The 72,089-nt window shown below is 43.0% G+C and overlaps 1 protein-coding gene across 1 annotated transcript; it reads right to left on the bottom strand.

Moving 5' to 3' along the window:
- Nucleotides 1-12,160: 12,160 nt before the first annotated feature.
- On the bottom strand, nt 12,161-71,159 carry DRD3 (dopamine receptor D3). The gene is made up of 8 exons (XM_040224543.1): nt 69,644-71,159; nt 58,008-58,312; nt 46,719-46,831; nt 33,098-33,240; nt 21,721-21,917; nt 20,592-20,669; nt 15,705-16,050; nt 12,161-13,878 (listed from the first exon to the last, which is right to left on the bottom strand). Exons 2-8 carry the CDS (start codon nt 58,275-58,277, stop codon nt 13,682-13,684), a joined length of 1,344 nt encoding a protein of 447 aa, XP_040080477.1. The 5' UTR covers nt 58,278-58,312; nt 69,644-71,159; the 3' UTR covers nt 12,161-13,681.
- Between the last annotated feature and the right edge of the window lie 930 nt (nt 71,160-72,089).

Raw genomic sequence — 72,089 nt, 5'->3', positions numbered from 1 at the left:
TTTTTCCCAACAACACTGTAAAGTAGACAGGACAGAGATCATTGCCCTCATTTTACCCCTGAGGAGGCTGAGGCAGAGACTGACTCCTCAGAGTTTGTCAGCTGAAGAAGGTGGACTTTAATTGAAGTTGATAGACACAGAACAGTGAGGAAATGGAAATCCCCAGCTGTCAGGGGTTATAGACCGACAACCAATTCTCCACACAAGTGCTTTCTTCACTTGGCTCTGCTTGTGAGCTCTTTTAGAGGCAGGTGTTAGCTGAGTCGGCCTGGTACAACAAAGGCTCACTCCAATACTTGAACAGAAAGTATTTCAATTTGACAAAAGCAGCGTCAGGGAGAGAAGCCTGAGGGCCTTGCACAGATCCTGGAAGGAGGAAGGAAAACAACCCAGAGGGGAATAGGACAGGAGGGAAGTGGGAGGGGGAAGGAGAGGAAGCAACGGAGAAGAGAAAAGGTGTGAAATCATTTGCCCTGAATTTGTCTTTATGAAAATTTGATATATGAAAATTCCTACTTGAAAATGAGATAAATAAAGAGGTAATTATTTGCATTACAAATTAATTCTTCACTTCAAAAGAGTATTTACCACAGGTGTGATTCTGTGATGTGAGCCTTTACAAAAGGAATATGACTTGGGGGAGGTGGGAGATTTAAATAATAAAATCCTGATTATAATATAATAGGAAATAATCCAGGGATAAAGGGGAGACATCTGAAGAAGGAGGTGGTTGTGCAGGGAGCTCTCTGCAGAGCTCAGGCTTTTAAAAGGACATGAACAAAAGACAGGGAAAGGAGATTATAGATGAGCTTGAACACAAAAGATTGTCATGAACCTTCAAAAACAGAATAAAGGAAGCTGAAGTTGGGAATAAACCTCCCTTTACAAAAAGTACTAACAGCTGCTCTAAGAACCCTAAAAGCTTTGTCAGAGTGAGGGGAAGCCCAAACATGGAGCAGCTTGCTCTTTCAGTAAGTAAGGTTAACCCAAGTTAAGTAGTTTTTGCTTTTTTCTATTGTTTGCTTTGCTTCTGTTTTCACCAATGTGCAAAAAGATGGGAAAAATTATAATTCTCTTAATGTGGAAGGAAGATATTGATATTATCCCACTTTGAAAAGGAATGAAGATTCCGAGTTTGGGCATCAAGGACAGGAGAAGACTCGAGAGCCCCGAGGCCAAATTTGGGAGAAAGGTTGTGGGAAGATACAGGAGAAAGACCAAGTAAGGAAATGGTGATCTGCCTCTTCTCTCTTCCCCACCGAGCTCAGATCTTGGGTGAAAGTGAAAGTGAATTAGCTCAGTTGTGTCTGACTCTTTGGGACCCCGTGGACTGTAGCCTACCAGGCTCTTCCCTCCATGGGATTCTCCAGGCAAGAGTACTGGAGTAGGTTGCCATTTCCTTCCCCAGGGGATCTTCCCAACCCAGGGACTGAACCAGGGTTTCCCTCATTACAGGCAGACGCTTTAACCTCTGAGTTTGTTAATTGCTTAGGGCGAGGGGATTTCTTATGGAATTAGAGGATGGAACTCAGCTTGGTTCCCTAGGGGTGCTGGGGAAAATAAAAGTCGACTTTCAAATGCAGAAGCCAGAGAAAGGCCACACCAGGATATACCATAGTCAATTTTGAAAGGAAGATACAGGGAGGATTGAAGTCCCACATAAGTGAGAAATTAAGAAAACCTGGGCCCTCTCTAAGTGGATTTAAGTTTCTAGACCTGGAGGAATTAAATGCCAGAAAACTGAAATAAGGTACAGTGCAGAGGGGTTCCCAGAGCCTCTATCAAAAATCCACTGGGGGTGGAGAGGTGCCTGAAGGCTGAAGGTTCTACCAACTACAGATCAGGGAGCCCTAAAATCCATTCCATTGCAAATGATTGATTTAAGACTAAACCGATCATGATATTCCACTCCCCTTGCCAGGATGGATTTTAGAATGCTACAGACTTAATCCAGGGAAGAGGGGAATTCTTTTTAAGAATAAAGCCTCAGGTAGTATGCCTGTGAAGTGAAGTGCTTCGAGGTAAGAATATATATATATATCTCATGGGCACTAGTGAATGACTTGTCCAGGTGATGTTTTACAACCTACAAAACAGAATGTCTTAGTTGATGTCAGTCACCTCCTATCAATGCTGGCACAAAAAGCACATTAATGCACTAGTAGGTAAGAAATGGAGTCACCATCCTTGCAAGACTAACTGACCTTTGTCACCAAGAGAAGATAGTTCTGTGCTTTATGTGATGGAGACAGACGCTGAAGCTGAAGCGCCAATATTTTGGCCACCTGAAAAAGACCCTGATGCTGGCAAAAATTGAGGGGAGGAGAAGAAGGAGGTGACAGAGGATAAGATGGTTGGATGGCATCACTGACTCAGTGGACACAAGTTTGAGCAAACTCTGGGAAATAGTGAAGGACAGGGAAGCCTGCCGTGCTGCAGGCCATGGGGTCGCAAAGAGTCATATATGACTTAGTGACTCAACAACAACATTATGGAGACAAAAAAAAAAAACCCAAAAAACACCAAACCCTCAGTTGCCCAGTTGTGTGAACAAGCACAACAATCATTCTATGAAATGCTAGCAAGGATGGAGGTTTAAACATGGCCCAACACATGGGCTCCAGCTATCCAAGTCTGACCTAATTATTGCTACTTTTGAAGATCCAGCCTACCAGCAAAAAATCCCAGCATTGAACTCGCAATATGGATCCAACTCTTGGAGAGACCCATCAGCTCCTTAATGGCAAGTTTATTACCATAGGTCCTTCCAAATTGTGATTCCTCCTGATAGAAATTGACTGAACTAACATATCCCAGTGTGGATTTACCTTTCCTATCCATAGAATCTCAGCCGAACAGTGCTTATGAAGCATTTGATCCACTGGAAGAGAACCCTGCCAAATATTGTATCAGACCAAAGAAATTGCTTATCTGGATGAAGGGATGGCCGTATGTACATGAACGTGTGATCCACTCTTTCTGTCACATATTACACTTCCCCAAAGCTAGTTTAATGCATGTGCAACAGCTTTTTGGATCCACAGTAGAGGTATCAGCTTGGAGATGATACCTTCTGATAATGGGGCACTAGATTTCAGACAGAGTATATACTCTAAATCAGAGATCAGTATAATACATGGATCTGGGAAACAAGAAATAGAAGTACAAGCACCCCTGCTTAACATTACTGTTTCTGAACCACTTGAGGAATTTTGCACTTCTTGTCCCTGCTATTCTGGACTCTGAACATTTACAGGTCCTTTTCAAAAAAATTATTTTATGGAGGTATACCTTACATAGTGTATAATTCACATACTCCAAGTGTATAATTCAATGATTGTTAGTAAGTTTACCAAGTTGTACAGCTATCACCATAAATCAGTTTTAAAACATTTGTATGCTTCCATTAAGGTTTTCATGTGCATTACATTCCCCTGCCCCAGGCAACTACTAATTTGCTCTCTTTCTCTGTAAACTTGCCTCTTTGGACACTTCATATAAATGGAATTGTAAAACATATAGTCTCTTGTGGATTGCCTCTTTCCCTTAGTAAAAGTTCCTGACATTTTTCATGTCATAGCATGTACTACTAGTTGATTACTTTCCAATGTTGAATAATATTTTGTTGTACAGATATACCACATTTTGTCTATACATTCAGTGATTGATGGACATTTGGGTTGTTTTTAACTTTTGACTATTATGAATAGTGCTGAAAAGAATATTATGTGCGAGTCTTTGTGTGGATATTTGTTTTGATTTCTCTTGAGTAGATGCCCAGGAGCAGAATCACTGAATGATAATATGGTAAATTTATATTTAACTTTTTGAATAAAAAAGTTCTTATTACTTTTGGGGTGCACCCAGGAAGCTTCCCAGGTGGCTCAGTGGTAGAGAATCCTCCTGCCAGTGCAGGAGATGCTGGAAACGCAGGTTTGATCCCTGAGTCGGGAAGATCCCCCGGAGGAGGAGATGGCAACCCACTCCAGTGCTCTTGCCTGGAGAATTCCAAGGATAGACTGTGGGGTCACAAAGAGTCAGACACAGCTGAGCAACTTTCACTTTCAAGCTGTTTTCCCAAGTGTTGTACAGATATACCACATTTTACATTCCAACGAGCAATGTAGGAGGTTCCCTATTTCTCTAACTCCTCTCTAAATTTTGTTATTGTTTGTCTTTTAAAAAATTTTTAATCATTGTCTAATGATAATGATGAGCATCTTTTTCATGTGTCTATAAGCAATTTTTCTTTTTTAGTAAAATATCCGTTAAAATATTTTTGCCATTTTTGGACTGAGTTATTTTTCTTATTACTGAGTTGTAATAGTTCTTTATATATTCTGGATACAAATCCTTTATTAGATATTTGTTTTGCAAATATTTTGCAAGCTAGTCTGTTGTTTCTAAACAGTATCTTCAGAAGTCAAAATTTAAAAATTTTAAATTGTCACAAGGTCAGTTTATCACTATTTTCTTTTTTATGGTGCTTATATTGTTTCAGCTAAGAAATCTTCACCTATCCTAAGGTTCAAAGATTTCTACCTACATTTTCTTTCAAAGTTTTAAAAGTTTTTTTGCTTAGCTCTTACATTTAATTTTATGATCCATATTGAATTAATTTGGGGGGATGGCATGAGGTAAGGGCCTAAATTCATGTTTATGCATATGAATATCCACCTGTCCTAACACCGTTTGTTTAAAAGATTCTCCTTTCCCCAACAGATTGCCTTTGTTGAAAATCAATTAACCATAAATGTAAGGATTTCTTTTTTTTTTTTTTTGTAAGGATTTCTTTCTAGACTTTTTTGTTCAATTGATCTACATATCTATTATGTCAATAGCATATTATCTTGATAACTGTAGCTTCGTAGTGAGTTTTGAAATTGGGAAGGAAACATTCTCCTATTTTATTCTTCTTTTCAAAAATTATTTTGCCTATTCTGAGTCTTTTGCATTTCCATGTAAATTTTGCAATCTGCTTGTGAGTTTCTGGAAAAGAAAGAAGGTCTGCTGGACTTTGAACTGGATTGCATGAGTTATATAGATCAATTTGGAGAGAATTGCCAATGCAACAATATTGAGTCTTCCAATCCAGGAATATGGGACCTCTAGGTCCTTGATCATTTTTATTTCCTTTTAAAATTAAAAAAAAATATATTGAGGTGAAATTTACATCACATAAAATTAACCATTTTGAAGCAAAGAATTTAGTGGCATTTAGCACCTCTATCTACTGTGCAAACACTACCTCTATTTAGTTCCAAAACATTTTCATCAAAGAAAACCATGAAAGAAAACCCCAAAGAAAACCATGTACCCATTAAGCAGAGAAGCAGCATCCTTCTCCTGCCCTTGTCACTATGGACTTACCTATTCTGGATATTTCACATAAATGATATCATATAATTTGTGATCTTTTTGTGTCTGACTTCTTCCATTTAGCATAACTTTTTCCAGGTTCACCTGCATTATAACAAGTATCAGTACTTTGTCTTTATGGCTGAATAATATTCCATTCTATCTATATCTGTAATGGAATTATATTATATACTATTATGTAATTGTATTATATATACCACAATTTATTTATCCATTCATCTGTTGCTGTACATCTGTGTTCTTTCTGTACTTTTAGCTGTTATGAATAATGTTACTATGAGCATTTCTATGTACATATTTGAACTTTTCACTTTGGGGAGTATATACATAGGAGTGGAACTGCTGGATCATGTAGCAATGCTGTTTAACTTTTTAAGGTAAAGGTCCTTGTTTTTAAAGGAGGAACATTTTCACTAGGGATGAGGATCCCATTTAGTTTTTAAGTTATAGTTTCTACCTAGTCATTTGGAATTCTTTGTACCAGGAGACCAACAGGCAAGGAACGGAGCATTCTGGCAAGGATAACTGAATCCTGATCATTAGGAAAGGTTAGGGATATTGTTACACATTGGGGACAGGGGAGGATACATCTGCTACCTGGATGATCCACTGAGGTATCTCTTTGTATCCTCTCATTCATTTTGATGGTAACGGATAAGTGTAGCAGCCATGGCCTGAGAAAGTTGCCATATCCCTCAGGACATTCTACCAAGTAAGTTACCTAGACCAGTACAGTGATAATCAAAAGTGAGGGGAATCTAGAATAGATAGTAGAGAGGGAAATGATGAGAATTACTTTGTTTTTGAAACCAGTTGCTGTGGCAGAGATTGTAGTCTATCCCATTAACATTCCATAAGAAGAAACCAACTATATTCCTGTGGAAGCTGCTTCTAGAATTTATTATATGAAGAAAAGTGAAGCCACATGGCATAAAGGGTAAACTGCAGTGAATCCCATGGTTTGCTACCCAGATCCCTCTTCAGGACTGAGGAATTGTTCCCCTAGTTGTTAGGAGTGTTGACAGCTGAAACCCTTCAACTGAAGAGAGCGTCCTTGCCTAAATCATGCCTCCCTCCCCAGAGGTAGCCTGCATCCAATTAATGTCAAGGGCCGTAGAGACCCTGCCCCTCCAGAAGTCCCTGTAGGATCATCTAAGTTTTTATGGGTTACTACACCACAGTTCCACTCCTCCTTAAAGTATAGGTGTTGTTCCCTAAGGCACATCCCATTAAAATGATCCATTCAGGATGCAAATTTCCTTCTTAAAGAGTTTCAATATGAGCCCTAATAGTCTATGTAATTTGCGTTGGATCATTAAGAATTGAATATTCCAATCATGTGGAATAATGAGTCCATGGTACTCTGAACTGGTTAAACAACATTTAGAAGATTGTATTCTATTGGGGCCTCATATTTTAGGAGAAGGTCTTCCCTGGTAAAGGGAAGTAGTAAAGAATCAGCTCAGCAGTAAAGAATCTGCCTGCAATGCAGAAGACCCGGGTTCGATCCCTGGGTCAGGAAGATGCCTTGGAGGAGGGTATGGTAAGCCACTCCAGTATTCTTGCCTGGAGAATCCCCATGGACCGAGGAGCCTGGCAGGCTGCAGTTCGTAGGGTCGCACAGAGTCGGACACGGCTGAGGTGACTAAGCAACAGCAGCATTTAAGAGAAACACTAACAGCATGGCTACACCCAGAGGAAAGCAGCCAAGGTGGAGAGTGTAAGAAAATGTAACACAAAGTAGAGAGATAGGCATTGAAACTTTGGAGAACTGTCAAAAGGCTCAAAGACCATCGGGAAGATGTAATAAGGAGAGAATAGGGACCAAAAGGTGGATTTTAGAAGAAGGCAAATTTTGTCTTAAAAGAGGGAAGGATTTTCTAAAGGATATCTTGTTATATGTCTTGGAAGGAAGTGAGCCAGTTTCTTAATACAGTTGGGTGATAATGGATCAGCGATGTTGGAGATAATTTCTACAATAACTAGGAGATTGGACTAAAGTCCCCTCCAACTCTCAAATCCCATAATTATACACTGTGATGAATTGCATGCTTTCTAAGAGTCTTTACTATGGAGTTTTATGGAGTCTGCTCAAACCATAATGCAAGACTCAATTATGTCAGTTTTTCTTAAAGGGAAAAGTACCCTCTTCCACCTTAGTCAGTCTGAAGTGGTGCTACATGGAATAGGAAATTTATGTGATATTCCATCAGCTTTCCTCCTCAGCTCCAGTTAGTTTGCTGTTGAACTCCTTTTTTCCCCTTAAGACACAGAGAAGCAGCTTAGAATTGTTTTTGAACAGTTTTGACTTTTATTAATAAGCATATGCATAGGCTTTTAGGACTCAGAAGATAATTTATATCCCTCTAGAATTATTTTAAGTTTTCTCATCATAGGTTAAGAATTCAGACATTACTTTCACTGATAATAAAGTTGAGCTCCAGGAAGTCTGCAGACTCAACTTGGGTCACTAAAAGGACCATATGCCAAGGCTGAAATCAGACCTCTTATACTGAATGATGGGTAAAGAATCCACCTGCAGTTCAGGAGACACAGAAGATGCGGGTTCGATCCCTGGGTTGGGAGGATCCCCCTGGAGGAGCAAATGGCAACCCACTGCAGTATTCTTGCTGGGAAAATCCCATGGACAGAGGAGCCTGGAGGGCTAGTCCAAAGTGTCACAGAGAGTCAAACATGACTGAGCAGCAGCAGGCAATACTGACTAACAGAACATTTATACACTTCCCCAAGTCTTCCGGGTTCTAAGTCCTCCCTCCTCTCAGATCACTCTTACCATATTTTATGGATTTAGTTGTGTTCCCACCAAAAAATATGTCCTAATTCCAGAATCTATAAATGTGATCTGATTTGGAAATAGGGTCTTTGTAGATGTAATCGAGTTAAAATGGGGTTATATCAGATTAGGGTGGGACCTAATTCAATGACTTCTAAAAAGAGTGAAGCTTGGACATGGACACACAGAAGAGAATGCCATACGGAGATGGAAGCTGAGACTGGCGTTGTGCTGCCACGAATACCAAGGATTGCTGGCAGCCACCAGAAACTAGAAGAGGCAAAGAAGGCTCTTCCCTTACACCCTTCAGAGAGAGCATGGTCCTGCCAACACCTTGACTTTGGACTCCAGCTCCCAGAATCATGAAAGAAGAAACTTCTGTTGTTTCAAGCCACTCAGTTTGTGGTAATTAGTAGCTCCAGGAAACCAAAGCATTCGTCTCGGTCAGGAATAAATAGAGGAAGAGGAAAATGTGTTAGCCTCAGACATCATGAAGAACAAAGCTGGAAAGTCCTGAGGAATAGATGTGTTCGGCTCTCTTTTCTTGGCCGGGAGAGGGACAGAGGCCCCAAGGTCACTTTAGCAAGCAAGCATCTGCTGTCAGTCTGGTGTTAGATCACGCAACACTTGCACACTTGGCTGTGTGAGCAGTGAAAGGGAACTATCCAATTGCCTAACAATCTGACTACAGATGCAGCCAAGGATCCTGGGCACATTTGGGGAATAAAGGACAAGAGAAAAATCAGTTTCATGTGGGATGCTGAACAGACTGTGCCTAATAACTTGAGACAATTAGAGAACCAGCAAGGAGAGAGAAAGGTGCACTGTGAACCAGATAGGGCAGAAATAGCTGCCTAGGTGGGGGTGGTGGTGATAATAATAGTAACAACAATATCAATAATAATAATAACTCTTACATTCGTTAGAGCTTTGTAGTTGACCAAACACTTCTAATATTAGCTATTTGATCTTTAAATGGCCTATGAGGAAGGCTCGGTCTTCAGGTCACCATTTTACTATGAAGAAGTCGGTGCTCATAGAGGTGAAACAGCTGCCCAAGGTCACTTGTCCCTGCTAGTCCTCCAGTCTCTCTCTCATTTCTGTCCATTGTTTTTCCCAGAAGCTGGTCAGAGACACCTTGGGTTCAGCCCAACTCCCTCTCTGGCACATATCCATCCTTGGTGGCCCACGGCCATGTATCCTCTCCTCCTGGTATCCAGCAGACTGCACAAAGCAGGGACTTGATGCACAATGGTAGAGGCTGGGTGATTAATTGAGGTGAAGGCAGGTGGAGCAAGAGGTTCCAGGCCTTGTGCTTGGCACAGACTTCGGGTTTGTCCTCACCAGTGTGTGTTACAAAGCAGAGCTGACACCAGCATCACCCTCAACTGAGTCTCCGTGTGTCAGAAGGTAGTCATGGAAACTCACTCCCTTTCTGAGCTGATGAGGAGAGAATTAGGTAGAAAGGAGGAATCCAATTAATTGCCTGTCATCCCCTTGCTGCTCTCTGTGTGTTGATTCAAATTAAGCTTTTTCAGTTTTCTGATGTCAGCAGATACCAGACAATCAGAGCACAGGCCTGGGAGTCAGGATCTCCAAGAGAGAGCCCATTCTTAGCGAATGCCTTAACCTTTCTCCCTCTTTAATTCTGACCTGAGCATTCAGGAAAACAAATCTCTTTGTCTGACCTCCCTTGATTTCTGACCTAAACTCCCTTGATTTCTGAACTAAACTTTCTTAATTTTAGCCATCTTTGACTGTACAGCCACCAAACTAGTCATTCCTCTTCTTGTAGAGAAAAGAGCAGAAATTCAGATTGAATTCTGCTTTTATTGAAATTCATCATAATTCAGAGAGAAGTAGTTAGATTAGTCAGCAGTAAATGTGCTGTGATGTGTGTTGCCCACGTGGAGGAAAGCAGAGGCAAAATCTTGCAAGTTTCTGTGAGAGATGTCACCACCAGCTCAGCAGCCATTTTTGCAGAGCTGGAGGGTGTTGCCAACAATGAAGCCCTTTCCTGTCTTATCTCTAGGGTCTCTTCTCTATAGCCAGATAGAATTATTTGAGGTACCTTGCATGTTCCTTGTTTGTTCTCTTATTTTTTCAGAGGTTTTCTCTGTCTGGAACACTCTTTCTGCTTTTTAATTATGTCTCAACTATGGCATGTCTGCAAAGCCTTCTCAAGGTTGAATATGGGATTTCCAGACACCATGAATTCCCTTTAAAATAGGTGACAAGCAGGTCATCACTGTGCACAGGCATTCTACCTCCCCACTGGACCACAAGCTGCTGAAAACAAGGACTCTGGCTTCCTTGCTCCTATTTCCCAGCACCAAGCACCAGGGTTAGCACATAGAAAGTAACCAATCAACATTTATTGAATAAGGGATTGATTTAGTAAATGAGCAATGAATGGAATTTTTTTAGGATGGTGTTGTAAAGAAGAAAATATTTACTTCAGACCTAAAGTTGCATGTTGGTTGTCATCTGTTTGGATATCCACACTGTTTACATTTCACCCAAACAGTATGGACTGCTCTTAGGTGTCTTTGGATTCCAGACCTGGTTTGCCCCAAGAACTCTGCTCTACTTTATTCAGGCGAGCATCTCTCCTGGGATATTTGATCATGCTGATTCTGGAAGTAGTGAGCTCTGAGGTTGAGTGTGCTGATTCGTGCTGGGAATGGAGAGGTGGAGGAGGCAGAATGTAGAACCTCAGGATGAAGAGGCTGAAATGAGTGCTTGGAAGGTGTGTTTGGGATTCCCCTAGGAGGCTCTTCCTGGCTCAGAAGGAAATTCTGGAAAGGAGATGTTGTTTCCTAATAGATACTATGGAGGGGGAAAATGCCTCAGTTTAATGATGGAGATGACAGTAGGACTTTGTCCTTGAATCTGTATGGAGTTTATGATCTTTATGGGGCTTGCAGGCAGTGTGGTAAAGTAGAAAGAGTACTGAACTAGGATTTAGCAGATTTGAGTACTTGTCTGTCATTAACCAATGGTGGGACAATTCTGGGCCTCAGTTTCCTTTTCTGTGAATGAAGGAGAGGATAGAACCAATACTTCCTCCAGTCTGTTCCATGATTCTGCAAAAACAGATTATGAATGTCCCATGTGACTGGTTCAGAGGTTGAACACGAAAGGAGGGTAAGAGTGATGCCTCGGACTTTCAAGAGAGTCCAAGTGGAGGTGGGTGGGGCAGGATAAGACTCTTCTGGGGATCTTTGTTCCATCTTTTTCTCCCCACCCCTTTACCACTCTCAGTGGTTAATTGCATAAGTTTAGGAATCAGACAGACGGACCCTTGTATCCTGGCTCTGCCACTTACTGACTGTGTGACCTGAGGCAAACCTGTTAACCTCCCTCTGCCCCAGTTTCCTCATATACAAAATATTTATCTTTATAAAGTTATCATAATGGTTGGATGACCTGATATAAATAAATGGTACAAAATATTTGCTATCACTGTTCTTCACAAATATTTTGAATACTGATGCTATTTATATTTCCCCTTTTAGGACTCTGATTTTGATATGAAATTCTATGATCTTTCACCCCATTGTCCCACCTGTGTTGCTGTTTGTTTTGCATAGAAAAACTTAGGACTTACGTACTTTGACTTCTGATATTTAATTGTCTCAGTCCCTAGTTCTACTTGTTCCATAAACCTATTGTGCCAGATGGCGTCCAGTACAAGAACTAGTGGGAAGACAGCATTGTTATGGACAATAATATTTTAAAATATTGGCAATTAAAGCATTCAGGAGTAACAGTAACTGATTTACTGGGGCGGCCCGGGGGCGGGTGTATATTGCCTCCTTATATACACTTACGGGTTAAAGGAATAAGAAGGGGCAAAGGAAGCCTTGGATTCCATATAGAGTTCCTGTGCATTTTGAGGTTTTAACAGCATTGCAGCAAATATCTGTCATGCCTATGCACTAACAGGTCTTAACAGTAAATTTATTGAAGCTCAGGATGATAATGTTTCATAAATTATCCACAGATTTTATTGATCCTGTAATCAAAGAAAGAGCTTCTGTAGGTGAAAAGGTAAATGTGAGAATATTAAGTTTCTTCTAAATGCAATTTTGAATGACATTTACATATTGTTTCTATTATACCTTTAATCTAAATTGTTGGAGGATAATGTTTAGCATCTGCATTAGGACTTTTCAAAGACTGTCCTTATAATGACTTTGGACAGCTACTTGGTCTCAGTTCCGGGGTCCTCTGGTAGCTTAGGTGAGTCCCTACCACCCTGAGACAAGTGAACAGTCAAACACTGGAGCAGGTGGTGGGCGCCTTGAGGGCAGGAGCTGTATTATTCATTGTCATATATCCAGAATCTGGGAGATGAATGGCACCTTGTGGACACTTATTACTCAATGGGTTTCCGGGTCTGAAAGTATTGGATCTCTGTTAGGAAGGAGATGGAGATGTCTGCGTAGGAAAACCTCACATGAGGGTATGAAAAGCACATCCAAAGCTTGTTCTGAACCATACGTTTCAATAGTGATACTATAGAGAGAATTGTCCTTCCTTTGTCACTCCACTCGCTCCTCGAATTACTCTGAAGCTGACACTCTGAAAGTAAGGGAATGGAATCAAAGGGGCTTCTTAGCTGCAGCTAAAATACAGAGGTTGTTGTTGTTAGTCACTCAGTCATATCTGACTCTTTTGTGACCCCGTGGACCATAGCGCACCAGGCTTCTCTGCCTATGGGATTTCCCAGGCAAGAATAATGGAGTGGGTAGCCATTTCCTTCTTTAGGGGATCTTCCTGACCCAGGGATCGAACCCATGTCTCCTGCTTGGCAGGTGGATTCTTTACCACTGAGCCACCAGGGAAGCCCAAAATACAGGGGTAGCAAGGTTTAAGATGAATCCCAGGTCCCAGTGTGGGACCATGTCTCTCTCAGGATGAGGAATTTCCCAAGCTAAATGTAGCCAGTCAGTCTATGGAGAGGTGGAAGCACTGGCCTTGCTGTTATATTTTAGGATGCAGTGAATGAAAGGAATGACCAGAGAGAGTGGGCCCATGAAAGTACAAGGTTAGCCTAACAGTTAATTAGAAATTTGAAGGAAGAGAGACTGGCTGTCTGCAAGATTGTTTACTGGCTGAGATTTCAAGGACCCCTGGCAAGCTGAAAATTATGAGCTCTGTTCATGTTTTCCTTCACTGTAATGAATCTTGCCTCTGATGACAATTGTGTTTGTGTGTAGAATCGTGTTCTATCAGCTTCTCTCTGACTTATTGCTTATCATTCAGGGGCCCTAAACCACTTCAAGATTGCCAGACTGAAGTCAGATTTTAGCTGGGGAGGTAGAACATGTTGTTCTGGAAGAAGTAGTTGGTGACACCTGCCACACAGGGACATCCTTGCTCCAGGGATCTTCCTTCCTCATTCAGAAAACATTGCACCATCATTCTGAGCAGGTCTTGGCCAGCAGCACCGTGGCCTGGCAGCTAAAGGTGGGCACAAGGAGTCTTCTCTCCTATCCTCCTTCAGCAGGACAATATCTTGAGGAAGGCTTTCCGGAACTCGATGTTGAAGGTGGTATAGATCACGGGGTTGAGGGCACTATTCACATAGCCCAGCCACGTGGTGGCACTGTAGAGCTGTGGGGACACGTGGCATGCTCTGCAGTGGGTATTGAGAACATGGGTCAAGAAGAAGGGCAGCCAGCAGACAATGAAGGTCCCTAGGTTGCAAAGGGAAAAAAAACTGGGTCAGGGATTTGTTTATTTCCTTTGTTGCAGCATGAAAATGAGTCCCACTTGTCTACTTAATGGCAGCCAGTGTGCTGCAAGTTTAATTTTAATTTTAAACTTCTATTTTTTACACCAAACCTATGAAACAGGTATGATTAGTCACTTTCTTTCTTTCTTTCTTTTTTTTTTAGATGAGAAAATTAGATCCTTACATCTTTGATTCATCCTAGACCTTTGCTCCCAAATCAGTTTTCTAGTTTGATCTTTAGATAATTCTTCATTAGCCTTGTCTACTTCTCAGTTCAATTCAAATGTTTATTTTATGTCTGTCCATGCAAGATATGATTCTTGGCATTGATAGGGGAAGACCTTGAAGATGCAATTGACATAATTAAGGCTGTTAAGGAGATTAACGTAGGGATTCCTTGGATATGAGAAGTCCCTAAGATATGACAAGTTGGGGGCTTGTCTCTGACAGTGAATAGGATACAGTTCAGTTCAGTCACTCAATCATGTGCGACTCTTTGCAACCCCAAGGACTGCAGCACATCAGGTTTCCCTGTCCATCATCAATTCCCAAAGCTTACTCAAACTCATATCCATCGAGTTGATGATGCCATCCAACCATCGCATACTCTGTCATCCCCTTCTCCTCCCACCTTCAATCTTTCCCAGCATCAAGGTCTTTCCCAATGAGTCAATTCTGAATTTCCATCAGCATTAAGATATATTCACAAACTCTTTACATTCTAAACATTCATAAATATTAACATTTACAAGTATTAAAGTTGTTGGATTTTCAATTTCTATTAAATATGGTTACCTGAAACTTCAATACTTCGGCCATGTGATGCAAAGAACTGACTCATTGGAACAGGATATGGTTACCTTAACTAACTCTATATGGTATCTGCAACTTATCAATTTTTAATTTCTTTATTTTAATAAAGTTTGTATTTTTCTACTATAAAAACTAGTTCTGGTTTTATACATTACGGAAAACTTGGTAAATATGGAAAAGTAAAAAAAGTAAAATAATCAGCCACTATTGGAGAAGGCACTGGAGACCCACTCCAGTACTGTTGCCTGGAAACTCCCATGGACGGAGGAGCCTGGTGGGCTGCAATCCATGGGATCGCTGAGAGTCGGACACAACTGAGCGACTTCACTTTCACTTTTCACTTTCATGCACTGGAGAAGGAAATGGCAACTCACTCCAGTGTTCTTTTGCCTGGAGAATCCCAGGGATGGGGGAGCCTGGTGGGCTGCTGTCTATGGGTTCGCACAGAATCGGACATGACTGACGTGACTTAGCAGCAGCAGCATACAGTCAATCACTTTTGACATCAGTGAATTAATTTTCAGTCTTTTTTCTCTATATTTAATCTAGATATTATAATATCATGACAGTAGTCTTTTTGTATCCTCATTTCCCCCCTCAATATTTTAAAATAGGTAAGCATTTAGTAAATATCCAATATGTGCCAGATGGTTTTATTGAATTGTTGTCTTATTTATTATTTGGTTTATCCATTATAATTCCAAGTGATAGACGCAAAACACAGCTCAGTTAAGTGACTTGTTTGGTTTCATAAATTTCAGTCTAAGTGTTTTGAATTTCCATCAGCATTAAGATGTATTCACAAGCTCTTTACATTCTAAACATTTATAAATATTAACACTTACAAGTATTAAAGTTGTCGGATTTCCAATTTCTGTTAAATATGGTTACCCAAGTATCCTCCACCAGCTCCACTGAATTCAGCCTAACCCAACGTAATCCAAGCTATCCCAGTTTCACGTGACTCAAACTCACCAAGCACAATGACCAGCATCTGGGTTGCCTTCTTCTCCCGCAGTGGCATTGCCCGAGGTTGCAGGGGCCCCAGCCTCAGGGATGTCGATAACCTGCCATTGCTGAGTTTTCGAACCTCTAGGCTGAGTTTAGGTGCCATGGTAGGGCTGAGGGAGTTCTGAGTCCTCGCTTCCCTTTGCAAGCCTCCCTCTCCTTCTTGGAAGCCTGGTGTTCCCAAGGCAGTGTCTTGGCAGATGCTGTAGTAGCGTTTCAGCTCCATGTGTGTCTGGCCAGGGGAGAGGGGCTGTAGATGTAACAAGAGTGGGTCCTGACATTTCTGGGGATATTGTTTATCCTCTGAATGTTCCTGAAACGGAAACAGTGCAATGAAGGAAAAAGAAACCATCATTCTGTGAAACCTACAGAGGGGGCCTCTGAGAATGGTGGGCTCATGGGAAGTTATGGTAAACAATATCTGCTTGTGCCTTTACAACCAAAAGAACCTACCACATATAGAACATCTGAGAATCACAATAATCCCTTGAGGAAGGGAGCACAGAATTATAGCCTGGACTTTCTGAGGTAGAATGACCTGGATATGTTAAATGACACCATTAGGAGGTAAGGAGAAAAACGTGGAATATGGGAAAGTACAAGACAAATGACTCAATTTCTTCAACAAATAAATTGCAATGACAACAACACCACCTACTAGGTGCAAAGTATGGGTCTTACTTGAATTTTGATGCAAATAAACCATCTATAAAAATTCACCTGACATTTGAGGAAATTTTGAATAAACATTTAACACGGTGTGTGTGTTAGTTGCTCAGTCGTGTCTGACTCTTTGTGATCCCATGTACTGTAGCCCACCAGATTCCTCATACTGAAGTGGGTAGCCATTCCCTTCTCCAGGGGATCTTCCTGACCTAGGGATTGAACCCGGGTCTCCTACACTGCAGGCAGATTCTTAACCATATGAGCCACCAGGGAGGAATTATTATTAAATTTGTTAGTGTGATGTGGTATTGTGGTTATATGTTTTATAAAAGAGCCCATATCCTTTAGAGAGTCTTATAGCCTATTTTTGGTTAAAATGTTATTATGTTTGAGATCTGCTTCACAACAATCCAGTGGTGTATATGAATGTAGGTGGGCATGTAGTTGAAAGAAGACGGGGCCATGAGCTGATAATTGCTGAGCTTGGCTGATGGCTACTGAAGGCTTAGTTATATTTGTCTTTTTACTTTTTTACTTTTGAAATTTTTAATAACAAAAAGTTTAGAAACTCAGGATTTTCATCTCAGCTTCCTACTACTTAGATGCATCCTTGGGCAAGTTAATTAAATGTCTCTGAGCCTCACTTATAAAACAGAAAAAAAAATAGAAATAGGTTTGGGGTGAGCAGACTCAGAGTAGAAAATTGATGATATGCAGATGTTTTGGGTATTTTGAGGATGTGTGTGTGCTCAACAACAGCACTTCTTCCCATATTTGAAAACTCAGATATCGTGTAAATCTTGAGTAGAAGAAATATTCCCCAACACCTGTACTGAAGCCATGAAAATCAGATATTCACTCTCCCTGACCTCCCCACAGGGCAGCTAGAACTCTGGCTCATGAACACATGAACCAAGCCCAGCCAGTTGGAGATTTGCACCTACAACCTTGAACTTGCTCATGAAGCAAGACTTTAGACTTCATCTAGCAGTGGTGACAGTCAGTGTCCAGTGTCCTCACTATTCTACCCAGACTGATCCTTAGGCATGAACAGCATCTTTGGAAGCTGTTCTTTAGCCTTCTTGTTAAGCTTGAGCTCCTTGATATCCTTCCAGTAAATTCCTTTTTTACATGTTAGTCAGTGTCAACAACCAAGAACTTTCACTGGTCTCTCCTTAGTTCAAGGAATCAGTCTTGCAAATACTCAGGGGCAGTATACTGCACACACTCAGAAACATTGTTGAATAAATGAATGAATGAATGCAAGTGGCCTTCAAGATAATTTCATGTTTTATAAACTGCTCACAGATGTGTTTGTAGGGATTCTATCATAATATGTTTTTTAAAAATTTGGTTTTCATTTTGATAGAATTTTCTAATAATTAATATAAGTATATTGTGATGTATCCAGCCAACCATTTGTAAGATTATATTTGTGACTGAGCTGACATCTAGTGATCTTCTAAAAGGAGCATTATTTCTGAAACGAAAGGGCCAGGGACAAATTTCTGAGAGTGCTTATGAAATCTCACATTGGAGAACACTGATCTAATGCAGCCTGTCTCCCTTTCACAGATTTGGAAATTCAGTCCCACAGAAGGAAAGTGATTCTTCCTGTTCTCACATTAGTGAGCATATTTTTCAGCTCTTTCTACAAACTTTTATCGCTACCTCTCTGACTGACATGAAGAAACACTGGACTCCTTGGGATCTGGCTGGCAGAGCCCTCCATTCCCAGATGGCAGGACAGAATCTAATTCTCCACACTCCAGACAATGCCAGCTTCTTGATTTTCCAATCTCTCCTATGTAGTCACTATGTTTCCTTCATTTGCCCTTGGAGCCTTCTCAGACCTTGGATTTGTTGTAGGTAACTTTAAACCTCCTATATACTAAAAAAAAAAAAAATCATTTGCAGCAAGAGTCTGTAACTGCTATATGAGGCCCGGGTAAAAATTGTTAGTTAACTATATAGATATTAAGAAAAGTGGCAAGAATACACAGAAGAACTATACAAAAAAGATCTTCATGACCCAGATAATCATGATAGTATGATCACTCACCTAGAGCCAAACAAATTCTGGTGGGAATGTGAAGTCAGGTGGGTCTTAGGAAGCATCACTATGAACAAAGCTAATGGAAGTGATGGAATTCCAGTTGAGTTATTTCAAATCCTAAAAGATGCTGTGAAAGTGCTGCACTCAATATGCCTGCAAATTTGGTAAATGCAGCAGTGGCCACAGGACTGGAAAAGGTCACTTTTCATTCCAATCCCAAAGAAAGGCAATGCCAAAGAATGTTCAAACTACTGCACAATTGCACTCATCTCACATGCTAGCAAAGTAGTGGTCAAAATTCTCCAAGCCAGGCTTCAACAGTACATGAACCGAGAACTTCCAGATGTTCAAGCTGGATTTAAAAGAGGCAGAGGAACCAGAGATCAAATTGCCAACATCCACTGGATCATCAAAAAAGCAAGAGAGTTCCAGAAAAACATCTACTTATGCTTTATTGACTACACCAAAGCCTTTGACTATGTGGATCACAACAAACCATGGAAAATTCTTCAAGAGATGGGAATACCAGACCACCTGACATGCCTCCTGAGAAATCTGTATGCAGGTCAGGGAGCAACAGTTAGAGCTGGACATGGAACAACAGACCGATTCCAAATAGGAAATGGAGTACGTCAAGGCTGTATATGCTCACTGTGCTTATTTAACTTATATGCAGAGTATATCATGAGAAACGCTGGACTGGATGAAGCACAAGCTGGAATCAAGATTGCCAGGAGAAATATCAATAACCTCAGATATATAGATGACACCACCCTTATGGCAGAGAGTGAAGAAGAACTGAAGAGCCTCTTGATGAAAGTGAAGGAGGAGAGTGAAAAAGTTGGCTTATAACTCAAAAGTCAGAAAACTAAGATCATGGCATCTGGTCCCATCACTTCATGGCAAATAGATGGGGAAACAGTGGAAATGATGAGAGACTTTATATTTTGGGGCTCCAAAATCATTGCATATGGTGATTGCAGCCGTGAAATGAAAAGACGCTTGCTCCTTGGAAGAAAAGTTATGACCAATGTAGAAAGCATATTAAAAAGCAGGGACATTACTTTGCCAACAAACATCCATCTAGTCAAGGCTATGGTTTTTCCAGCAGTCATGTATGGATGTGACTATACATGACTATAAAGAAAGCTAAGTGCTGAAGAATTGATGTTTCTGAACTGTGGTGTTGCAGAAGACTCTTGAGACTTCTTGAACTGCAAGGAGATCCAACCAGTCCATCTCAAAGGAAATCAGTCCTGAATATTCATTGGAAGGACTGATGTTGAAACTGAAACTCCAATGCTTTGGCCACCTGATGCAAAGAACTGACTCATTTGAAAAGACCCTGATGCTGGGAAAGATTGAAGGCGAGAGGATAAGGGGACAACAGAGGATGAGATGGTTGGATGGCATCACCAACTCAATGGACATGAGTTTGAGTAAACTCCAGGAGTTGGTGATGGACAGGGAAGACTGGCGTACTGTGGTTCATGGGGTTGCAAAGAGTCAGACACGACTGAGAGTTTGAACTATACAGAAATTAAACAAGCCTCTGTCATTCATCATTATGGGTTTTTGAAGCTTTACTCTTAATATTTACTTAGCTGTGGAGTTCAGGGAGAGGGATACTGGTCTTTTATCTAACACTTTTAGGCTTCATTTGGCACTTGGCTTGCTTAGGGAGTCAGGGCTGGTTTGAATGGGAAGGATAAGAATCAGGGCAACTATGAAAATGTCTTGGTTTTCCCCATATTTGATGGCAATTGGGCACACAAAATTCTCCCATTAGTCTCCTTTTTCTGCTTTTCTTTGCTCTGCCCATGTCTGTTTCAGTGATGTCCTTTCCCTCTAATGCGGGTGGTTCTGGATAGTAAACTCCACAACACATCTAAGAGTCACTGGCTCCAGACATTGGGATCTACCCCAAGAATCACATGCTTCTGGAATATCACTTGATAATGCCTATTCTGAAGCTTAAATTAGATAGATTCTCAGGTTTGTTATTTATCATAAATACAAGTAGGAAACTGGGGCCAAATTCATTTTGGGGTGGAAGTAGAATCGAGTCAAGCCATTGTCTTGAGAAAGGGTCTCTTATTCTTTTATTACAACCAAAGGCATGGCTTACTTACCATTTTCCCTGTGGCATCTGATGGAAATCTGGCCCTTATTGAAAACTGCCGAATGGGGTGCAACCGTAGACACGAAGACTAGGGTGGATTGAAGGAGAAACAGTTGTGTGTTAAGCTCTATATAGTTGGGTCATATAGATGATGCTATATGAATACAATGTGTTCATATCCTCAGTCTTGGGTCCTGACCTCCTATTTCATGGGGGCTAATATTCCTGTTCCACCCAAGCTTTGGGACTTTCAGTTTGAGATTATGATTCTCACTCAAGTCATTACAGGTTGATCTAGATGTCCAGTTTGGACCTACCTTCAAGATCACACTCAGTTCTTACTCTGTGAAGCCCTTTTCTGAGCATATTGACTTTATCTTCTCATAACCTCTCCAGCATTTAATATTTATGTGCTCTCACTTTGGCAAACATTCCATTAAGTTTTGGGCTGCTCATTAATTTTGGGTGTAGGTGTGTTTTATTTGCTTATCTAAGGTTTTAAACTCCATGAAGGTAAAGGCTGTATAATATCCCTGCTGTCTCTTGCTTAGCAGTTGCTAGTGATAGGTATGTATCCATTCATGCTTCAAATGAATACACTTGAACCATGTACTAGGCACTGGAATAAGCAGAATTTACAGCCCAAGCAATTGGAATATTTCAATGAACTTCCTTTTCAGAGCCTCAAAAGACCTAATAAAACGTGCCATCAGCATCCCATTCCACCAGCTGGTTAGCGCCTTGACACAGAGGCAGATCTAGAAAGGAAAAGAAATTTCAACAGACCCCTAGTGATTCTTGATGTGAATGATCTGGCCAAAACGTCATTCCTGGAAACCCAGCAGCAGTGAACGGTGAAGCTGCTACACTGAAATTTCATACCTGTGTGATATCTGAACAGCCCTCTCATTGAGGGCAATGAGAGACTTTGAAAGGAAGCAGAACAAGCCCAGAAAGGGTGCTCTAGGGAAGACTATCAATGCACTGTTGAGATTGGATTTCCTCCAAGGCCTAGCCAATATCTGCAGGTTAAAATGTGGCAGATGTGTGTCCCCGGTGGGCAGAACAGGCAAAAGCAGGCACTGCTGGACACGAGGCTGGGAGGCCGTGTCTTCCTTCTGCCGCTCCAGGATGCTCACCTGTTGGGGGAAGCCGGGTCTGACACTGAGGCACTGACTGTTCTGTCGAGTGAGGATCCGCTTCCGTCTCCTCTGTCTCAACACCACGTAGATCCTGGCATAGACGAGGACAGTCACTCCGAAGGGCAGGTAGAAGGACACCACTGAAGAGTAGAGGACAAAGTCAGGGTTGGAGATGGAGCAGATGCTGGGGTCTCCTGTGCGTGAGAGAAGTGGAGAAAGCAAAGTCGTTGGCCAAGTACGGGATTCAGTGGCGAGCACAGAATAGGCTCCACATCACGTGTGGTGTCTCCACCATCACGCCCACAGTGGAAGTCTGAGAAGTGCTGGGAGCCGGTTCTGGCTCCTCCTCCGCATGTCCCAGTTTACATGCTGCCTCCTCTGAGAAGGCTACCTGCCCCGAGTTTCTCAGTCAGAAGCAACTCTTACTTTCTTTGTGCCCCACATTTTTTACTGTCATCACTTTTGTGTAATTAGCGCTCATGGCCTGATTGTTAAGCTGTGGGGGAGGCTATCCCATCTCAGACACCCACATTGTCCACTTGTCCTCTGTAGGAGGTCTAATTCATCTTTTAAAAATATATTTATTTCTTAATTGGAGGGAAATTGCTTAACAATGTAGTGTTGGTTTCTGCTGTACAACACAAATCAGCCATGACTATATTAACACAAGTATCCCCTCCTTCTTAAGCCTCCCTCCCATCCCCCCATCACACCCCTCTGCTCCCTGTGTTATATAGCAACTTCTCACCAGCTATCTGTTTTACACTTGGTAGTGTATATATGTCGATGCTACTTTCCCTGTTCATTCTACTCTTTCCTTCCCCAACTGTGTCCACAAGTCTGTTCTATATATCTGTGTCTCCATTCCTTCCCTGCAAATATGTCCACCAATATCATTTTTCCAATATCTGCAGGTTTTCCACCCAAACTCATGTCCATCGAGTCGGTGATGCCATCCAGCCATCTCATCCTCCATTGTCCCCTTCTTCTCCTGCCCTCAATCTTTCCCAGCATCAGGGTCTTTTCAAATGAGTCAGCTCCTGACATCAGGTGGCCAAAGTATTGGAGTTTCAGCTTCAACATCAGTCCTACCAATGAACACCCAGGACTGATTTCCTTTAGGATGGACTGGTTGGATCTCCTTGCAGTCCAAGGGATTCTCAAGAGTCTTCTCCAACACCACACTTCAAAATCATCAATTCTTCGGCACTCAGCTTTCTTTATAGTCCAACTCTCACATCTCTCTCATGACTGCTGGAAAAACCATAGCCTTGACTAGACAGAACTTTATTGACAGAGTAATGTCTCTGCTTTTTAATATGCTATCTAGGTTGCTCATAACTTTCCTTCCAAGAAGTAAGCGTCTTTTAATTTTATGGCTGCAATCAACATATGCAATGATTTTGGAGACCAGAAAAATAAAGTCCGCCATTGTTTCCACTGTTTCCCCATCTATTTGCCATAAAGTGATGGGACCGGATGCCATGATCTTCGTTTTCTGAATGTTGAGTTTTAAGCCAACTTTTTCACTCTCCTCTTTTACTTTCATCAAGAGGCTCTTTAGTTCTTCTTCACTTTCTGCCATAAGGATGGTGTCATCTGTATATCTGAGGTTATTGATATTTCTCCTGGCAATCTTGATTCCAGCTTGTGTTTCATCCAGTCCAGAGTTTCTCATGATGTACTCTGCATAGAAGTTCAATAAGCAGGGTGACAATATACAGCCTTGACGTACTCCTTTTTGTATTTAGAACCAGTCTGTTGTTCCATGTCCAGTTCTAACTGTTGCTTCCTGACCTGCATACAGGTTTCTCAAGAGGCAGGTCAGGTGGTCTGGTATTCCCATCTCTTTCAGAATTTTCCACAGTTTATTTTGATCCACACAGTCAAAGGCTTTGGCATAGTCAATAAAGCAGAAATAGATGTTTTTCTGGAACTCTCATGCTTTTTCCATGATCCAGCAGATGTTGGCATTTTGATCTCTGGTTCCTCTGCCTTCTCTAAAACCTGCTTGAACATCTGGAAGTTCACGGTTCACGTATTGCTGAAGCCTAGCTTGGAGAATTTTGAGCAGTACTTTACTAGCGTGTGAAATAAGTGCAATTGTGCGGTAGTTTGAGCCTTCTTTGGCATTGCCTTTCTTTGGGATTGGAATGAAAAGTGACCTTTTCCAGTCCTGTGGCCACTGCTGAGTTTTCCAAATTTGCAGGCATATTGAGTGCAGCACTTTCACAGCAACATCTTTCAGGACTTGAAATAGCTCAACTGGAATTCCATCACCTCCATTAGCTTTGTTTGTAGTGATGCTTTCTAAGGCCCACTTGACTTCACATTCCAGGATGTCTGGCTCTAGGTGAGTGATCACACTCATCAAGGTTATCTGGGTCATGAAGATATTTTTTGTACAGTTCCTCTGTGTATTCTTGCCACCTCTTCTTAATATCTTCTGCTTCTGTTAGGTCCCTACCATTTCTGTCCTTTGTTGAGCCCATCTTTGCATGAAATGTTCCTTTGGTATCTCTAAATATCTTGAAGAGATCTCTAGTCTTTCCCATTCTGTTGTTTTCCCCTATTTCTTTGCATTGATCGCTGAGGACGGCTTTCTTATCTCTCCTTGCTATTCTTTGGAACTCTGCATTCAAATGGGTGTATCTTTCCTTTTCTCCTTTGCTTTTCGTTTCCCTTCTTTTCACAGGTATTTGTAAGGCCTCCTCAGATAGCCATTTTGCTTTTTTGCATTTCTTTTTCTTGGGGATGGTCTTGATTCCTGTCTCCTGCACAATGTCACGAACCTCCGTCCATAGTTCATCAGGCACTCTGTCTGTCAGATCTAGTCCCTTAAATCTATTTCTCACTTCCACTGTATAGTCATAAGGGATTTGATTTAGGTCATACCTGAATGGTCTAGTGGTTTTCTCCACTTTCTTCAATTTCAGTCTGAATTTGGCAATAAGGAGTTCATGATCTGAGCCACAGTCAGCTCCCGGTCTTGTTTTTGCTGACTGTATAAAGCTTCTCCATCTTTGGCTGCAAAGAATATAATCAATCTGATTTCAGTGTTGACCACCTGGTGATGTCCATGTGTAGAGTCTTCTCTTGTGTTGTTGGAAGAGGGTGTTTGCTATGACCAGTGTGTTCTCTTGGCAGAACTCTATTAGCCTTTGCCCTGCTTCATTCTGTACTCCAAGGCCAAATTTGCCTGTTACTCCAGGTGTTTCTTGACTTCCTACTTTTGCATTCCAGTCTCCTATAATGAAAAGGACATCTTTTTTGGGTGTTAGTTCTAGAAAGTCTTGTAGGTCTTTATAGAACCATTCAACTTTAGCTTCTTCAGCATTACTGGTTGGGGCATAGACTTGGATTACCGTGATATTGAATGTGTTAATATACAATATATGTTCTTCTCTTTCTGATAGACTTCACTCTGTATAACAGGTTCTAGGTTCATCCACCTCATAGAACTGACTCAAATTTGTTCTTTTTCATGGTGGAGTAATATTCCATTGTGTATATGTACCACATCTTCTTTATCTGTTCGTCTGCTGATGGACATCTAGGTTGCTTCCATGTGCTAGCTATTGTAAATAGTGGTGCTATGAACATTGGGGTACATGTGTCTTTTTCAATTATGATTTTCTCAGGGTATATGCCCAGTAGTGGAATTGTTGGGGTAGTTCACTTCCCAGGTGGCTTAGGTGGTAAAGAATCTGCCTGCAGTTCAGGAGACCCAGGTTTAATCCCTGGGTTGGGAAGATCTCCTGGAGAAGGGAACGACTACCCACTCCAGTATTCTTCCCTGAATAATTCCATGAACAGAGGAGCCTGGCAGTGTACAGTCCATGGGATCGCAAAGATTCAGGCACAAATGAGTGACTAACGTTTCATTTTCATGGTAGTTTTATTCCTAGTTTTTTAAGGAATCTCCATACTGTTCTCCACAGTGGCTGTATCAGTTTACACAGATGGCCAATAAATACATGGAAAGATGTTCAACATCACTAAATATTGGAGAAATGCAAATCTAATTCATCTTTGTGCTGCTCACAGTTCACTTAAAAAGAAAATTTACTGATGATTACATGCCAGACACCACTCTACACCGGGGCTACAAAGATGAGTAAGACTCGGTGTCTACCCTTGAAGGAGCTCACGGTCTAGACAGACAATCCTCTGTGTATGCTGTGCTAAGTGTCACATAGGGACGCGGCCTGGGAGACTGGGTGGACTGTCACAGAGTAACAGAGCAGAGGCTCCCAGGAGGGATGCAGCCCCTGGAAAAGGGCCTGCTGGTGTGGAGGCCATCAAAGGAGCATTGAATGCAATGAGAGAAAGGAGGAAGGCTTCCGTGCTGAGAATGCCAGGTCTCCAAGTTTGAATGAAGTGTGGGGCAGGTGGTGGCTGAATATAGGCAAGGTTATTTTTCAGGGAATCCCTGTTCTGCTCAAGGGTGAGATGGGAAAAGAGCCAGTAAACATATTGCCATCATGGACAATGTGAATTGAGGCACGTCCTTGTCCTTGCTTTATGTCCTGAAATGCTCCTGGGCCTCCTCTCTAGGAGGGCCCTGCAACTTTGTCTTCATTAGCAGATGCTGAGATTCCTCCAACAGCCAGAGGGAGACCTGATACTTGCGCCGCCTTGGAAAAGAAAAGGGAAGAAAACTAATATCTTCTGGGTGATTCTGAGGGCTTTATACACATTGTCTTACCTAATCATTGTGGCAACATGATGTAAGCAGGTGCCATTACTGTCTCCATTCTCAGATTTGCTGACGAAGGCTCAGAGAGATTCAGTAAGTGGCCCAACATCACAGAGTCTGAAAGGGGTGGAGCCCAGATGGATTCCTCCAGTTGTTCTGATCCCAAAGCCAATGTTCTTTCTAGGATTTTAACTCTCTGCTTCCCTCTACCACTGGGACACAACAAACTTGCACTTTGTCCCATCATCAACAGGTGTTGGCACATCCAGTCAATCTTAGTGAAGGGGTGGGGATTCTCCAATCCACAATCTGGCCTCAGAAGATGTAGCCTCAGGTGTGAACTGATGAGAGAGGGCCTTGGACCCCTCATTCTGCTTCCTGGTCTTTGGATGTAGGCAGAGCCCAGGCAGCCTGAGGTGGGAGACCCAGGTCTCCACTTACTATCTGACCTTGGGTTTATTACTTAACTATGCCAAACCTCAGGCTTCCCTTGTGACTCAGCTGGTAAAGAATCCACCTGCAATGCGGGAGATCTGGGTTTGATCCCTGGGTTGGGAAGATCCCCTGGAGAAGGGAAAGGCTACCCACTCCAGTATTCTGGCCTGGAGAATTCTATGGACTGTATAGTCTATGAGGTCACTTTCACTTTCATGCCAAACCCTCAGTTTCATTATCTGTGAAAGAAAGACAAAAATCCTGTCTCATGTAGAGGTTGTGAAACTAAATGCCAGCTATTATTATTATTATTAATATCATTTACTATTATTTATTATATACCTCCTCTGAAATATCAAAACACCTGGTGGCTCAGACGGTAAAGTGTCTGCCTACAATGCTGGAGACCTGGGTTCGATCCCTGGGTCGGGAAGATCCCCTGGAGGAGGAAATGGCAACCCACTCCAGTACTCTTGCCTGGAAAATCTCATGGACAGAGGAGCCTGGTAGGCTACAGTCCTTGGAGTTGCAAAGAGTCGGACACGACAGAGCGACTTCACTTTCACAGTTTTATTTTCTGAAATATCAATAACCTCAGATATGCAGATGACACCACCCTTATGGCAGAAAGCGAAGAGGAACTAAAAAGCCTCTTGATGAAAGTGAAAGTGGAGAGTGAAAAAGTTGGCTTAAAGCTCAACATTCAGAAAACGAAGATCATAGCATCCGGTCCCATCACTTCATGGGAAATAGATGGGGAAACAGTGGAAACAGTGTCAGACTTTATTTTGAGGGGCTCCAAAATCACTGCAGATGGTGACTGCAGCCATGAAATTAAAAGACTTACTCCTTGGAAGAAAAGTTATGGCCAACCTAGATAGCATATTCAAAAGCAGAGACATTACTTTGCTGACTAAGGTCCGTCTAGTCAAGGCTATGGTTTTTCCAGCGGTCACGTATGGATGTGAGAGTTGGATTGTGAAGAAAGCTGAGCACCGAAGAATTGATGCTTTTGAACTGTGGTGTTGGAGAAGACTCTTGAGAGTCCCTTGGACTGCAAGGAGATCCAACCAGTCTATTCTGAAGGAGATCAGCCCTGGGATTTCTTTGGAAGGAATGGTGCTGAAGCTGAAACTCCAGTACTTTGGCCACCTCATGGGAAGAGTTGACTCATTGGAAAAGACTCTGATGCTGGGAGGGATTGGGGGCAGGAGGAGAAGGGGATGACAGAGGATGAGATGGCTGGATGGCATCACGGACTCGATGGACGTGAGTCTGAGTGAACTCCGGGAGATGGTGACGGACAGGGAGGCCTGGTATGCTGCGCTTCATGGGGTCGCAAAGAGTCGGACACGACTGAGCGACTGAACTGAACTGAACTGAGCTTTTTGAACTTGAAAGGGAAGGTATCACTTGGAATGAAAATTTGGAGAGAGACTTGTATGGAACAGTATTTGTAGAGGAGAGAAGGGAGCAACAGGTAAGAATGAAAACAAACCAAACTGAATGTGTTTAGTGCTCAGTGAGGCATTTTAATGACAACACTGCCACCAGAACCTTTATGAGCCACTTCAAATTCTCTGATTCTCTGAGGAGGGGGTAAAATTCAAGGAAAATTAATATCCTCTCACCAAAGCCTGTTTCTTCGTCCTTTAGGAAATGGCTCTTAAGACTCTGAACAGTGATCACCATATTGGCATTTCTGGTCATCTGGGGAAATGGGGTTGGGGGTGGGGAGAGGGTGGCACCTGGCGGTCTTTCTGAGTCTATAAGGAGCCATGCTGGCAGTGACCAGCCCGCCACTGCCATCAGCGCCCTTGTTGTCAGAGACTGACATGTCTCCTCTAATGAGGAGGCACCTCTGCACGTCTGTAGTGAGAGGGGGTCAGAGGGCTGGCAGAGTCACTTTCCTCCTGTTCATCTGGTTGCCATCCTTGGTGTGCTGGGTCTCCATGAGTCTCCCCAGCTAGACCTTCTCCACTTCTTTATCCTTCTCTGGGTTCTGGGAGGCTGACCTCTATACGTTATACATTAACTACAACATTTAAAAAGCCAGAGCAAAATTGGGTATAGCATGCTTCTGTTTCTGTAAAAATGGACACACACACACACTCATGTAAGCATGCATGGGGGTGTGTGTGTATGCACTTGTTTCAAGTCTTATCTTTTAAGAAGATTGGTGTTTGCTTCTGGGGAGGGGATGGGGGCTGGCTGTCAAGGGTAGAAGGAAAACGTACACGCTTTTACATGTAAGTATACGTGTGTGTGTGTGTGTGTGTATATATCACTACCCTTTATGTTTTACCATGTGCAAGCATTTTCCATTAAAAATATTGAGAGCATATGTATGAGAAACAGAGAGTGAAGAGAGAGCAGAGAAAGCACATAGTTATTTTTGCGGTTACTGAGCAATGAAGACACCCCCTGAGCCTGCCTTGTTATCCTGTCCTTCCTTCCCTAAGAACCTGCTGCCTGAGCTTAGATGGAGTTTTGAAACCTCTCCCACAATTTCTCCACACTGTGTGGCTGGTGAGGCCTGTCAGCAGGCAGAGTGACATTGGAGAAGGATGGGCAGTGAGCTGGGCCCTGCCTCAGCCTCCTCCAGGCAAGGCCTGGGAGTGCATCCTGTGAGCAGGGCAGAGTGAAGCACCACGCACAGTGGTGCAGTTCTGAAAGCTTCTCTCTGCTCAATCCCAAGGAGGTGGTGAGAGCAGGGAGCCCCCCCCCAACCAAGAGTTAGGCTTCCCCAGGAAACAAGGTGCCTTGTCTTGATTATTTAACTGAAACAGTACTGTGCTGTCAGCACAAGTTATTGAATGATGAATCAACGAGCAACGTGTACAGGGGAGCATTTTCCCTAAGAACATCAGCAGTCATGAGCCGAAGCCTAATAGGGAAGGCCAGAAAGTTATTAAGCCAACTGATTTCAGCAGCTAAGGGGCAAAGAATGGTGGTGAGGACTCACCCACTGATTCATTCAACACAAGTTTATGAAGCCCCTGATGTATTCAAGGGCTTCCCTGGTGGCTCAGCTGGTAAAGAATCCGCCTGCAGTGTGGGAGACCTGGGTTCCATCCCTGGGTTGGGAAGATCCCCTGGAGAAGGGAACGGCTACTCACTCCAGTATTCTGGCCTGGAGAATTCCACTTTCACTTACTATTGTCTAATGAATACATTTAAAAGTAAAAGAGAAAGAGAAGAGAGAGAAGCGAGACTATACGTGCTAAGTCACAAGTCTTTTTTGCCTTCTCAATTCTATATTTGAAAATTCTTTTGGAAAGTTTTATTTCTGGAACAATTATGATCTCACTGGTGGCAACAAGACTGCAATTAGCTCATCATTCTTCTTCACTTTACATGTTGACATTAACTGGGAACTCTGTCTAAAGTCAGATTTTGAGACTGTTACCTGTGTGTGTGTGTGTGTGTGTGTGTGTGTGTGTGTGTGTGTGTGAGCATGAGTAACACTGCCCCTGCTAGCCTCCAAGAATGAGTAAGAGGAATAACTTTGCCCAGAAAACGTTGCTGGAGGTTTGCTGCTGGCCAGGTAAGGACCACTTTGGTCTAGCAGTGGTAGTGAGTGCCCCATACTGCAGATTCCAACTTAGAAGGCATTTTCTCTTTTTGAAAAAGTGTTTATTTATTTATTTGGCTGAGTTAGGTCTTAGTTGTGGCATGAGAATTTCTAGTTATGGCATATAGGATCTAGTTCCCTGACCAGGGATCGAACCCAGGCTCCTGCATTGGAGCACAGTCTTAGCCATTGGACCACCAGGGAAGTCCAGAATGCATTTTCTTATAGAAACATGGATATTAAGGGTGGCTTAGTTATCAGACTAACGCCCAAAGCACATTTAGACTCATCGAAATGGTATTTGAGTGCCAGAGTCAACCTCTATTGTTATGTTAGAGAATGTTGCCTTGGCGTATGTGTGCACATGCATGTTTGTGTATATAATGTGTCATTGGTAAGTGGTAATGGGAAACGGTAAAAAGTAATGCAAGGATGACAACAACATCATATTTTAGGAGCACCCTGAATTGACCAGGCACATCTTCATTGGATAACTTCCCAATTTAACCTCTAATATGGCAGAGAAACAAGCCTCACCTTGAGCAGGGGATATGTGCTTGGCATGTCTATGTATATTTTCCCAATTTAATCTTCACTTAATTGTAAAAAAAGGCTCCATGAAGGAGGTGGAGTGAAGTTACAGCATATGTAGGCTTAGATTCTAGAGTCGATGAAAATTATAGAGTCAAAGTTCACCCTGAATCACATATAAAAATATACATGGTTTGATTACAACCCTGAACAGTAATAAGTAAAGACATATGACACATGCAGTAATATGTCATCTTTTATAAAGAGTTCAACATAGCATGTAATTTTAGAGATGAAGTTGCTGCACTTATTTGCAGGAGGCCATATATAAAAAGAAATGCTGAAAACTTCCTAACTAAATACATAGACCAAGACACTTCCTCCTTGGAAGAAAAGTTATGACCAACCTAGATAGCATATTGAAGAGCAGAGACATTACTTTGCCAACAAATGTCCATCTAGTCAAGGCTATGGTTTTTCCAGCGGTCACGTATGGATGTGAGAGTTGGACTGTGAAGAAAGCTGAGTGCCGAAGAACTGATGCTTTTGAACTGTGGTGTTGGAGAAGACTCTTGAGAGTCCCTTGGACTGCAAGGGGATCCAACCAGTCCATTCTAAAGGAGATCAGCCCTGGGATTTCTTTGGAAGGAATGATGCTAAAGCTGAAACTCCGGTACTTTGGCCACCTCATGCAAAGAGTTGACTCATTGGAAAAGACTCTGATGCTGGGAGGGATTGGGGGCAGGAGGAGAAGGGGACGACAGAGGATGAGATGGCTGGATGGCATCACCGACTCAATGGACATGAGTTTGAATGAAATCCGGGAGATGGTGATGGACAGGGAGGCCTGGCGTGCTGCAGTCCATGGGGTTGCAAAGAGTCGGACACGACTGAGTGACTGAACAGAACTGAACTGAACTGAGTCCAAATATTTGATTTTGTTCGTTTATGCTCTACTATATTATTACTCCAAATTTGTTGATAAGGAAGCTTAACTTAGAAAAGTTAAGTAACTTGTTCAAACAGACACAGCTGTTAAGTAGTAGAATTGAAGTTTGAATCTAGGTTTTTCTGACTCCAGGGCCTCTGCCTTCCTAAATGTATTCTGACTTCTAAATAATTGACCAGCAAATGACTCTTTGAAGACTATTTATAAGTTAAGATTTGCCTGAATTTATATGTAATATGTTACACATATCTGTACACATAAGTACATAGCTATGTGACTTGTACATGTATACCAGAAATTCATTAAAATGGAACATAGTAGGAATTGAATGAACCAATTCAAATGGACAAAGTAAGAAATCCAGATGAACACTAGAACAGGAGTTAATTAGTTATCTCTTAGTGAATACTCAGTGTTTACTGTCAATGCCTATAACTTCACTATATGTGCTAACAATTTTCTTTCAACACATGAAATTCCTGAGGCTGAAAGATGGTCATAGAATAGACATGGGAGGTACTGAAGCACATGAGGTGTAGATTTGGATCAGTATTGTATTTAAAGTCCTGGACATGTCAGATAAACACATTTTTTATCCATTTGTCCATCCATCCATCCTGCCAACCATCCTTCCATCTGATAGAAAATGTACCATGTGCCAAGCACCATGGTCAAAAATTTCTGTATATTAAAAATATAAAATACATCCTCCTAGTTCCCAAAAGCTATCCTAGTTCCCAAATGCTAGAAATGATTCTTATTGAGTAAAAAGCTAGAAATGTATACCCTGCTCAAGGGCTTTTATGATATGCTACTTTGCGTTGTAAATTCATTACAAATTATCATCTTTTCATTAACAAATCTCACCTGAATTATTCATATAGCATAGTTTTTTTAACTGGCATATTTCTTCAAATGAATACAATGGTATTTCTTTCAAAATAGGAGTAAGCCAGACTTCATTAATTGGGGCAGAATGTGGCTCCTACACCATTAATTGAAGAGATTTTGCTTTCTATTTTATTTATAATCAATAGAGGCCAGTGCTTTGCAGTCTATAGGATCCTCATTTGATTACAAAATACCCTGCCTTTGAGGTTAGACATTTTAGGGATGAACACCACTCACAGCCATTCAGATGTGCTATGAATCACTTGGCTGTTGGAAGTGACACTGTCATTGTTACCTGTGGTGTTGAAGCCAAAGAGGAGAGGGCAAGACACAGCAAAGGACAGCACCCAGACAGCTGTGATCATGAGGGCCACACGTCGACAGGAGCTCTGTCCTGTGCCTTGCTGGTAGTGAACTGGCATGACCACAGCAGTGTATCTGTGAAAGGAAGGGGATAGAGAATAGATGTGATCAGTTCAGTTCAGTTCAGTCGCTCAGTCGTGTCCGACTCTTTGCGACCCCACGAATTGCAGCACGCCAGGCCTCCCTGTCCATCACCAACTCCCGGAGTTCACTCAGACTCACGTCCATCGAGTCAGTGATGCCATCCAGCCATCTCATCCTGGGTCATCCCCTTCTCCTCCTGCCCCCAATCCCTCCCAGCATCAGAGTCTTTTCCAATGAGTCAACTCTTTGCATGAGGTGGCCAAAGTACTGGAGTTTCAGCTTTAGCATCATTCCTTCCAAAGAAATCCCAGGGCTGATCTCCTTCAGAATGGACTGGTTGGATCTCCTTGCAGTCCAAGGACTCTCAATACCATTGGGTGACTTAAATAATAAATATTTATTTCTCACAGTTCAGGAGATTGGGAAGTCCAGAATTAATGTACTGGTAGATTTGGTATCTGGTGTTAAACCCACTACTTGGTTGGTGGACAGCCATCTTCTTGCTGTGTTCTCTCATGGTGGGAGGGGTGAGGCGAGCTCTCTGGAGTCTCTTTTATAAGGGAAAACCCCATTAATGAGGGTGGATTCCTACTCAAAGGTTCCACTTCCTAGTGCCATCACAGTGGTGGTTAGGATTTTAATATGTGAATTTGGGGGTGGGGGATGTAAACATTCAGTCTACAGAACACGCTTTTAGATGGTCAAAGCTGTTTTTTATTCTTGTTGGATATTGTCTTTTCTGTGGTATATCCACACATACATTTCCAGCTGCTTATTGGACTTACCTGTGCAATTGTTCCATGGTTGTCCCAAACTCAAGCTATCTGAAGTAGATCTATTTCCCTACCTCTCTTAATCTGGCTCCACCTCCTGCCTTTCTTCAAGACATCCATACCCAACACTCAGGCTTTTTGACATTTCTTTGGCCTTTCCATATCATTTGCTCACCCATTCATTTAACATTTCATTTATCCAGCATTGGCTTCCCTGGCGGCTCAGATGGTAAAGCGTCTGCCTGCAGTGCAGGAGACCTGGGTTCAATCCCTGGGTCGGGAAAATCCTCTGGAGAAGGAAATGGCAACTCACTCCAGTACTCTTGCCTGGAAAATCTCGTGGATGGAGCCTGGTAGGTTACAGTCCATGGGGTTGCAAAGAGTCGGACATGACTGAGCGACTTCACTTCACTTAACTTTCCAGGCCTTATTCTGGAAATACCAAGATGTGCAAATGGGACAATGGTCTCTTTCTTTATTGAGCTTGAAGGTAAGTAGAGTGGATGGATGAAAAAAATGTTAATATAAAATGAAAACTATCATGAAAGAATTAAGTTGGGTGACATGTTTAAGGGTAGCTGCTGCTGCTAAGTCACTTCAGTCGTGTCCAACTCTGTGCAACCCCACAGATGGCAGCCCACCAGGCTCCCCCGTTCCTGGGATTCTCCAGGCAAGAACACTGGAGTGGGTTGCCATTTCCTTCTCCAATGCATGAAAGTGAAAAGTGAAAGTGAATTTGCTCAGTCGTGTCCGACTCTTGGCAACCCCATGGACTGCAGCCTACCAGGCTCCTCTATCCATGGGATTTTCCAGGCAAGAGTACTGGAGTGGGTTGCCATTGCCTTCTCCAGTTTAAGGGTAGAGGAGGATGTAAAGAAGGGGCGAACTGACACCAGATGGGAGGAAATGAGTGAGGTGAGAGGGAGCCAGCCATGAGGGAAGGTAGGAGAAGAGCATTTTAGGCAGAAGGACAGCAGGTCATGTAAATTTATGCATTATAGTAACTTCCCTATTTGTCGATGCGCTTCTACCACCTTCTATCTGTGATGGCCACAGCCTCCTGGCTGGTTTCCTGTGCCAGGTTCCAAAATAGATTTTGTTATGTCTTCCCCACCCCACAGTCCCTCAGCTGACAACTGTCTAAGATGGGCAGGATTCTAAGACGGCGCCCAAGGTTCATGCACTGTGGAACGAGCAGAATCCCTGTGATTAGACCACAGATCAACAGATTGCGTTAACCGAAAGGGAGATGATTCTGGGTGGCGGGGCCTAATCAGGCGAGCCCTTAAAAGGAACTCAGTACTTCCTGAATAAGAGAGAGTCAAAGCATGAGAAATTCTCCCCCTGGCCTTGAAGAGGCAACTTGCCACGTTTGGGAAAAGATCATTTGGCAGGGAACAGCATAAGGCCTACAGGAGCTGAGAACAGCCCCTGGTTGACAACCACTAAGAAAGTGGGAACCTCCATCTTATAATTGCAAGCAACTGAATTCTACTGACTACATGAATACATTTGAAAGAGGAAAACACAAGTCAGCCTATACCCATTTTCACCCTCGTGAGACCCTGAGCAGAGAACCTACCTACACTGTGCAGAGACTTTTGATCTGTGAGATAAAAAATGGATATAGTTTAAGTCACTACATTTGTGATAATTTGTTACATAGCAACAGAAAACAAATACAGTGTCAATACTAAGCCTTCCCCAAATGACCCCAGCTTGTCTTGCCAGTTTGACTTCCCATTGGTCCCTGACACTTACTTATAACTCCAGCCGTGTTAGCCATGTAAGCCACGTTACTGATGGGTAATCTTCAATAGTCTTTGTTCAATCCATTATCCCTTTTCCTTCTCCAGGTAGCTCATATTTTCTCCCCTTTAATCTCAGATCAGCTCTCAGTAACCATCCCAGTCCTTCCATCTTATGAAGACCTCTAACTCTAAATGCATAGTACTCTTCTGACAATCAATCACATTGCTCTTCGGCATGCAGTGTCTTGCCTCACTAGTGAACTTACCTCGTGGCTGGAGAGAGATAGACTCCGTATGATTTAAGCTACTTAATGGCTCAACTCATCTTAGAGCCTTGGTATTCCATATAGGTCCTTGCACAAGGCAAGTAGTAAGAAGCTGTAGGCTGATTGCCTCATGGATCCTGTAGGTGTCCTACCCCAAAAGAGGACAATTCTAATTCTATCCCAGCTCAAGGGATCTAATATATATAGCTGAGTCTACAAATGCTGAACATTTATTTACTGTTGAAGTATGATTGATTTACAATTCTGTGTTAATTTCAGGAGTATAGTAAAGTGATTTTTAAAAATATATATATATATATTTGTGTGTGTGTGACTCTTTGTGTGTGTGTGTGACTCTTTGTGTGTGTGTGTGTGTGTGTGTGTGTGTGTGTGTGTATGGGCTTCCCAGGAGGCGCTAGTGGTAAAGAACTCACCTGCCAATGAAGGAGACTTAAGAGATGCATATTTGATCCCTGGGTTGGGAAAATCTCCTGGAGGAGGGCATGGCAACCCACTCCAGTATAGTTGCCTGGAGAATTCCATGGACAGAGGAGCCTGGCTGGCTACAGTCCATAGGGTTGCAAAGAGTTGGACACCACTGAAGCGACTTAGCATGCACACACACACACACACACACACACACACTTTTTCAGATTCTTTTCCCATATAGGTTATTATAAAACGTTGAGCATAGGTCCCTGTGCTACATAGTAGGTCCTTGTTGTTCATCTATTTTATATATAGTAGTGTGTATTTGCTACTCCCAAATTCCTAATTTGTCTTTCCCGCCCACCTTTCCCCTCTGGTAATCTTGTTTGTGTTCTATGTCTGTGAGTCTGTTTCTGTTTTGTAAATAAGTCCATTTGTACCATTTTTTAGATTCCACATATAAGTGATATCATTTGATGTTTGTCTTTCTCTGACTTAGTATGATAATCTCTAGGTGCATCTGTGTTGCTGTGAATAGCATTGTTTCATTCCTTTTCATGGCCGAGTAGTATTCCACTATGGATATGTACCACAGCTTCTTTATCCATTCATCTGTTGATGGACACTTATCTTGGCTATTATAAATAGCACATATGCTCAGATTTTCATTGTCCTCTCGGTATCCAGGGAACCTGGAAGCCAGATGCAGAGAAGGAACCCCCTTAGCTCCTCTTGTGCACCCCAAGGCTTGGGGCTGAGGAAGGACAGACCCTGAGCTGGGGGTGGTGGGGCAGTGCTCCCCAATGCTCCAGCTGTCTGACTCATCTGCCTCTTGTTATCTGGCCTTAGAGTTCATGTGTTAACATTTGTGTCCCCAAAGAGCCTTGCAAGTCAGCTTCAAGGGCGAGGATGGATGCAGACTCGATAGAACTTGGCCTTGGCACCCTGGCATGTGACAGAGGTGATTCTTTCTCAAGAAGGAGAAACAGAGCCCTTATTTAGTAAGGTCAAATTCAGATCCCACCTCCAGCTCCAAGGACGGCCCACGATGGCCCAGTTTCCTTCTCCTGATGCACATACACTACAAATCCTCCCTTGAATCCCTAACTTGGAGATGAAGGGGCGGGCAAATAGTGCCTGGCACTCCTCCGGGCTCTCACTCTGCTAAGGACTTCAGACTCTGCTGGGGCTTCAAGTCAAATACATCTACCAGGGCCTGGCCCTTAGCAGTGATCCCTTGAGGCACCTCGGAGGAGAGGCTGAGCCTTGAGTCCTGTAGCTGCCCTGGCCAAACACCTGCTGAGGGTCAGGAAGGAAACGTAAGACGCACTTCCTGCCCTTCAGACCTGCAGCTGGACCCAGGCCTTCATTTACATAATTACCTTTGATGTAGAATAACTGACCATTCCATTCATTCAGTGATATGCTGCTAAATGCTTAATAACTGGCTCTGCAGGCGAAAAAGAGCCTTAATTTATGCCATTTGTCAATTTATGTGGTACAAATACTCCCACCATTGTCCATTTCAAGTTACACCAGTGGTTTAGTAACTGCCTCAAAAAGCTCCTAAAGTTTTGCCATCAGCTCTCACTGGCCATTACGAGCTGACTCCAAGCCCACCACTGATAGTTGCTCATTTTCCTAAATAGGCTTTAACGTTCAGCAACTTCTTGGAGGTTCCAATTTGTTCAATGAGTCAGTAAACATAGAGAGCACTGTCACTGAATGATTACATGATGGAAACAACTTCCCATAGCTAGTGGTGGCAGAGGCCAGGCCTCTTCTGGCTGCCCTGCTGCGTCTCCAGGGCATTGCAAGTCTCTGAGGCCTTGTGGGGACTTCACAGGTGGTGCAGTGGTAAAGAATCTGCCTGCAAGCAGGAGATGTGAGTTCAATCCCTGTGTCAGAAAGATCCCCTGGAGAAGGAAATGGCAATCCACTCCAGTATTCTTGCCTGGAAATCCCATGGACAGTGGAGCCTAGCTAGCAGCCTCAGTCCACGGGGTTTCAAAGAGTTGGACACATCTTAGTGACTGAGCAGACATGCACAAGGCCTTGTGGGGACAAGGGCTTCTTCAGGAAACATGGTATTGAAGGGTGCTTTGTACTTTGAGAGCAACCAGCTGCCTGGAACTGAGTTTCCCCAAGTAGCTTGATTCTATTAATTTCCTACAGGTCCTGTTAAAATGCATATTTCAAGGCCACACCCTTGGATATTTGTTTCACTCCAGAAGTGCGTATTTTTAACAAGCAAGTGTATCTTTTAATTAGACAAGCTGGAGAAAGTCTGCACTGGGGAACATTGCTGTGTCAAAAACTCCTGTGGACTTGGGTTAGAAGTGAGAGATGAGACTACATCTTGCCATTGTTACATTAATATTTTTTCTTAATTTTAAAACATGATTAAACTTTTAGAATAAGTGACACCCCTTTGCCACCCGCTCCCCACCCCAATTTGCTTCCAGGGCTTTTTCTCCGGGAAGCTGGGCTTTTTCTCAGGGAAGCTTGCCACAATGGGCTGAGACCCAGAGGCTGTTCCGGCATGGGCCACCGGAGGGCGCCAGAATGCAGCAAGAGTTCTGCCAGCGCGGCGGGGTGAGAAGTTCACGGCTCACCTGGGGGCTCTCTAGGCACCGTGGGGAGGTGGGGAGGGAAAGCTCGGGAGACCCCCCTGGTTCCTGCAGCCCTGCAGGGACCCCGAATTCCCACTCAAGCAGACTGCTTAGCCTCTGGTCTGCCCCCGAATCGATGGCAGATGACCGACCTTAGGCCAAGGCAGGCTGGGCGTGGGCCCGTGCCCTCCCTCGGCGCTTCCAGGTCCTCAGCCAAGCGCCAATGCGCTGCGTGCGCTGTCCTGATTGCAGCGCGCCTGGCCAGGCCCCCTCCCTTTGAGCTCTGAGCTTTCTGGGTCCTTGCTGGCGTGGCAGGGAACACTGGTGGTGTGCTCAGTGGTAAGTCAATGGGCATGGAAAACAGACTGATTAGCGACTGAATCCCACTTGGCCTGCCGCTGAACTGTGGGGCCATGGACCAGAGATATGACTTCGCTGAGACCCAATTTCCTCATCTGCACAGTGGGGATGGTTCCGCCCGATAGGGCTGTTTTGGGTATTGAATGAGATGATCTCTGAAGTTTTTTAGCACAACGCCCAGTACCTACTAAGCATTCGAAAAACAGTATTATTATTGTTGTCATTATTATTGTGCTAGCCAGGGGATCTGTAACTGTTCATATCAATCAGTTTTGGGGAGGCGGTGTCTGCACCTTATTCCTGATTATCAGGGAACATTAAGTTTATTTATTTCTCAAACAAACAAGTATACAGCACTTTGAGTCAAACAACGGTTTGAAGTGCTCTACAAATATTAACTCATTTGTTCTTCATAACAACCCTTCTGCTATGATCCCCACTAAGTGGAAGGGGGCTGAGGCCCAGAGAGGTTAACTGACTTATTCAAGGTCACATTGCTATGAACTGGTAAAAAAAAAGTGAAAGTGTTAGTTGCTCAGTCATGTCGGACTCTTTGTGACCGTAGCCCACCAGGCTCCTCTGTCCATGGGATTCTCCTGGCAAGAATACTAGATTGGGTTGCCATGCCCTCCTCCAGAGGATCTTCCCAACCAAGGGATCAAACCCTGGTCTCCTGCACTGTAGGCAGGGAAGCCTATGGAGTGTAGAGCCAGGATTTCCAGCCAGGCAGCATGACTCAGAGCTAGGGGGCCCAGAGTGTGGCTAAGCCTCTGAGAAAGGCAGTGAGCCAGAGGAGGAAGAGGCTGCCTGGGTCTTTCCTCCTTTACCTACAGCTGTGAGATCTGGGCAAGCTCACCTGCACAGTCTAGCCTTAAGAGTCTTTACTTGCAGAATGCAGGTAATACACCTGCCTTGCTGGGGTGTTGTGAGGGTCAGCATAATGACAAGCTCTTGGTGCCTGGCCTGTAGTACATGCTAAAGAAACGGTAGCTATTGGGTTGGCCAAAAACTTCATGTGATTTTTTCCTTAAGATGGTATGGAAAAATCTGAACATACTTTTTGGCCAATGCAGTATTTCTACTGCTTTTGCTTTCAGATTCATTCATGTTAGGATCAGCAGAGTGGTAGCCAGGTCACTGAAGACAAAGGAGATGTCCTGGCTTACTCCCAGGAAATGGCACCTAGAAAGCTGGGTGCCAGCCTGGCCAGAGGCCCCTCCTTCCGAGCCCCGTCCTCGCCTCCAACAATGAAGGGGCCAGTTGTTGGCACAGACAGAGGGGTGGGTTGTGAGTCAGAAGATTCAGGTTCTAGGCTCAGAACTAAGAGGCTGTGGGACCCTGGTGAGCGTTTAGTTTAACTCATTCCTGCACCAACAAGTTAAGCTCTTACTGCCCCTCTGACTTCCAATTCTGTGACTGTGGTTCGTGGGGTTACCACTTTACTGAAGGTCTCAGGTCGTCACAGAATTCGACCTCGGCCTGGAGCCCTACCGACCGGTGGGAGGTGTGTGTGTGGGAACTGAGGAGAGTGCGTCCTGAGAACTCTGCTGCGGACGGCAGGAGGCTGGGCCGGGAGGGAGGGCCTGAGTCTGACTCCCCGCCTGGGTTTAATGAGCCCCCAGCTCTGTGAGCGCTGCTTTTCACCACCTTTTATTTGGTCAGACAGGGGGCTCAATAAATCTTTAGTTCTGTGGACTCCCCTCGTGGAATTGTTGAAGGAGAAAGCTTTTTGCAAATGACTGGAAAGCCCGTTGCAAACATAAAGTGCTTATTTAGATGCAAACTAAAAAATCCAAGGTGCCTGTGACTCATCCGGTACCTATTGTGCTTGCTGCAAAGACGCGGAGGCTTGCCTGTGTGATGGGTGCCATTTGAGAGCCACTTAAAGAACTCCCTGGTGAATGAATTTGGTTGCATTATTCCCGGGATCCTTGCGGAGGACCTGTATTCTCACCGCTCGCGCAGATCTTGTCCTCCTGCTTTGACACTTTCTCAGCCCTCTCTCCGAGTTAGCTCTGACCCAGGGTGCGGCGGGAGGGATTGGCCCACTGGGAGGCAAGGAGCCAAGGGAGGGGGGCTTTGGGGGTGGTGTTCACCCACTCTGCTTTTTAGAAAAGAAAAGGCAGCATTAATGCCAGCATCCAGAGCTATGCCTGAGAATCTAATGACAATGGTATTACTTGCTTTCAAAAACCCTTTTATCATTTCCTTTTCTTTTCTATCTCCTACTACCCTATTATTACAGATCAGGGCTTCATGACCAAAAAATGCTGAATCCATTTGGTCAAGTTTGTCAGATGGGTGACTAGCATTGTGTGAAGACCAAAGGTCTGCATGAATGATTGCATTTTTAATGAATTGACCGGCTATTTGGCATCCCATGAACAGAATTTAATGCTGTGTACTGCAAACTGCTGTGAAGGATAATAGAGACAGCTTTTCCAAAGCCTATTTTCAGTCCTAGAAGAGGGAGGAGGCTACATTTTAAGGTTGGTGAGGGTTGGTTCCTTTAGACCTACAAGCCAAGAGGGGAGCATCCTTGTCCATTGGGGTCTAAGATGGTAACTTCTCCCTCAGGTTGCAGGTAGGTGAGTGCTGTGCATTCTGGGATTCTTCCTGTATGAGACAGAAGCCAATGCAAAGTTTGCTCTTGTTGGTTGTGTCCTAAGTGGTACAAGTAGAAGTGTGCATTAAGCACGGCTGCTGCCAGCAAAATGGTGCTTTTGTGCAAGTTACAAAAAAGATACCCTCTCCTGGCTGGTGAGTTGTAAAAAAGTACCCTCTCTTGGTCTACTCCAGGCTTGGGCATGAAGCCCTGGCTGAATTCAGTTCCCACACTCCAGCCACAACGGGCACAACCTCCCCTACCAGCCCATGCGTGAAAGTGTGTGTGGGTGGAGTGTGTAGTTCAGTTCAGTTCAGTCCAGTCACTCAGTCGTGTCCGACTCTTTGTGACTCCACGGACTGCAGCACGCCAGGCCTCCCTGTCCATCACCAACTCCCAGAGGTCACTCAAACTCATGTCCATCGAGTCGGTGATGCCATCCAACCATCTCATCCTCTGTCGTCCCCTTCTGCTCCCGCCTTCAATCTTTCCCAGCATCAGGGTCTTTTCAAATAAGCCAGTTCTTCCCATCAGGTGGCCAAAGTATTGGGGTTTCAGCTTCAGCATCAGTCCTTCCAGTGAATATTCCGGACTGATTTCCTTTAAGATGGACTGGTTGGATCTCCTTGCTGTCCAAGGGATTCTCAAGAGTCTTCTGCAACATCACATTTCAAAAGTATCAATTCTTTGGTGCTCAGCTTTCTTTATAGTCCAACTCTCACATCCATACAAGATTACTGGAAAAACCATAGCCTTGACTAGATGGACTTTTGTTGGCAAAGTAATGTCTCTGCTTTTTAATATGCTGTTCAGGTTGGTCATAGCTTTCCTTCCAAGGAGCAAGCATCTTTTGATTTCATGGCTGCAGTCACCACCTGCAGTGATTTTGGAGCCCCCCAAAATAAAGTCAGCCACTGTTTCTGCTGTTTCCCCATCTATTTGCCATGAAGTGATAGGAATGGATGTCATGATCTTAGTTTTCTGAATGTTGAGCTTTAAGCCAACTTTTTCACTCTCCTCTTTATCTTTCATCAAGAGGCTCTTTAATTCTTCTTCACTTTCTGCCATAAGGGTAGTGTCATCTGCATATCTGAGGTTATTGCTATTTCTCCCAGCAATCTTAATTCCAGCTTGTGCTTCATCCAGTCTAGCATTTCTCATGATATACTTTGCATATAAGTTAAATAAGCATGATGACAAGATACAGCCTTGATGTACTCTTTTCCTGATTTGGAACCAGTCTGTTGTTCCATGTCCAGTTCTATCTGTTGTTTCTTGACCTGCATACAGATTTCTCAGGAGGCAGGTTGGGTGTTCTGGTATTCCCATCTCTTTCAGAATTTTCCATAGTTTGTTGTGATCCACACAGTCAAAGGCTTTGGTGTAGTCAATAAAGCAGAAGTAGATGTTTTTCTAGAACTCTCTTGCTTTTTCAGTGATCCAATGGATGTTGGAAATTTGATCTCTGATTCCTCTGCCTTTTCTAAATCCAGCTTGAACATCTGGAAGTTCATGGTTCATGTACTGTTGAAGCCTGGCTTGGAGAATTTTGAGCATTACTTTGCTAGCATATGAGATGAGTGCAATTATGCAGTAGTTTGAGCATTCTTTGGCATTGCCTTTCTTTGGGACTGGAATGAAAACTGACTTTTTCCAGTCAGTCACTGCTGAGTTTTCCAAATTTGCCGGCATACTGAGTGCAACACTTTCACAACATCATCTTTTAGGATTTGAACTAGCTCAACTGGAATTCCATCACCTCTACTAGCTTTGTTCATAGTGATGCTTCCTAAGGCCCACTTGACTTTGCACTCCAGGAGTGTATAGGCACACCCTCAAAGATGGGAGAGGGTAGTGTTGGAACTAGAAGGCTAGAGGCCCAGAGCCTGTCCTAGGAGCTCTCTTTATGCAGCTCTTCCCTCACTCCTCCAAGGCTGGTCTGATTCCATTCTCATGTCCTCTCTGAAGGTGCATATTTGTGGTGTACACATTGGCTATCCTCAGGCAGGGATCCCTGGATCCAGTTTAATTTTCCTTGTTCAAGGCTCTGAAATAGGTACAGCAGGGACATTCATGGGTGATGAGCTAGGATGGTGTAATTGTTGGGTGGTAGAGGTGGTGATGTAGCAAACCAAACACAGTCCATTATTTCTGTAAATCATACATTTCTGAAAACATGTACTAAATGTCCAGCAATCACACAAAAGGCATAGATGCTATGGGAGGAATTCTGTTCTCAGAGAGCTAAAAATATTATAAAATCACTAACAATCCCTTTACTTTTTAACAGCTTTTATCAAGATATAATTCACACAGTTCATCTAAGTATAAAATTAATGTGGGTTTTTTGGTATGTTTACAGAGTTATACAACTGTTCCCCTTTATTTTTAACACATTCTTTGATGGTATTAGTTTTAGCATTATAGACACATTCTTTGATTTTCCTTCTCAGCATAGCTAGTCAAGTAATAAAAGTCAAGTGATAGCCAATCAAATGATGAAAGTCAAGACCATTGAGTTGGCTGGTAGGTTTGCAGTATCCCCAGAAGGTTGGGTTTTCATGTCCAGTCACTGGTTACACATGCAGGGAAGTTTAGGGCAGAACTGTGGGCCATGTGAATGTCACACGTGGGGCTGTGAGGAGGGCCTGCATCAGGATTCCTGCGAAAGGAGCCTGGCGATGCCACATGTTTACAGGGGAAGCATCATGGGAGGTCAGGGGTGACTGAATTAAACTGTAGACGATCTGGAAGGGCTTCGCAGAAAAGGGGACTGGTGTGATCAGCCTTGGAGCATAAGAGAGCCAGAGGGCAACCCAGAAAGAGATGAGATTGCAAAAGTAGAGTGAGGCCATATTGTGGAAACCTTTGAATCTTAGACTGTGAAGGTAACTTCCATTTCTATTCCTCAGGCCAAGGTGACTGAAGGGTTTTGAGTAGGGCAGTGGACATTCGGGCTCCAATTCTGGGGGAATAATTCTGAGCGTGGTTGAAGGGCCATTTAGGAAGCTGTGGGAGGCCATAGGAGTCTAAAGCAAGCAGGTGAGGTAAGAAAGGAAAGACGGGGCATATTTAGAAAACATTTCAGAGACAGAGTCTATAAGCACTGATTGTTTAGCTACATCAGTGTATCTAAACAAGGAGATGAGGAAGAGAAGGGAGCTGAACAAAATCCAAGATTCCAGAAGAATGCTGTTGCCAGTGAGCGATCATCAAGTCAAGATGGTTTGGTGCTTTGATGGTTTGGTTTTTAACATTTCGCCTCATAGGAGCCAGTGGCATATCCAGGTAGTAATGTGGTCTGGATATCAGATTAGAGGTGCGGTTGGAGATTTGAGGAGGCTTAGCACAAAGCCTGTGATTATTAACTTGGGAATCAGATAGACATGAATTCAAATCCTGGCACTGCTTCATACTAGCTGTGTGACTTGGGAAAACTTCATTATTCCAAGAAGCTGGAAATGAAGCTAATAATATTACCTAAGGGTTATTGTATCACCACTGTGATGGACACGAGTTTGAGTAAGCTCCGGGAGTTGGTGATGGACAGGGAAGCCTGGCATGCTGCAGTCTATGGAGTTGCAACAAGTCGGACACGACTGAGCGGCTGAACCGACTGGCTGAAGGGTTGTTGTGAAAAGGAAATGGGTTAAGGTTTTGACATGCCTTAGCACAATGTGGTAAATTCTCAGTAGATGGCAGATTTTATTTGGGGTCACCCACTGAAGCTATGGAGTGGATGGATAAAATTCTGGGAGAAAGAGTGTAGGAAGAAAAGGGATAGATGGGGAGTAGGAAGAGGGGAAATGGAGGCTCTTGACCGGCCACAGAGGCCACAGGCTGGAAAGCGATCTTTTCCCAGGGTGCTCCGCGGGTCTGGAGATGTCCATGGAGCCATGACAAATCTGACTCAGGATGGAGGCAGGGACAGAGGAGAGGAAACATAAAGAGAAGGGGAGAGAGGAGCGGAGCACCCCAGAGCTGGGGCAGGACACACTTAGGGCTAGAAAGTGATGTTATTCTGATGGAATACACACAGACTCGAGTCAAAATCGTAGAAGTCACTCCAGCAACCAAAAAGCAATTCTACAAAACACCGTTCTTGTTTTTCTTAAACTCTATGAGGGAAATAAATATTTAACACACAGGTCATGGCCACATTTTCTGCAATTCCCTTTCTCCCTCATCCGCTCCTCTCTCCGTCCTCACAGATACTCCCAAACTTTTCTCTCTCCTCTCTGTCTTTTGCCTCTGGCGCCTTTGTCTCCCTCCCTTTACCAAAAACAAACAAAATAGCAGCAGGAACATTTTCTCCTAATCTCACCTCCCTGTCTCTCTGCTTTCTCGCTACAAAGTTAAGAGTCATGAAAGCCTCAAGGATGGTGGAAAAGTAAAACCAGAATCCTCCTTAGGGATCTGCGGGAAAGGAAAACTTCCAGAATAGTTATTTCTCTCCTATCACAGGAGCTTCCTCTCATCTACAAACCACCGTTTAAAAGAAAAAGAGAGAAAAGAAAATGTCCCAGTGTTAAGTCGCACTTCACAATGACCCCCATGCCCTAGATGCCGACTCTGTGCCTTCAACACAGCAAGGGCAGCTTCCCTAGGAGGGGTCCCTCACCACCTGACCTAGTCACCTCTCTCCTAAGCCTGGAAGGGAAGCCCAGCCTTACCTGTCGATGCTGATGGCACAGAGGTTCAGGATGCTGGCTGTGCACATCATGACATCCAGAGTGACGAAAACATCGCAGCAAACTCGGCTGAAATTCCAGACCCCACCTGTCACCTGGGCATCAGAGACAAGGATGTTAGTGTTTCCTCCCAACAAAGGGACAGCAACCCAGTCAACTCTACTGCCTTCCCTGGGCTGTCCCACACAGACGTAGACATGCCATCTCTGTGGGTACAACCTCATCACCAAGGGTAGGCAGACCTTGAGCGAATGTCAGTGTGCCCAAGATTGCTTGCCTGAGAAAGGTCAAACTGGTGGGATGTCAGTACTGAAATGGATCTTCTGAATCAAATATTCCAGCATTTCTCAAGGTGCAGTCCTCAGTGGGGTGCTCATTAAAGACGTAGATTTCTGTACCTTTTCCTGGACCAACTGAGTCACAGTGTCTGGATCTGGGGCCCATGAATCATCTTTTTAAAATGAACACTCCCCACCCATCACACCAAGGTTTGTGAATCACTGATCTGTTTCAACTAGAGTCTCTTGATGAAAGTGAAAGAGGAGAGTGAAAAAGTTGGCTTAAAACTCAACATTCAGAAAACTAAGATCATGGCAACTGGTCCCATCACTCCATGGCAAATAGATGGGGAAACAGTGGAAACAGTGGCTGACTTTATTTTTCTGGGCTCCAAAATCACTGCAGATGGTGACTGCAGCCATGAAATTAAAAGACGCTTACTCCTTGGAAGGAAAGCTATGACCAACTTGAACAGCATATTCAAAAGCAGAGACATTACTTTGCCAACAAAGGTCCGTCTAATCAAGGCTATGATTTTTCCAGCAGTCATGTATGGATGTAAGAGTTGGACTATAAAGAAAGCTGAGTGCGGAAGATTCGATACTTTTGAACTGTAGCGTTGGAGAAGACTCTTGAGAGTCCCTTGGACTGTAAGGAGATCCAGCCAGTCCATTCTGAAGGAGATCAGTGCTGAATATTCATTGGAAGGACTGAGGCTGAAGCTAAAACTCCAATATTTGGCCACCTGATGTGAAGAACTGACTCATTGGGAAAGACCCTGATTCTGGGAAAGATTGAAGGTGGGAGGAGCAGGGGACAACAGATGTTAAGATGGTTGGATGGCATCACCAAGTCGATGGACATGAGTTTGAGTAAACTCTGGGAGTTGGTGATGGACAGGGAGGCCTGGTATGCTGCAGTCCATGGGGTCACAAAGAGTTGGACACAACTGAGGTTGAGCTCATCGTGGTTAAGTGATGTGTCCGTAGATGCACAGCTCGTGGTAAAAGAGCTTGGGTGACTGCCAGATGTGTGCGCTGTGCCAAGACTACCTCTTCGAAGCCCTCCACCCAGTGGAGAGCTCACCCTGTTCAGGAAATAAGCCGAGAACACATTTTTCGTAAACGTTCCCTCCACAATAAGAGTCTATCTGGCTTCTGGTTTTAAAGTTTGGAAGCTTTAACAGCATCTGTAAGAGCCTATGTAAAGTCAGTCTGTACCAATGCCCCCACCTTCATCACCGTGGTCCTGCTCACCAAGATGTGGGGGGAAAGGTGCGTCCAGGGCATTGGAGAGGGGCCCAGATCCCCTCTACTACTCACAGAATCAGAGAAGATGGTTCTGACTTCATGCATGTACACATGTGTTCCGAGCTCCATAACACGTGGAGCTCTTCTGAGTAACATATATAAATAAGTCAGGAATTTAGATAATTTAAGTTACCTTCTAGCACCTTTCTATTTTATTAAATTTTTTAAAAATTTTTTACATAACGTAATTGAGCCAGAGAGCTATGTCAGGGAGACTATCACTGTCATGCACAAATGCTACTCTTGGGGCCCGGAGGCTTTTGTGCTTTTGCCAGCTTCCAGCCCCTGGGGCTGCCATTCTTGGGCACCACGGGTCTTAAGGGGAAACCCGTGAGGCTGGCCCCCTAGGCTTAGCTGGGTGTTCATGATAGCTCTGCTGGCAGGCCAAATGGCTATTTAAGAGAAAGGGGAGTGAAACATAGATTCAGTAGCCTCTGAAGTAGCTTCTCAAGGAAAAAACTGCCAACAATAGTGCACGAAAATCCTGTTGTTCCTCTAATTTTTCTCATCCAAGAGTCTTGTTATTATCACCAGACCACTTGACTGGGTATCCTTGTTTTATTGCATTAATGCACGTTCCTGAAAGGCTCTCTCTGTTTCCCCTCCACTAATAACTTTTCCCCATAGAATTATTTCCTTTTCAGCATTTGATCTTTTCCCTATATTTGGTCATCTCCAGCCTCTAGTATGAGAAACTCTTACCAAAAGTATTTTAAGAGCAACAATGAAAAGTTCAAACTAGTGATGAAATCATCATTTTTGTTCATTTAGTTGTGGATTTACTTTCTCTCTTTTAGTCCAGTCATTTGGTGCTATGTAAATAAAAGCCTAATAATGAATATATAGGAATTCTAAAAATGAAAAAAATTTTAAAGGGACATCTGTTTAAGGCAGCCAGGAGAATAGAAGAGGGTTTTGCTCAGTCCATAGGACAGTTCTTTGCTATAAAAGCTTCTTGCAAAAGGTGAAATTTGTATGTAGTAGTGGGTTAGTCACTCGGCTGTGTCTGACTCTTTGTAACTCTGTGGATTGTAGCCCACCAGGCTCCTCTGTCCATGGCATTCTCCAGGCAAGAATTCCAGAGTGGGTTGCCAGTCCCTCTTCTGGGGGATTTTCCCAATTCCAGGATCAAACCCGCAGGCAGAATCTGCATTGCAGGCAGATTCTTTACTGTCTGAGCCACCAGGGAAATTTGTATGCTAAATCTCTTTTAACATCTCTTTGTATGCTAATCTCTTTATGTAACTTAAATTGGGGGAAACCATTTTTTTGGGGGTGAAATTGTGAGTGCCTGTTTATGTGTGTTGGGGGACTGTGTAAGTGAGAGAGGATCATTAGAACAGTAGCAAACCCCAGGCTTGCTGGACGTCCTGTTCATTCATTCATTCATCCATAACACAAGTACCTGCAAAACTCCTATTAGTTCATTAGAGGAGGGTATATTATGTGTTTTTTAAAACGAGTTCTTCAGGCCCCATCCTTGTATAGTACTGAAGAAGCAAGGCATTCTAAATAAAATAGAGATCGTCATGAGATGCTAATATCATTAATAAAAGCTAACATTTATTGAGAACTCAGTCTATGTGGGTCTTCAATCCACATGACCCATTGCAGAAATTTCTGTAACTTTGGAACTTGATCCCTGAGTTGTTTTTTTTTTTTTTTAACTGTATGTGCTCTCAATGCTTTTAAAGGACAAATTATACACTTATTTGATAGGAGATTAAATGACTGCTACTTAATCAATCTGATAGGAGCAAGGAGTTTTTCTTGTTTGCCACTGCATCCCTCTCCTAGAGGAATCCCAGCCTGCAAATATATTCTGACAGAATGAAGGGTCTCTGACATAATCTGTGTTAATACTAACAATTACATACATGGCCTCTGGGGCTGGTTATTGTCCTGTGAGAGGACTGTTGTTATCTTCATTGCTGAGAAAGAGACTAACGTTTGATGAGGTGCAGCACCTTGGCCCAGGAAGGCATGGATCTAGAGACAGACGGGGCCCTGGAATGTAGATCATTACACATCGCTGTATGGGGGTGTCGGGTGAGGAGGGGGCAGCTGTTGGAAAGGGGTGGAAGTGGGTGGACACAAGGAGGAAGAGAAAACCATGCGCTCATCAGGGAATTTTGTGGGACGGACCACATCACCCCCCTTTCAGGGAATGGGAGACCTTCTGATTGCTTGCATCCCAGGGTTCTAGAAAAACAGTGCAAAACAGTGGGGGCCCGCTGACTTTGGAGCTAGTGAAAGTACATACCGGGCAGGTACCTGGTTTCTTGAGCTCCTCAGGGCCAAAGCCCTCAAGCTGTCCTCTGGCTTCCAGGCCCCCTCTGTGCTACCCCATTCTGGTTCTCCTCTCTTCCCGTCTCCAACTCTGCCAGCAAAATACTCACTCTCCCCTTGATCTCAGCTCAGTGTCAAGAAGAAAACAACCTGATTAGCTATTTAAGAAATTCCCGCTAAGGTGCCATCACTTGGCCTTCTCTGGAGCTTGCTCGTCAAGATGTATCTCTAATTGGTGGTATGTATAATGAAAATACCTTTATTTTTTTTAAAAACGAGTCCTCCGCACCAAGTAAATAATAGTGAACAATCAGTAGCAGCCAAGAACATGCTAAGTAACTCTCACAGCAACCCAATGAGGTAAATATTCTTTCCAATTTATAGATAAAGAAATGGGAGTCTGAGAGGGGTTGAATAATTTGCCTAAGGACACATAGCTAGTAAAAGCAGCTGGAATTTCAAACCTTAATGTTAACCGTTACTCTGTTTAGCCTCTCGGAGGTCAGCACCTTGACACGCTGCCTCTGAGACGTGTACAATTTAACTCCATTCTCATATCACAGGAGGGGGAAGACTTGGCCTTGGTCCATCATCCATCCACCCACGCGTCCGGTGTTTATTGAGGGCCCATTATGGGGCTGACGCTTTGCTGGGGTGGGTGTACTGAAATGAATTAAACTTGTGAGATGAATTAAACTGTATTGTGAGGCCAGAATACAGTGCGTGTGTGGGGGGGATGGAAGGGGGTGGCGCGGGAGCAGGAAGTCATGTGTGAATGGGAAGGGGTGAACTGAAGGCCCGGGAGAGGCACACTAAGAAAATATCTATGATAAGTGCTAACAGAGAGATGAGTACAGTGTCGGGAGAAAATGGAAGGTAAAGTGATTTTTGAAATTAAAGCAGGAGAAAAGCAGAAAAAAGAAATCTGATTGACTTAAGGCTTTTTAAGAGATGTGATTCTACCTTTCCCCTAAATTTTAATGAATAACTCACTTCAGAATTAAACAGCAGCCAGGTGGTGTTACTCTCACTTGCTAATGAATATAACTGACTCCCTTTGGCAATATAGAAGCGGGTGGAGCAGGAGAGTGTCTTAGGTACTGAAGTTGGCTATTGATTTTCAATAGGCACAGCCAGGGCAGCATTTCCCAAATTCACTGATAAGGCAGCATTTTCCAAATCACCTGAGGCTCTTGTTAAAATGATTTTTAGGCCCAATTCAGGATAATAAATACCTCCAGTGATTCATGCTGCCTGGGAAGTTTGGGAAATACTGGTCCATAGGATGTTGTGGGAGGGCGGGGCATGACTTTGTCTTCCAAAATGGTTATCCCTAAAGAATATTTGTGTATATATGTCCCCAAAGAATATATGTATAATATATGAATATATTTGTGTGTATAATGAAGTCAATTTCCTATACGGCAAAGATCAACACAACATTGTAAATCAACTGTATTTTAATAAAACAAAAAAATATTAAAAGAAAAAGAAATGGTTGTCCTAGGGCTCCTGAAGCATCCTTTATCCCTTGGGTGCCTTTGACCTTATAGCTCTTTCTCAGAAGAGTGTTTTAAATGCATAAAATAAAAAACAATGAATCACAAAGGATACCAATTATATCAAACTGTAGTTACAAATTTAAAAAAAATATATATGATTCTTTAATAATGCATTAAATGACAAGACCTAGGTGCAGGACTCAAATTCCTATAGTTTCAGAGTACTGATGAGTGTAAATGCTATTTTGGTGTCTGTAAAAACTAATGCGATTTGAAAATATAAACATCTGTGACTTCTACTAGTGACACAAAGGATTTATTCTGCTGTGGGTTGATGCTGACATTCATAATTGAAGGAAATGCTTAATTTTGGTTTAGTGAAAATAAAGAAGTAATTTTATTTATATCCAAGTTGATGAACTCCCCAGATTAAGAATTTCTGCTCTAAGGGGTGGAATTTTAGTTGTTTTGGGGTGATATCCAAGGGGTAGATATGGAATTACTTCTCTGATTAGCCTCTTCACTCTATTTTTGCTTGCCACAGTCCAGTTTGGTACATTTAGGGTAGACCCATCAGTCTGTATTTTGAACAAGCAGCTCCCTGTAATGAAGGTTTAGCCTAACCCTGAGGCCCATTCCCACAGGGAATCCTGGTCACTAGGATATTGCCAGAAATTTCTTGAGGTTGGATGACACTTTAGAAATGACAGCAGAGGGACTTCCCTGGTGATCCAGTGGCTGAGACTCCTCATTCCCAATGCAGGGGGCCTGAGTTTGATCCCTGGTGGTGGAACTAGATCCCACATGCCACAGCTAAGACCTAGCACAGCCAAATAAATAAATATATATTTAAAGAAAAAAAGAAATGACAGTAGAAACACTCTCCAAGCCCCCCCAGCTTTCATAGTCTATGACTTCCATCAAAATCTAGAGTTTGGTGAAAAGACTCCTGGTGTTTTTGTTTCCAGAGCTTAAATTGCTGTCATTTGGGGTTTTTTGACAATGGTGAAATTTTCCTTTAAAAAGTCTTTATTTTTAATAATCAGGATCATTACAAGGTCCAAAGGCACCTCTCTCCCCAAAATAGCGCTGTTCTTTTCTGTCACCATTTTCTGACCTGGACCATGCTCTCTGTGATGAGTGCCCCTGCCTGAGCCCACTTGGCACTTTTTTGCTTGTTTATATTACCTAACCCTCGAATCTTTCCTTCAGTCCACACTGGGACCCAAATACTCTTCGGTTAGTATTCTCAATGTTCCCCGGCTGCTTACGCTGCCTTTCTGCCCTGATACAAGTGCATTAAACATCACAAAAGGTGCTTAACCAAGTGGAACAAGATGGGATGTTTGTGCTTGGAGAAGGAGCTCTAAACAGATTGCAGCTTCTAAAGCAGGAAATTAAAACCTTGAGAGGGAATCTGAGATAGAACTATTTGGTATAGCCCAGAAAAGAGTTTTCACAAAAATGCTGCAAACTGAATTAAAGAGATGGCCAGGGCCCTCTGGATTATAATGTACTCTGAGGTCACCTGCATGGTTTTTGTCCTCAACTTCTCTGCCAGCCCTGAGGACAGAGAAATCTGAAGAAGGGTAGTGACTGGCCCCCTCTAGTCCCTTTTAATATATTGTCCAAGCCCAGCCTTCTTGTGTGCCTTGACGATGAAAATGCTACCCATTAAAGCCACTGTGGTGCATTCTTGCTGACAGTGTTCCTTCTTCTTTCCAATTGTCCTTGGATTCCACTGGGAATCCCTGAGCAGTTGATGTGTTCTGTGGAAGGTACACATAACCTGTGCCAAACTGATTATTCTCTTCAGTGATTAATTCAGAGAAAATCATGTGCCATAAACCAATCCAATCCAAGTACATCTGGATACTTCTAATAGAAATTCTGGGATATAGATTTTCTCTCTTGCTGTGAATGGCATGGTATGCAATGTGAGGTTTATAGCTTGCCCTTTGCCAAAGGATAAGGCCAGGATATGGAAGAAGACAGAGCTGAGAGAATTGTAGAGAGATGGAACTGGCACCCTGTTCAAACTGTGCCTGCAGTCCACCCTACCACAGGACAGGAGAGCCAATGCATTGAAGACAAACAATGTTCATTGTTTAAGTCAACTGGAGTTAAGGTTTCTTTTACTTACAAATTAAAGTGTATTAACCAAGATACTTGTAGATCACACTTTAGTTATCAGAGCACTTTTTCAGTTGATGACAGTTGAGCCTAAATCAACCCTTTGAGTTAGGGAAAGTGTAGTTGTCATTTTCATTCTATTCATGTAACTCCATGCCTTCTGACTCCCAATTCTGAGTCATTCTCATAGCATGACTGTATCAAAATAACATTCATCCCAGTGAATTCCAGCAGAAGCACAAAGTTATATGACATTTTATTGCCTATCTCTCCCCCACATCTTGTTTTAATAAAACCCACATTTTCACTTTTTCTTTTCTATCCTCCCTTGTGGCTAAAATTGGCCTTATGTTCCGGTTCTGGCCAATTAGACTTAAATGAAGTCTCTTAGAGAGATCTTCAAGCTACTCCAGGAAAGGATTTTTTTTTTTTTTGCTTTCCCTTCTGTCCCCACCCATCCTATTTTTTAATATGGCCATGATGCTGAAGGCAATAGTAGCCCTCTTCTGAGCAGCATGAGGAAGTGAGTCAGTTTACCAAGGATGGTGAACAGAAAGAATGGGAGAGTCTGGTCCTTGAGGCAGCTGACCCAATACCCACACAACCCCTTCCTCCAGAATTCTGGTTATGTAAGAAAAGTAAGTCCTATTTGTTTAAGCCACAGTGAGTCAAATTTTCCAATATTTACAGCCAAAACATTCGTAACTCAAACAAACTGGTGTCTGGCATGATGAGCCAATTTTCCTTTGAAGGAGGAGGTCTGGCCAATGTGAGCCAATATTCCCTTCAAACAGTATGGATGCATTCAAATCAAAGTACAGGAAGCTGGGAATTTGACAGTTAATTTTGCACTCTCATGGTGTCTTCTCATATTCATCCTGTCCCCCTGAGGACCTCCAGGCCCACAGTAGTCTCTCTGGTCAACACTGCATCCTTCCCTCTTCTTTCCTCTTTGGTATGATCTTGTAATTTCTAGACCAGCTACCCAAACTGTACTGTCATTAAGACAAGTTAGTGGGAGTAACAGTTTGTTCTTCCCTGAGACACATGAATTTATATATTCATGATTCCTTTAAGAGCTCAAAGTGCTCTTATTTCTCTTTAACCACCCAGTCTGCTTCTGAAGTCCACAGGAAGCTGGCATTTAAGAGTAAGGAAAATATACAGACTGGGGTGGGGTAGGGAGACCTGATCCTCTGGAATAGAATCTTCTGTTATCTTAATTGGTTGTCTGTTAATGATAGTTACTTAATGCCATATTTTGTCTTTTGTTGAGACAGGCCCTTAGTCGACTGTTGGAAAAAGTGATGCAGAGTTATTGAGTTGCATTTACTGGAGACTTGAAGCGAATGGGTAGGACCAAAAAGAGGTCACAAAGCCTATATTTCCCAGTGGAGAGATGGCTTTGCTCCTCCAAATCTTTTTGGTTTGATTTCAGACATGTGACCATCCTCTTGACCACTGAATGCCTGTTTGTGCCAATAACCTATTGGACAGAGGGTGTATTGGTTTTGATAAGGAGAAACGAGCTTTTCCAGTGCAGAAAAGCCACAGATATAACCTGCAGGGAGTCCACTAAGGCCTTTGGAGAGAATTCATGCTGGCCTTCTGCAGACTCAGGTGGTCCTCTATGCTCAGCAGTAGAGTGGGGGCACCATCCATATTGGCAGTTGGGACCAGAAGGGGATACAGTGGGAAAGTCACACTGTCTATCTCCTATACCAATATCTACAGAGATTCTCCAACCGTGATCCATCCAGAGTCCTGGAAACAATCACAGATGGACAGCCAAAGGGCCTAAGTGCACAGACACTAAAAGCCTAGTTTTATTTCAGATGCAATTAAGATGCTTATCAGAGGGAAGGTTCTGTTCCTGCATTTTTTTCTGACATCCGTCCTTCTGAAAGACTGAAGAAATCCTTAAAGTGTATAGGATAGACAGAAACACTTTTGAGTGGGGTGTAGGGATGTTCTGAAGTGTTGCCTGATCCATCCACACTGGGTTATGGCTGCTAAAGTCTTCCTCTCTCTTGAACAGAAATATATGCTTCTAACTCCTTTTCAGTATCATTATTAAAAAGTTAAAGTAAATAGTTTATTGTAACAATAGATGTAGCTGCCGATGGTGTAAGCAGAAATGGTCTATTTAATGCATACTGTTCAGAGCAGATTCATTTAACCATTCATACATCAAATATTTATTTAGCACATATTATGTGCCAAGTAGTATATTTGGACTATGGGGAAAAAAGGACAAAGACATGGCTTCTGACTTCAAGAATGTTTCTAATTGGGTTAGGAGGGCATGGCAACCCACTCCAGTATTCTTGCCTGGAGAATCCCCATGCACAAAGAAGCCTGGTGGCTACAGACCATGGGGTCACAAAGAGTTGGACACGACTGAGTGACTAAGCACAGCAATTGAGTTGATGGAAAAGTCAAGATAATTATAAGACCCTTTACCATCAGGAACATCCTAATGGAAAAATAAATGCATAGTTTTCACTCTGAGTATTCCCTTAGCCTTGAAATCTATCCTAGTCAGCCTAGTTGCTTTTATTCTTGAATTTCCTTTTCTGTCTTCTTGATTTTGTTCCTTTATCTCTCCCCGTTGAGATCATAAGTCTAATTTTAGTTCCCAGTCATTCTTTAATATGGTTACTTGGGTAAGCAGTCTGTGTTCGAGGTTTTTGCTCTCCTGTGATATGTCATACTTAATTAACTGTCATCTTCACTATTAATATTAACTGAGATATTAATTTGATGAATTTTAATTTCTCTTAATCATGGCATCATTTTGAGCCTTCATTGGATACCTCTTTAGAATGATGATACACAGTGCAGAGGAGAAATATTAATAGTGTATTAAGGTGTTTTTAAAAAACTCCTTAGTAATTGCATGTTTTCCTGGTAGGAATGTCTGTTTCTTGAACAGGTGTGGGCACCCCGATCTCCTTGTTAGCAAATGGATGTTTTGTCTTGATCTCCTCCTGACTCTGTTTTGCACTTTCCAATGAAAATACTTTCAAATTTAAGAAATGTTTCTCTCTGTAAGAATTCTCCAGGGTCTGCTGCATTATCTAACTGGTGAGGGCTCTGTAGTGTTAACGGAGGCATCGAAAATAAAAATTTGGTCTTTTCCTGTGGAAGCAGAGTGTGGAAAGCTGGTAGCCAGGAGGAGAGTGCTGAGTCCAAGGGCCACTGAGCCATCAGAAGTCTGATCCGTTCGCAGACTGTTCTTTCTCTCTTTTTTTCTAATTTTCTCTGCTCTGTTTCTCTTATCTCCCATCCCCCTTTCCTGTTTCCTCTCATTCAGTAAAAAAGATTTCATTAAAAAAGAATTCCTCTGCCCTTGCCGCACATCCTCACACCTATGTATTCGTATATTGAAACACTGATGAGGATGGCCATTGGACTGCCTCCCCCAACCCTCCATGTCTTTGCAGCATGACTGACACGGGGAGTAAACATGGTGCATTTTTTAGGATGAATCCCATTACTCAAGTCCAGTCACCTGGATGCTGGAGGCCCAGGGAAGAATCATTCCCGGCTCTCTGTTTCTGGCGTGGGCAAGTAATGCTGAATAAATGCCGCTCTCAGGACCTTCAGTTCCCTCGTGAAAGTAACAGGAACTCTCCTTCCTTCCCCAGACCCTGGATCATGGCAGGGAGCATTCTGAGCCCAGGCGCCAGATGCTCAGGGAAGAAGACAAAGACAAGCACGATCACATGGGCAGCTTGCGCGTGCGACCTACTCACCTCCAGGTACACCACCCAGGGCATTACCAGGGTGGCCACCAGCAGGTCCGCCACGGCCAGGCTCACCACCAGATAGTTGGTGGTGGTCTGCAGGGCCCGTTCCTTCAGCACAGCCACACACACCAGACCATTGCCGAAGACGATGGCCAGGATGAGTGCGCAGTAGGAGAGGGCGTAGTAGGCGTGTGGGCGGGCCCGGCCGGCCCCTGTGGAGTTCTCTGCTGCACAGGTCACGTTGATGTGGCCCCCAAGCTGGTTGAGAGGTGCCATCTCCTGGAGGGAGCGGGGTAACCCCCACACGTTTCCTGGGAGGAGATAGAAAACAATGTCAGTCAAATTAGACTCTTTGGAGTTTGACTTGCCTGGGTACATTTTTCGATTTATTTCTTCAACAGATATTTTATTGAGCACTTTCTATATGCCAGCCACTATTCCAAGCACTGGATATACAGCAGTGAGGAAAGGGATAAAAATTCCTGCCTTTGTGAAGCCTCCATTCCAGAGGAGAAGACAGTAGTAAGATAAATAAAACATGTAGTATGTTTGATGAAGATTTTCACAGGGGGCTCAGTTGTGGCTCTTGCCATTGCAGGGGATGCAGATTCCATCTCTGAGTGGGGAAGATCCCCTGGAGAAGGAAATGGCAGCCCACTCCAGTATTCTTGCCTGGAGAATTCCACAGACAGAGGAGCCTGATAGGCTGCAGTTCATGGGGTCACAAAAGAGTCGGACACAACTTAGAGACTAAAAAAAACGACAACAGTGTGTTCAATGATGATATGTATTTTGAAGAACAATAAATTAGGGAAGGGGGTGAGGACAGGATGAGGATTGTGTGTGTGTGCAATTCTCTGCTAGTGTGGGGAAGTCACAGTGTCTCTCTCCTATACCAATATCTAGATGGACGTTGTGACTTTCCCACACTAGACACCCAGTAAGGGGTCTGAGTGCAGTTCTTAACTTGAGTAATCAGGAAGCCCTCAGGAAGATGACCACTGAGTCATGACTTGGAGGACCGGAGGAAGCCGACTGCACAGAGCCAAGCAGGGCGAAGGGCAGGTACAGAAGGCAGCGGCTAGTGGGGGGAAGGGGCTGCAGGGGGACCAGAGTGCCTGGAGCCAGGTGAGGCAGGGGCAGAGTGGAGGGGTGTAGTTGAGAGGTCATGCAGGGCCCTTGAAAGAACCTCACTTGGGCTCTCAGTGAGCTGGGTAGCCGCTGCAGGATTACAACCCCAAGTCTACCACTTCCAAACTCTGGGGACTTGGGCACGTCACGTCACCTTGCTGAGCTTCATTTCCCTCCTCTGTGAAATGGGGAAATAATGGAACTTGTCCAAATAGGGATTTTGTGAAGATTAAATGAGTTATAATATATGTAAGACATTGATAGCCATGCCCAACACCTAGAAAGTGACGTGTTAGCTCTTTTTGTCTGATTGGTCCTTTTCTCTTAGCTTCCCACTCCCCTTTCCTTATTCCCCTCCCGCTCCACCCCACTCCCATTGCCTGCATTTGCCTTCTCCCCTGCCTCCCTCTGTCTCTCTTCACTTCCTTCAGTCTACCATTCTTTCTCTTGGGTCTTAGGTAGTAGGACATGGTGGTTTTGGAGACTGGATTGTGGGAGAAAGTCTGAAGAGTAATGGGGTTTAGAGGCAGTGTAGTGGTTTTTATATTTAGGAAAAACCCACGTGTGGAATTTTATTTGAAACCTCCTAATTATTTCATTTTATATTTCTGGCTGTGCTGCACAGCTTCTGGGATCTTAGTTCCCAGACCAGGAAGTAAACCCACACCACGGCAGTGAAAATGCCGGTCCTAATCACTAGTACGTGCATGCTAAGTTGCTTTCTGTCAGACTCTTTGTGACCATATGGACTGCAGCCCACCAGGTCCATGGGATTCTCCAGGCAAGAATACTGAAGTGGGTTGCCATGCCCTCCTCCAGGGGATCTTCCCAATATGGGGACTGAACCTGCGTCTCCTGCAGCTCTAGCATTGCAGGCCGGTTCTTTACCACTGAGCCACTGGGGAAGCCCCCTAACTACTAGATGACCAGGGAATTCCTGAAACTTCCTAATTTTTAAAGACTCATTACTAATTTAAAAAATATTTAACCCTTATGAAGTCTCCCATCCCCCCCAAAAAAATCCCACATCCCTGGGTCAAGGAACCATATGTCATCAGTTTTTGATCTCTGACCTAGTTCAGTGCTCTCACTTTTCAAACAGGGAAATTGAGACGTAGAGAGATTAGTAACATATCTTAAATCATACAGCTTCTTAGGGAACCAGCATGCAGGCCTTCCAGTGCTCTTTGGCATCTGAAAGCCATAGTAGCTGTCATATTACTACCCACTAGGAAAAGCCAACCTTCCAACTGTGGGGATGTTTGACGTAGAGTGGGAAAGGCAACAGAGCCCATCAGTTGGCCAATGACACCAACCTGTTGGGGCCAGAAGGGACTCTGGGCCCTTAAAGCCAGCTGTGTGTGTCCATGGGGGACAAGAGGGAAATGCCTTTGTGCCAAGGGTAGCAGTGCCTTTGGTCCGGGAAGATCCCACATGCCACATGCTGGGAAAGCACAAAGCTTGTAGCCTATAGCATGACCCTGAGACCTGGGCAGAGTGCTTCCTGGGGGCTCTGTGCTTCTTAGGCCTTCACTCTGGACCCCATTTGGTCATAACCTCCCCAGAGGATGAAGTTGTGCCTTCCCGTGGCACTAAGGAGCAGAACCACCCAGAGTCCACACTCCCTTTCTAGACTATACTCTTTATCTATCTATCTATGTGTATATGTGTATATATATATATATGCATGTGTAATATGTAATTCAATTAATTTATTAATTTATGGCCGTGCTGGGTTTTCATTGTTGTGCAAGCTTTTTTCTAGTTGTGGCAAGAGAGGACTACTCTGTAGTGTGGTGTGCGGGCTTCTCGTTGCAGTGGCTTCTCTCATTGTAGAGAATGGGCTGCAAGGTAAGTGGGCTTCAGTAGCTGCATCCGAGCTCTAGAGCGCAGGCCTGATAGTTTTGGTGCACAGGCCTTATTGCCTCGTGGTATGTGGGATCTTCCCGGACCAGAGATTGAACCCGTGTCTCCTGCATTGGCAGGAGGATGCTTTACCGCTGGACCACCAGAGAGGCCCTCTAGACCATACTCTTGGTATCAAGATCACAGGATTCTCTGCCCAGACTGCTTGGACCCTATTTCTAGGGCAGCACCAGCCTCATTTTGGATTTGTCACCCTGAAGGAAGACTGCGGCATATGTTTGGGACCCATGGGCTCCCGCGGTAGCTGTTTGGGGGAGTTTGGATAAATAGCTTGGGGGTAGCCTGAGATGGGGAGAGAAGACAGAGTGCCTGGGACAGGATGAGGAGTGGGGTAGTTTCTCCTGCCTTCTCACATTTTGCATGGCACTCTTAAGGCCTGGATCCTAAATTCAAACCTGACCTTCCAGGTTTTTGAAAAGGTACCTTTATTAAGGCCGGAGGAGTAAACATTTCCTTCAGTACTGTTTGTTAGTTATAACTAAACTATGTAGACATGTAGTATATGGGCCTCCATGGGAATTCTTCCTCCAGGCCCTGGCTTGGTGGCCAGCATTTGCTCTCAATTCTGCTAACTGCAGCTCTCCTTTCATTTGGAGATTGGCTTATTCCTGGCTGTCATTTTGTATCTCATTTTGAATGTTTCAGCCTGGAATGTGAAAGTGTTAAAGTGAACAAATAATTAATTGTAAGGGGCGAGCAGTTTGGAATGAATTCAGAGGATTGTTTAAAAAAAAAAAACGTTCTTTATCTTGGCACACTGTTTGCACTAAATATATTTTAAAGCATAATAATAATTTTTGATAATAATTATAATTTTCTCATTATTTGGAGAAGGGCAGCCGCTACCCTGGAGATAGCACTGTTACTGCCAAGAGCTTTTGGAAAAATACAAAGCTTTCTGATTGTTCAAGGATATTTTCACCTTTGAGACAGGCTCAGGCCTGGAATGTTTTTGCTTCTGCAACTAGGCCATGTTGGAAATCAGTGGCCAGGAATCACATTTTCCTGGGGTCTGCAGTTGGGTAGTGATGTCTTAGCCTTATCTCATCTTTTGGATAGGAGGGAAGCATAAAACCTTGGGATATTTGTTACCATTGTGCTGGACATTTGACTCTGCTGAGGTTTGGCAGCTGCTTAAAAATAACACAGCTGAGTGTCAGTGACTAATTATATGAAGGGAAACCCTTGACTCTGAAAATCAATTCTGAGCCTGATGTTGGAATCACCATTGCAATTTCTGATTTACTTACTTTTTGCGTTACACTATCTCTAGTCTTAGATTCTTTAGCATAGCTGTGGGGTAAGCCTTGGTTGCCCAGACAGTTCCTGATGGGTTGTGGGTGTGGGAGATGAAAGCAGAAAATGACTGAGATGCTAGGTTACTCCCTATTTCTCAGCTAATTGTTTCAACTTCCTCCCTCCTTAGATTTTATTTAGGATTTTTTTTTTCTTTTTTTAAGCAGCACTGCTTATATAACACAGAATGGGGCTGGATTTTATTTTTTCTTTCTTCTTTTGATAGATATGCTATCAAGTAAACTGTTCTCTGGTAGGAGAAGTAAAGAGTCTAGAGAATTTGTGAACTTAATATTCATTCTCTAAGTGGACTTCCCTGGTGGTCCACTGGTTAGGAATCTGCTTGTCAATGTAGGGAACAAGGATTGAATCCCTGATCAGGCAAGATTCCACATACCATGGGGCAACTAAGCCTGAGTGCCACAGCTACTGAGCCCGTACTCTAGAAGCTATATGCTGCAACTACTGAAGCCTGCACAGGCTGGAGCCATGCTCTGCAACAAGAGAAGTCACTGCAATGAGAGGTCCACGCACCGCAACTAGACAGTAGCTCCCTCTTGCTGCCACTAGAGAAAACCCACACACAGCAATGAAGACCCAGCCCAGCTGGGGAAAAAAAGTCACTCTCTAAGTCACTCAGTTGTGTCTGACTCTTTACAACCCCATGGACTGCAGCACTCCAGGCCTCCCTGTCCATGGCCAACTCCCAGAGTTTACTCAAACTCATGTTCATTGAGTCGGTGATGCCATCCAACCATCTCATCCTCCGTTGTCCCCTTCTTCTCCTGCCTTCAATCTTTCCGAGCATCAGGGTCTTTTCAAATGAGTCAGTTCTTCGCATCAGGTGGCCAAAGTTTCAGTTTCAGCATCAGTCTTTCCAATGAATATTCAGGACTGATTTCCTTTAGGATGGACTGGTTGGATCTCCTTGCAGTCCAAGGGACTCTCAAGAGTCTTCTCCAACACCACAGTTCAAAAGCATCAATTCTTCGACTCTGTGAGTAATACCTAACAATAGCCTGATTTCCTCATCATCAAAATGAGGACAATCATACCCACACTATAGGGTTATTGTAATGATCAACTAAAATTATACATGCAAAGTCTTGGCACTATTGACAACTGGGGCTGGAAAATTCTTTGTTGGGGTAAGGGGGTACTGTTTTCTATATTGTAGGATTTTTAGCAACATCCCTGACATCTACCCACTAGATGCCAGTAACATGGCCCTCCCTCCAGATGTGACAGTGAAACAAGTCTCTGACATTGTCACTGTCCCTTGTGGGGCAAAATTGCTCTCCCCATTGAGAATCATGGCTCTAACATCATGTCTGGCACATTTCACTTAAAATATTGTAGCTTTTATTGTTTAAGGGCAAGTGGGAATAGGTGAAGGAGTCAAATAAACTACAATTGCAGAGTGTCTAATGGACTTGGAAATTAGGAGATTACTGATGACCTCAGTGAAGGGTGTTAGTTAAGAGTGGATGGAAGTGAGAAAGCGGAGAAAGCAAGGACTAGAAGATTATTGCTCTTACTCTTTCAAGAATCATTATATATCACACTACTTACAAATTTTAATGAACCTTTTAATTTCTTACACCGTATTTAGAGTTTATTGTAGCATCTTTTTGTTCAGTTCAGTTCAGTCGCTCAGTTGTGTCTGACTCTGCGACCCCATGAATTGCAGCACACCAGGCCTCGCTGTCCGTCACCAACTCCTGGAGTTCACTCAAACTCACGTTCATTGAGTCGGTGATGCCATCCAGCCATCTCATCCTCTGTCGTCCCCTTCTCTTCCTGCTCCCAAACCTTCCCAGCATTAGCCTTTCCAATGAGTCAACTCTTCGCATGAGGTGGCCAAAGTACTGGAGTTTCAGCTTTAGCGTCATTCCTTCCAAAGAATACCCAGGACTGATCTCCTTTAGAATGGACTGGTTGGATCTCCTTGCAGTCCAAGGCACTCTCAAGAGTCTTCAACACCACAGTTCAAAAGCATCAATTCTTTGGTGCTCAGCTTTCTTCATAGTCCAACTCTCACATCCATACACGACTACGGGAAAAACCATAGCCTTGACTAGACGGACCTTTGTTGGCAAAGTAATGTCTCTGCTTTTGAATATGCTATCTAGGTTGCTCATAACTTTCCTTCCAAGGAGTAAGCATCTTTTAATTTCATGGCTGCAATCACCATCTGCAGTGATTTTGGAGCCCCCCCAAAATAAAGTCAGCCACTGTTTCCACTATTTTCTCATCTATTTGCCATGAAATGATGAGACCAGATGCCATGATCTTAGTTTTCTGAATGTTGAGCTTTAAGCCAACTTTTTCACTCTCCTCTTTCACTTTCATCAAGAGGCCCTTTAGCTCCTCTTCACTTTCTGCCATAAGGGTGGTGTCATCTGCATATCTGAGGTTATTGATATTTTTCCCAGCAATCTTGATTCCAGCTTGTGCTTCTTCCAGCCCAGAGTTTCTCATGATGTACTCTGCATATAAATTAAATAAGCAGGGTGACAATATACAGCCTTGATGTACTCCTTTTCCTATTTGGAACCAGTCTGTTGTTCCATGTCCAGTTCTAATTGCTGCTTCTTGACCTGCATATAGGTTTCTCAAGAGGCAGGTCAGGTGGTCTGGTATTCCCATCTCTTGAAGAATTTTCCACAGTTTATTTTGATCCACACAGTCAAAGGCGTTGGCATAGTCAATAAAGCAGAAATAGATGTTTTTCTGGAACTCTCTTGCTTTTTAGAAGATCCAGCAGATGTTGGCAATTTGATCTCTGGTTCCTCTGCCTTTTCTAAAACCAGCTTGAACATCTGGAATTTCATGGTTCACGTATTGCTGAAGCCTGGCTTGGAGAATTTTGAGCAGTACTTTACTAGCGTGTGAGATGAGTGCAATTGTGTGGTAGTTTGAGCATTCTTTGGCATTGCCTTTCTTTGGGATTGGAATGAAAACTGACCTTTTCCAGTCCTATGGCCACTGCTGAGTTTTCCAAATTTGCAGGCATATTGAGTGCAGCACTTTCACAGCATCATCTTTCAAGATTTGAAATAGCTCCACTGGAATGCCATCACCTCCACTAGCTTTGTTCATAGTGATGCTTTCTAAGGCCCACTTGACTTCACATTCCAGGATATCTGGCTCTAGGTGAGTGATCACACCATCATGATTATCTTGGTCGTGAAGATCTTTTTTGTATAGTTCTGTGTATTCTTGCAACCTCTTCTTAATATCTTCTGCTTCTGTTAGGTCCATACCATTTCTGTCCTTTATCGAGCCCATCTTTGCATGAAATGTTCCCTTGGTATCTCTAAATATCTTGAAGAGATCTCTAGTCTTTCCCATTCTGTTGTTTTCCTCTATTTCTTTGCATTGATCACTCTGGAAGGCTTTCTTATCTCTTCTTGCTATTCTTTGGAACTCTGCATTCAGATGCTTATATCTTTCCTTTTCTCCTTTGCTTTTTGCTTCTCTTCTTTTCGCAGCTATTTGTAAGGCCTCCTCAGACAGCCATTTTGCTTTTTTCATTTTTTTTCCGTGGGGATGTTCTTGATCCCTGTCTCCTGTACAATGTCACGAACCTCCATCCATAGTTCATCAGCCACTCTGTCTATCAGATCTAGTCCCTTAAATCTATTTCTCACTTCCACTGTATAGTCATACCTGAATGACCAGTGGTCTGATGCTATAAAGAGCAATATTGCATAGGAACCTGGAATGTTAGGTCCATGAATCAAGGCAAATTGGAAGTGGTCAAACAGGAGATGGCAAGGGTGAATGTCGAAGTTCTAGGAATCAGCGAACTAAAATGGACTGGAATGGGTGAATTTAACTCAGATGAGCATTATATCCACTACTGCAGGCAGGAATCTCTTAGAAGAAAAGAGTAGCCATCATGGTCAACAAAAGAGTCTGAAATGCAGTACTTGGATGTAATCTCAAAAATGAAAGAATGATCTCTGTTCGTTTCCAAGGCAAACCATTCAATATCACGGTAATCCAAGTTTATGCCCCAACCAGTAACGCTGAAGAAGCTGAAGTTGAATGGGGTCCATGAAGACCTACAAGACCTTTTAGAACTAACACCACAAAAAGATGTCCTTCTCATTATAGGGGACTGGAATGCAAAAGTAGGAAGTCAAGAAACACCTGGAATAACAGGCAAATTTGGCCTTGGAGTACAGATTGAAGCAGGGCAAAGGCTAATAGAGTTTTGCCGAGAGAACGCACTGGTCATAGCAAACACCCTCTTCCAACAACACAAGGGAAGACTCTACACATGGACATCATCAGATGGTCGACACCGAAATCATATTGATTATATTCTTTGCAGCCAAAGATGGAGAATTTCTCTACAGTCAGCAAAAACAAGACTGGGAGCTGACTGTGGCTCAGATAGTGAACTCCTTATTGAGAAATTCAGACTGAAATTGAAGAAAGTAGGGAAAACCACTAGACCATTCAGGCATGACCTAAATCAAATCCCTTATGATTATACAGCATCTCTTTAAGTGAGTGTCTAATCTGCTTTAAAAAGCAGAGGGACATTTTGTGGTCAGGCCCCCATGAGCTATGACATGCATCCTGCTTTGATGATATTCTGTCCCTCAGTGTGGAAACACAGTCTGCCTGGAATATCTGTACGTTGCCTTGTTTGGGCTCCTGGTTCCATACCAGACTCCCATTTGAGTTTGTTAGGAAGTTACTCATTAAGATTTATACGGTTTTAATTATTTGTTTTCTTTCTTTGAGGACATGGAATAAGCAAAACACAACAAAAACAAAAACACCTTGAGTTCTTAACCTCCTTCTGAAGATAAGACTCACTACCACTTCTGGCTGCTCCTCTGTACTAGGCACTAGTACTTTGCAGATATCGCCTCATTTTAACATTTATAGTAACCCTGAAGGTGGATACTGATATCTTCTTTTTACAGATTAAGAAACTGAGACAGAATTTCAGTAACTTTCCCAGGATTGCACAATATAGGGGTCTGAGTTGTGCCCAACTTTAATCCTGTGTCTTCCTAAATCCAAAATTTGTGACTTATTTAATGTATCTATGCTGACTCCCCTGGTGTCTCAGATGGTAAAGCGTCTCCCTATAATGTGGGAGACTCGGGTTCAATCCCTGGTTTGGGAAGATCTCCTGGAGAAGGCAACGGCACCCCACTCCAGTATTCTTGCCTAGAAAATCCCCTGGATGGAGGAGCCTGGTAGGCTACCATCCATGAGGTCACAAAGAGTCGGACATGACTGAGTGACTTCACTGTCACTTTCTTTCATTCTGGGGGTGGATGTCACTATGGGCAATCATTTCCAGGTGACAACAGGGTTGCAAGACCAATTACTTGTGTCACAGATTCCTGTCTTTTGCCATCTCTGAACTTTCACTCAGTTACATCCTGATCTCTAGTCTCCAAGGCTTTTCTGGCTTGGGAATTCAATTCAGACTTGCTATATTGCCTGAAAAAATTAATTATAACTAATTTATTCATTTATAAGCATTATTTTATTTAAACCTCATAACACCTTGATGAGAGAAATAGGTGCTGTTATTATCCCCATTTTTGCAGATGAAGAAAGTAAGTAACAGAAAGGTTAAGGATGTCACTGAGGTCATACACCAGTAATTATGTAGCTGATTCAACCCAAGAGCTGTCTGTTTCCAGAGCCCCATGTTCTTAACTTCGCCATTATTCAGGTGAGAGAGACAAGCCAGAAATGGGGGCTAATTTTAAAACCTCACTTTTTCAGAGTATCTTGTGCACATGACCTTACCAAGCTCCGAGAAGGCAACGCAGGTGCACACTGCATGTAGGAACAGTGGGAGTTACATTGTCATTATTATTAGAGATAGTCTTTAGCATTTCTATGGCACTTTATTCTTCAAAACGGTGTCTAATTTATTTCCCTACTGAAGATTCATAAGTGAATTGAAATCCATAGCTTATTTATATATTTGGGCACATTTACACTGTTGGCAAATATACAGAGAAAAATCATGCCTGGTTATTGAGATCCAGTAGGTAAGGTAATATAGTTTTTTCTTCATTAAACTTGCCCATTAAAGCAGAGCATCTCCACTTTCCATCACAAATTCTGATATCTGAATATCCTACCATTTTAGTCAGAGGTAAAATGGGGAACTCAATGGATTAGTCAATCAATAAGCAAATATTGATTGATGACAACTTCAATGTATTAGAAACTGAGTTTAGTATTGGGTAAAGTCTACTTGGCATTTGTTTTAATTCACATTCCATAATAAGCAGCCTTCTGTATAGATTCATTAATATCAGGTATGCATTTTGATGCTGTCAGTATTTACTCTGTTCAACACCTCTGCACACTGCTGGCCAAGAAGACCCTTGAAAATGTTCAACTATAAATAAACAGTGTCTGAGTAAGAATCTTCCTCATATTGTATCTGCTTCTCTTTGGTTACAAGAAATCCAATGCTGTATCAAGCAGCAATTCTTCACCCTTACCTAAGGACAGGCATTTTACTGACCTTTTGGTGTCAGTAAGCAAACGGCTTCACCTATAAAGTTCAAGCAGGATGCAGAATGTGTCTAGATTCCAAGTTTCACTTGCTATTGCTGCCTTATTATTTGTGCATTCATTTTGATAGTATTTGATTAAACTGAAGGCATGAACTGGAACAAATGCCTAATTGCAACAACTTCCACTGACCCAATAAGCTACTGTAAGTAATGAAAGTCCCACAATTAAACAACAATATCCTCAAAATCATCTGCCATCATTAAAGAAAATATACACAATCATCATCTCAAGTACTGCATATCTCTGTTGGGAATAATTGGATTCTGACTTGGAAGCAGCCTAACTTAAAATAGACCATTGAAAACAGTGCCTCTCCAAACCCTTAGCTCTGGATTACCAGGGTGCTGAATTGGGGAGTTTAAAATAACAGACCCTTTCAATTAAGTAAAACCCTTAAGAGGAAAATAATCAACTTCCATACAAATCTCAGGAATAGTAACAGCTTTTTATTTTTCATTTTAAAATTCTGCCTTGATATAGTTTCTAGAGCCCACGAAGATCTAATTTTGGGGGAAAAATGAGAAAGAAAATACATTTCTACTGTCCAAAAAATGAGGAGAAAATGAAAACAGTTTCCTCAGGGGTTCAGGTTTTTGAGAGAGGGTACAGAGTTGTAATGTATAGTCTCAGAGAACCACAGAACCCCAAGCTGCTTAAATAACCTCTTAGGAAAACACTGTGTATTAAATTAGAAATGAAATAAAATTACTTACCCTGAAAATTTCTTCTGATTTCTGGAGGCTGTGGGGTTTAGCACTTCAGCTCCTATAACGATTTACGAACAGCAGACTTGCCCAAGCAAAGCCAACTTTGCCATTCTCAGGACACAGAAACTGTGGAAATGAACAGAAATAAAATCACCCATTTTTGCCTCTAAGGTGAAATCATTTGTGTGCTGCTCTTCCAGCTTCCCTATTAGATCTTACTGCATGTTTCATGACTGCTTTCAAATGCATCATTTTCTCTAGAGGATTTGGGAGGGACCCTGAACTGTGTGTCGCTTGGGTCAGCCCTTCAGAAGCTCTGTCCTTGGTGCTGAAAGAGAAGTGTAGCAGGCAGAAGCAGAATCCGTTTTCTACCTTGCTTTTCTCTTTTCCCTCTGTGCCTCTACGTGCTTTGTGCTATGCTTTTTAGTACATGTGTATTTTCCCCTCAATGTTCTTTTGAATCTCAGTTTCCCACTGTCTTTACTTCTATGGCTTTAATTTCTTTTGAATAATTCTCACCTTTCTCAGTTTAATTGTCATTCCAGCTTTTGGTGGGTGTAAAGATGATTGGTTCAGAAGAATGAGCAGATCAACAAACTGATACCACAAGTGGTTAATAGAAATCAGTACAATTTAAAACACAACTGACAGAATAATTGAACTTGGAGGTGTAAGCCTGTCTTGGAAAAGAAGGTTAAAGGAAATATATTACAGAGGAAGCAAAATCAAGGCATGTAACTGGTGATAAAGATGAAATAAGCCTAATACTATGAGAAATTTAAAATGTTTATTTAGCTGCACTACTTGTTTTCGGAGAACTTTACAGTAACATTTGCCAATTCATTCTTATGGCTCCTCTGAGGTATATGTGAGTAATTAAAAAAAAAAAAACAAATTTAGAACTGATTAAAGGGAGATGCAATGAAGGACAGTCAGTGAAAGTCAGTTTCTGAAGCAGTGCTAAAATTTAGACAATCTTAATTCATGGTCACCTGTTCATATAATGTTTAACCATGGAATCCTAACTATCCCCTACTTTCTTGTTTTTGACTTCTTTTCCTTCCTTCAGAAAGGGTGGGAACTGTTTCACTACCCTCCCCATTGGCAGTGGATACATTTGGCAGCTGCAGTGTGGACTGTCATGGGGAAGCTAGTCCTCGTTTGACTATGATAGAGATCTCTGCTGGCTGAGAAAGGCAGCAGCAGCAAGGTCTAAGTATAGCTATTAACAGCAGCCATCATTTATTGAGCATGTACTAGTAGCCAGTCATTTTAATGCTATCTCTCTTTTAATCCCTTCAACAACTCTAAAAGGTAGGTAATGTTTTTACATCCCTAATTTATAAACAGGGAAATTGAGACTTAGAGAATTTCTGAAGATCACACAGCTAACATGTAGTAGAGCCAGGATCTGGATCTTGCCATCAACTATTTCTGGAGCACGTTCTCTTAACTGCTATGCTACAGTTTTCTCAAAAGTGGAATATTTAGATTTCTCAGGAGTCTGACATATGTCGTGTGTATGCATACTAATTCGCTTCAGTCGTGTTCAACCCTGTGATGCTATGTACTATAGCCCACCAGGCTCCTCTATCCATGGGATTCTCCAGGTGAGAATGGAGTAGGGTGCCATGCCCTCTTCCAGGGGATCTTCCCCCAATATGTCATACAGAATAATAATTATGATGACAAAAATGATGATATTCAATGATACAATATTATGGTGACTTATCATTTATAATGCATCCTCTAATTCATGTTCCCATCTGTATCTTACATAAATCCTCATGATGCCCATTTTTAAAGAGACTGTTGTGGATTGAATTGTATCCTTTTCAAGTTCATAATCTCATAATGTGACTCTATTTGAAAATAAGATCTTTAAGGAGGTGATGAGGTAAAAATGAGGCCATTATGGGGTGTCTAATCCAATCTGATGGGTGTTCTTATAAGAAGAGGGAGAGACGCTAGGGAGACACAGAGTAAAGGCCACATGAAGACACAGCAGGAAGGTAGCTGTCTGCAAGCCAAGAAGAGTCTTTAGGAGAAACCAGACCTGCCAACAAGTTGATATTGGATTTCTAGCCTCCAGAATTATGGGAAAATTAATTTATGCTATTGAAGCCATCCAAGGACTTCCCAGGTAGCTCCATGGTAAAGAATCTGCCTGATAATGCAGCAGATAGAGAAATTAACTGACATGCCCAAAGTCACGCATCTAAGCAGTCAACTCAGTGCCTTAGAGAATGGGCAGGGGAGGATGAATGAGGGGGTCCTTTTTCTCAGGACTTCAGTGTAGGTGACAGTCAGCAATTGCTCCTTTTATCTGGCACTTTCCATTCATACAACACTGAACAAGTTTCATTCTTTTAAGTGAGTGAAACTCTTATTCATGATTGGCATTGAAGATTTTGAGATTTGCCTTCTGGGAAGGACTCCAGGACGCCTACAA

Source organism: Oryx dammah, unplaced genomic scaffold (assembly GCF_014754425.2).
Source record: "Oryx dammah isolate SB20612 unplaced genomic scaffold, SCBI_Odam_1.1 HiC_scaffold_2, whole genome shotgun sequence".
NCBI lineage: Eukaryota > Metazoa > Chordata > Mammalia > Artiodactyla > Bovidae > Oryx > Oryx dammah.
Note: the sequence above shows the minus strand (reverse complement) of the source record. Positions and strands in the feature narration are given on the sequence as shown.

Excerpts from the sequence above, each read along its gene's own strand:
- DRD3 (XM_040224543.1), bottom strand. The coding sequence starts at position 58,277 with ATGGCACCTCTCAACCAGCTTGGGGGCCACATCAACGTGACCTGTGCA. Across the intron at positions 20,670-21,720 it reads GACCCGGCTTCCCCCAACAG|TCTTCGTGTCTACGGTTGCA; the intron begins GTGAGCATCCTG and ends AATCCACCCTAG. Across the intron at positions 16,051-20,591 it reads CAGATGCCACAGGGAAAATG|GAACATTCAGAGGATAAACA; the intron begins GTAAGTAAGCCA and ends TTTCCGTTTCAG.